This window comes from Mustela nivalis (genome assembly GCF_964662115.1).
Source record: "Mustela nivalis genome assembly, chromosome: 2".
NCBI lineage: Eukaryota > Metazoa > Chordata > Mammalia > Carnivora > Mustelidae > Mustela > Mustela nivalis.
The window spans coordinates 84,817,705-84,889,793 of NC_139021.1; the positions used below are offsets into that span (position 1 = coordinate 84,817,705).

Consider the following 72,089-nt stretch of genomic DNA (forward strand, 5'->3'; position numbering starts at 1 on the left):
TGATATTTTCAGAGCACTAAACGAGAAAAACATGCAGCCCAGAATACTATATCCAGCTAGGCTATCATTGAAAATAGAAGGAGAGATTAAAAGCTTCCAGGACAAACAACAACTGAAAGAATTTGCAAATACCAAACCAGCTCTACAGGAAATATTGAAAGGGGTCCTCTAAGCAAAGAGAGAGCCTACAAGTGGTAGATCAGAAAGGAACAGAGACCATATACAGTAACAGTCACCTTACAGGCAATACAATGGCACTAAATTCATATCTCTCAATAGTTACCCTGAATGTGAATGGGCTAAATGCCCCTGTCAAAAGACACAGGGTATCAGAATGGATAAAAAAACAAAACCCATCTATATGTTGCCTCCAAGAAACTCATTTTAAGCCCGAAGACACCTCCAGATTTAAAGTGAGGGGGTGGAAAAGAATTTACCATGCTAATGGACATCAGAAGAAAGCAGGAGTGGCAATCCTTATATCAGATCAATTAAATTTTAAGCCAAAGACTATAATAAGAGATGAGGAAGGACACTATATCATACTCAAAGGGTTTGTCCAACAAGAAGATTTAACAATTTTAAATATCTATGCCCCCAACGTGGGAGCAGCCAACTATATAAACCAATTAATAACAAAATCAAAGAAACACATCAACAATAATACAATAATAGTAGGGGACTTTAACACTCCCCTCACTGAAATGGACAGGTCATCCAAGCAAAAGATCAGCAAGGAAATAAAGGCCTTAAACGACACACTGGACCAGATGGACATCACAGATATATTCAGAATATTTCATCCCAAAGCAACAGAATACACATTCTTCTCTAGTGCACATGGAACATTCTCCAGAATAGATCACATCCTCGGTCCTAAATCAGGACTCAACCGGTATCAAAAGATTGGGATCATTCCCTGCATATTTTCAGACCACAATGCTCTAAAGCTAGAACTCAACCACAAAAGGAAGCTTGGAAAGAACCCAAATACATGGAGACTAAACAGTATCCTTCTAAAGAATGAATGGGTCAACCGGGAAATTAAAGAAGAATTGAAAAAAATCATGGAAACAAATGATAATGAAAATACAACGGTTCAAAATCTGTGGGACACAACAAAGGCAGTCCTGAGAGGAAAATATATAGCAGTACAAGCCTTTCTCAAGAAACAAGAAAGGTCTCAGGTACACAACCTAACCCTACACCTAAAGGAGCTGGAGAAAGAACAAGAAAGAAACCCTAAGCCCAGCAGGAGAAGATAAATCATAAAGATCAGAGCAGAAATCAATGAAATAGAAACCAAAAAAACAATAGAAAAAATCAACGAAAGTAGGAGCTGGTTCTTTGAAAGAATTAATAAAATTGATAAACCCCTGGCCCGACTTATCAAAAAGAAAAGAGAAAGGACCCAAATAAATAAAATCATGAATGAAAGAGGAGAGATCACAACTAACACCAAAGAAATACAAACTATTATAAGAACATACTATGAGCAACTCTACGGCAATAAATTTGACAATCTGGAAGAAATGGATGCATTCCTAGAAACATATAAACTACCACAACTGAACCAGGAAGACATAGAAAGCCTGAACAGACCCATAACCAGTAAGGAGATTGAAACAGTCATTAAAAATCTCCAAACAAACAAAAGCCCAGGGCCAGATGGCTTCCCGGGGGAATTCTACCAAACATTTAAAGAAGAACTAATTCCTATTCTCCTGAAACTGTTCCAAAAAATAGAAATGGAAGGAAAACTTCCAAACTCATTTTATGAGGCCAGCATCACCTTGATCCCAAAACCAGACAAGGATCCCACCCAAAAAGAGAGCTATAGACCGATATCCTTGATGAACACAGATGCGAAAATACTCAACAAAATACTAGCCAATAGGATTCAACAGTACATTAAAAAGATTATTCACCACGACCAAGTGGGATTTATTCCAGGGCTGCAAGGTTGGTTCAACATCCGCAAATCAGTCAATGTGATACAACACATCAATAAAAGAAAGAACAAGAACCATATGATACTCTCAATAGATGCTGAAAAAGCATTTGACAAAGTACAGCATCCCTTCCTGATCAAAACTCTTCAAAGTGTAGGGATAGAGGGCACATACCTCAATATCATCAAAGCCATCTATGAAAAACCCACCACAAATATCATTCTCAATGGAGAAAAACTGAAAGCTTTTCCACTAAGGTCAGGAACACGGCAGGGATGTCCATTATCACCACTGTTATTCAACATAGTACTAGAGGTCCTAGCCTCAGCAATTAGACAACAAAAGGAAATTAAAGGCATCCAAATCGGCAAAGAAGAAGTCAAATTATCACTCTTCGCAGATGATATGATACTATATGTGGAAAACCCAAAAGACTCCACTCCAAAACTGCTAGAACTTATACAGGAATTCAGTAAAGTGTCAGGATATAAAATCAATGCACAGAAATCAGTTGCATTTCTCTACACCAACAGCAAGACAGAAGAAAGAGAAATTAAGGAGTCCATCCCATTTACAATTGCACCCAAACCATAAGATACCTAGGAATAAACCTAACCAAAGAGACACAGAATCTATACTCAGAAAACTATAAAGTACTCATGAAAGAAATTGAGGAAGACACAAAGAAATGGAAAAATGTTCCATGCTCCTGGATTGGAAGAATAAATATTGTGAAAATGTCTATGCTACCTAAAGCAATCTACACATTTAATGCAATTCCTATCAAAGTACCATCCATCTTTTTCAAAGAAATGGAACAAATAATGCTAAAATTTATATGGAACCAGAAAAGACCTCGAATAGCCAAAGGGATATTGAAAAAGAAAGCCAACGTTGGTGGCATCACAATTCCGGACTTCAAGCTCTATTACAAAGCTGTCATCATCAAGACAGCATGGTACTGGCACAAAAACAGACACATAGATCAATGGAACAGAATAGAGAGCCCAGAAATAGACCCTCAAATCTATGGTCAACTAATCTTCGACAAAGCAGGAAAGAATGTCCAATGGAAAAAAGACAGCCTCTTCAATAAATGGTGCTGGGTAAATTGGACAGCCACATGCAGAAAAATGAAATTGGACCATTTCCTTACACCACACACAAAAATAGACTCAAAATGGATGAAGGACCTCAATGTGCAAAAGGAATCCATCAAAATCCTTGAGGAGAACACAGGCAGCAACCTCTTCAACCTCAGCCGCAACAACATCTTCCTAGGAACAACGCAAAAGGCAAGGGAAGCAAGGGAAAAAATGAACTATTGGAATTTCATCAAGATCAAAAGCTTTTGCACAGCAAAGGAAACAGTTAACAAAATCAAAAGACAACTGACAGAATGGGAGAAGATATTTGCAAACGACATATCAGATAAAGGACTAGTGTCCAGAATCTATAAAGAACTTAGCAAACTCAACACCCAAAGAACAAATAATCCAATCAAGAAATGGGCAGAGGACATGAACAGACATTTCTGCAAAGAAGACATCCAGATGGCCAACAGACACATGAAAAAGTGCTCCATATCACTGGGCATCAGGGAAATACAAATCAAAACCACAATGAGATATCACCTCGCACCAGTCAGAATGGCTAAAATCAACAAGTCAGGAAATGACAGATGCTGGCGAGGATGCGGAGAAAGGGGAACCCTCCTACACTGTTGGTGGGAATGCAAGCTGGTGCAGCCACTCTGGAAAACAGCATGGAGGTTCCTCAAAATGTTGCAAATAGAACTGCCCTATGACCCAGCAATTGCACTATTGGGTATTTACCCTAAAGATACAAATGTAGTGATCCAAAGGGACACATGCACCCGAATGTTTATAGCAGCAATGTCCACAATAGCCAAACTATGGAAAGAACCTAGATGTCCATCAACAGATGAATGGATCAAGAAGATGTGGTATATATACACAATGGAATACTATGCAGCCATCAAAAGAAATGAAATCTTGCCATTTGCGACAACATGGATGGAACTAGAGCGTATCATGCTTAGCGAAATAAGTCAAGCAGAGAAAGACAACTATCATATGATCTCCCTGATATGAGGAAGTGGTGATGCAACATGGAGGCTTAAGTGGGTAGGAGAAGAATAAATGAAACAAGATGGGATTGGGAGGGAGACAACCCATAAGTGACTCTTAATCTCACAAAACAAACTGAGGGTTGCTGGGGGGAGGGGGTTTGGGAGAAGGGGGTGGGATTATGGACATTGGGGAGGGCATGTGCTTTGGTGAGTGCTGTGAAGTGTGTAAACCTGGTGATTCACAGACCTGTACCCCTGGGGATAAAAATATATGTTTATAAAAAATAAAAAATTAAAAAAAAATAAATAAAATAAAATAGAGATAGGGTTATTCTGCTTAAAGTACAAGGAAGTTATCACATCCAAATGAAATACTGTTATATGAAGTACTTGGACAAAATCAACAGCTTGCACAAAATCAAAAGCTTGCACAAATTTATGAAATACTGTTATATGAAGTACTTCGACAAAATCAAAAGCTTGCATTATTGCCATCAGTATAAGGAGATGCTTTGATATACGGCAAAGATTTTGAAAACAGTAACTTTGAAGTCAAACTGGGTTTCAATTTATTATTGAAAATTTTTATATGTGAATTCTATTTTTATTTACTTCTATCTCTTTACTTAAAGGAATATTTTATAGCACCTACTCCCTCTGCTGTTCAAATATTTTTGTTTTCATTTTCTGTTAAACTGGGGTCGAGAGGAGGGAGAAGAGGAAATCAGGAGTAAAAGCTAACAAAATTCACCTCTGTGTCACCTGATATACTATTGCAATTATCTCTTTCTTAGGGAGGATTATTCAAACATTCTGTACTTTTTTTTTGTAGTTTGTAGAACTAAGCTTTGATCTTCTTCTCAAATATCACTCTTTGAGTATAGTCTGCAGCCTTTAATTTTAATGGCATATGCTGTAAAAAATGCTAGAAATTAGAGATCATTTTCTTATAAAACAAAGGAGTCAGTCAGAAATGATTTCACTCTATGTCAGGAGTTATTGTGGCTTCTCCACCTAGGAGATTTTATTTCTAGACTATGAGAGTTAACTGAATAATTATGAAATTTATTTGAAAACACATGACGTTTTTGGCAAGCCCTCACTTCAAACACAAAGCTTATTTTGAGTCTAAACTCTCTGGAGTCATGAACTTAGAAATTTTGTTAAGCTCAGTGAGTTTATTGATCTTAATAAATGTACACAATACCACCTAAGATTCAAAAGAAACTACCAGCTTATTTTCTGCAGATTTATTATCCCTTGAGTTCTGTCACTTGGCTCATAATTTTGCTTTAAGTATGTAAGAAAAAGGGACAGAAAATGCTATTAAAGTAATAAGCCAAGGTGATATTAAGTCAAATGTAACCACTGTCTCAAATTAATGGTACCTTTCAAACACATGCTAAGATTCTATCAACACCTTTTCTGGTCTTAAGCCCATTCATCTCTTTTGGTTTTTTATTGTGAAATGTAATATATAACCCACCATTACTCTTCATTCATTCATTCAATATATGTTTTGTAGATGCCAGATACTGTATTGGGAAATATTTGTGGTAATATCATTATCAATACTTACAAAGTCCAAATACTTTCCACACTTTGCATATAGCACAGTGAATTTGGTGAGGTTGAGCAAGGCATATGAGAGGGTGGGAGGAGTGTTTGTATTTATGTTTGTGGCTACATTCTGGGGTATCTGTTTAGCTTATCCTGAGCCATTCAAGGGGAAAACAGAAAGGGGCTATTCTGGGGTCAAAGATTCCCTCAGTTCCTGATAACCAGTTATCCTTCAAACTAGCTCTCAATTCCTCAATTGACAGGCTTTTATAAACCTGCCCTAAATGTCCTTGCTTGCAACGTTGTGCATCAGTAGTTGTGATTATTTCTGAATTAAAAACTCCTGACCTTCTTGCTCTCTCTTGATATTCATGTTTTTATGCATGAAGTGAAATCATAAGACAGTTGTATGAACTATGAGCAATACAGATAATATGCTCATAGCTTTAAAGTGGCTCTTCTGATTCAGCTCTCAGAAGTTGAAGATCTGAAGTGCATCCAGCTGTTTTCAAGTAGAAGGGGGCAGTAAAGATGGAAGTAGAGTGGCGCCCTCCTCTTCTCTAGACCCAGCTGGGGTGGCTTCATCAGAGATGAAGAGATGGGTCAGGAATATCTACGAAAAGCATCTCCTGGGAGGGTTCCCTTCTCACTATGTGTCTTCTAAGCCAAATGAGGGGCAAACACACACTGGGAAGAGAGCATGATTCCCAAAACAGCAGTCCTCGTACAATTAATATAAGGCGTTAATTGGAGCTGTGCTAGGGATCCACAACGCTATTGGTCTGACAGAAATACACCAAATAAAGAGAAAAGAATCTCTTAAAATTCTAACATGTTTCTGCAAAAGGTTTTAGAAAAATAAAATTATATGAGATATGATATTACTGGGAGTCACATGGAAATTTTCTAATTCCTACAGATAATTTACACCGTGCCTAATGAGCTGAGGTACAATGTGGCTTCAACATGTGTGGTCCCATGGCCTGGCAGGGTTGGATCGGTAGGCCATGTCTCTCCACAATAACCAGTGAAAACACCCCTTGGTCAGCACCAAGTACTGGACATGGCCTACAGTGTGTGAAGAGTATGTTTTAATCTCAGTGGAAACACACACAGCGTTGATAATTAAAAGGGAGAAGAAATCTTTTCTTGGGAGTCTTTGTGTTGATGTTGTTTTGTGACACTAATGCATTGCTTCATCCATTCGAATATAACTCCAAGGTGAGCCAAGAAAGTCAAGGCTGGATAATACAGTATCTTTTCAGTTAATTAGGGTGTTAGGGAAGGTAGATTATCAAACACAAAAGTATAATGTTTCAAAATAAACTGAAAGAAAGTCACAAGAACTTCCTTCTCTATGATTGTAGGTAAAGTGTGACCAGGGTAACGTAGGAGTCGCTTCTCCCAACTCCCTCCTTGCAGCAGGGTGAGTATAATTAGCAAAGATCCTTGTGAATCAGGGAATGTGGGTCCTGAGAGTTACTGTAAACTTGGTAACTGAGAGAATTTTTTTAAGTTTTTGTTTTAATTCCAGTTAGTTAACATGCAGTATTACATTAGTTTCAGGTGTGCAATTTAGTGATTTAACACTTCCATACATCACCCAGAGCTTATCACAAGTGCCTTCCTAATAAAAAGATTTTAAGGTGTGGAAAGAGCTGAGGGAAATCAGGAAAGGAGGAATTGAGTACTTCCGTGAGAGAAGCAGGAGGGAGGGGAGTTCTTCCACCTTTTGGCACGAAGGAAGAATTCTTGCAACCCTGAGAGGGTAGCGGTGTTGAGGGGGCTGCCACGCAGGAGTTGTTCCTTCACAGTGGCAGGCTGTCACAGGACCCTGGTGCAAGAACTATGGGATAAAAATGGGACTTCACTCTCCACCTGCCTTCTGATCTCTTGCCAGTATGCTTCTGTATCTGGACCCAACCAGTACTTTCTTGGCACAGAGCAGGATGAAGAGGACAGAGAGTGGATGTGTAGTGGCAAACAGAATTATCCGCATCGTTCTGGGGAAACAGGAAACCTGGTCTTCTCCTGCCTCTCCTGCCTCAGAGCTGGGTCCTTGACTCCTGAACGTCATATAGGCTGACAGCCTGGGGCCTTGTCACCCCACCCCATAGTGTGCTCTATTCCCTCACCTGGTGACTGGCCCAGTAGGGATCCTTTCTGTACCCACAGTGAGAACCAAAGTGAGGAATGGCCTTGGGTAGGGCAGAAGGCAAGTGTCTTTTCTACTAGCCAGCTGATATAGTGCTCATCTCCAGAGTGAGAGTTCCTTCAACAGAAAACCCTAATGTGGCTTTTCAGAATTTCATTACATTTAATTGTCTCTTCATTTTTGTTCCATTGCTCAAATAGAAAGCACACTTTTATTATAGATAATGCCAGGCCCTCAGTGACCTTTGCTTTGTCAAGTATCTTATTTTATATTCTCTGTCATGTGGACACTGTTGATCACCTCTCCTTGAAATTCTCTCTTCTCCAGATTTCCCTGACTCTGTTTTTCTTTCTCCTCCTTCATTTATGCCTATTATCAGTCCTCTTTGTGAGATCCCTATCCCTGCGGTGTGGTTTTTCGGCGCTGTCTCATCAGCTTGCCTTTCTTGCCATCCTCACCTCGGCACCCTTATTCCTGTCCTTGGCTCTAACTGTCTTTCATCTCTCCAACACGGACTCTCCCCAGAGTTAGATGATCCTGCACCACATACACAAACAACTGCCTCATGGGTGTCTCAAGCACCGCTTTGCAAAACCTGGGCTCATTGCATTCTCCTCCCAGCTCGCTGTGACTTCTTCTACATTTCTTATCTCAGTTAATAGTGCTGTCCTCCACTTGGTCACCCAAGCATGAGCCTAAAGTAATTCCAGGCTCTTCATCCTCCCTAACTTCTATATTCATTTAAACTACAGGTTTTGCGAATCTAATTTCCTAAATGCTCCTCATAACTACCATGTACCCTACTTGTGCAGCAATTACCTTGTTTTAGGGTTGAATCATCTCTCACCCAGACTATTATAGTAGTTCTAATATGTTTTTTCTTCAAATATGCCCTCCTCAAACCACCACTGCCTCCTTGCAAGCTACTCCTCAGTCTGGCCTTGGGACTCTCCACTTACATATTCCTCCGTCCTCCACCTGGCTCTCACCTCAATACCATCAGTGCTGCTAACACTGGGAACACTGTCATTTATTTCCTTGTGTTGCCATCATTTCTGTCACTCCCCAACCTAGCACCTGACATGAGACTGGCACTGAATTTTCAAATCTGTGGATCCAGTTGGATCAAGTGGCTCAGGGTTGGCAGCTTCAGGTTTAAGACTCAGCTCCTGACCACGGGAAAGTCCTCATTTTATCCCTTATTTATATAATATGCTGGTATCTGTCACACTAAGATGCCTTTTAGTGGTAACAGTACATGATGTTGATTCAATAAGGGACTCGTCACATCTGCTTTTTTTTTTCTTCCAATACAGTATACAAATTAAAGGTAAGTGATATTTCAAAAATCCCACATCTGAGCATACTATCCTCCTGCCTGAGACTCTTCATGTCCCTTCCTGTGTCTTACACTGAAATCCAAACCTTCAACCATATATTTGTTAGAGCTCAATCTTTATTTTTTTTTTAAAGATTTATTTACCTATAAGAGAGAGATTGATAGGGAGAGAGAGTGAGAGAGAGATTGAGCACAAGCAGGAGGGGCAGAGGGAGAGGGACAGAGAATTCCAAGCGGACTCCAGGCTGAGCACGAAACCCACAGGACTCAATATCTTGCCCTCAGGATCACAACCTGAGTGGAACTCAAGAGTCAGGTGCTCAACTGACTGAGCCGCCCAGTTGCCCCAGGGATCAGTGTAATCTTGACCTCTACTGTCACTTTATCTTGTGCCCCACTTCCCTCGGTCACCAGGCTGAGATACCTTGGACTCCTCTCAGTTCCATAAATGTGTTTCACTTCTGCCCATGCATGTTCTTCACATTTGCTAGAATGACCCTGCCTAGAATGTTCCTTTCTTCCTCTTCACCTGCAGTCTTGAAGTGGCAGCTTCAACACTACTTTGTTCTAAGGGACTTCCCTGATGATTTTGTTGTGAGGACATCTGGTCTTCGGAGTCCCTCAAACATGTGCAGGCTCTATACCTGCAATAGCTCACAGGATGTCTTCATGACAAAGACACGAAGGGGACTTACATCTTTATTATGGCAATTTGAAGACAAAGTCTTGAAGAAGGGGAGCCTTTTATTTACTTCACACAAACTAGTTGCATTCGTCGTTGACTATCTTGTTTTATTAAATATGTTTCCTATAAAAGACTCACCAGTTAACTGTACTTGTTATTAATTAATTACTCATAAAATTTTAAACATTTAGGGTCTGTCTCTCACACTAGATTGGATAATTTGGGAAAAACTGCCCTGTTTTGTTACTCCCTCAAGTCCTGCCTTCTCACCTGTATTCAGCAATATCTGATTAGTAACATGAAGGACACTGCTGCATTCTGGCTCCTCTGATGCTGCACTGGCCACACCTGGGTCTTAAGCAAATGTAATTGCTGCCTTCAGCTGTATACTTATTGCAGGTTTATGTCTGTTTTTAGAGCCACAAAAAAGCCAGTTGATCATAGTTTACTGGTGGTATCCATAGTCTATACAATAGAAATGCCAAAGGACACACTCCCCAAGCTACTTTGTAGCATGAAGCAATAAGAATCACTGAGAACACATTTTGCAGCTTTAAAAGTACTTTACTTGTAGTTATAAGCTTAGTGGTAGCCCTGAGCAGAATGGCAGGTAACGATCAAGTGCGGGTAAGTTTAATAACATGTGCTTTGTATCAGTGCATAATACTATACAGCATTTTAGCAGTTTGTTTTTCCTCTCTATTTTATAGGCTCTTCTCCAATATTGTGATAAAATCTCATATTCCTGACAACCTGACTGCACATAAGCAGACTTCCTCACTGTGTTCAGAGACACAAGCCAGGTTCCCCTGGCAACTGCAACTGCCTGAAGGTTTCTTAATGCTCTGCCCATTTTGGCTTCACTTTATTTTGGCCATTAGTTTGGTAAAGAAAAGAAAAAAAAAAAAGGAGTATTCAAATGAAACAAAACTTCCTTTATCATAATTAGTAGATTTTTTGCCTTCAAAAGGCTGTCCCAACTAGTAGAGTTTTCTTATTGGTGATCAGAATGAGAACATCATCTTATAGTTTAGAAGTACCAGGCTGAGTTCTGCATTCTGCTTTCATTGAGTACCTAGCAAACCTCTCTACACACACACACTATGGGAGGGAAAAAAGTTCAAGTTATTGGAATTGTACAAACTTGGAAACTTCTTTAAAGTTTTTTTTAACCTCTTTAAAACTGTTAGGGTGTCTTAGTGGCTCAGTCGGTTAAGCCTTTGCCTTTGGCTCAGTTCATGATTTCAGGGTCCTGGGATCCAGCCCCACATTGGGTTCCCTGCTCAGTGGGGAGTCTGCTTCTCTCTCTCCCTCTGCCTCTGTTCTTCTGCCCCCCACACCCACTCATGCACTCTCTCTCAAATAAATAAATCTTAAAAAAAGAAAGTTTACTTATATCTTTTCAAGTAATACCTTTCCTGTTCCTCTTTTATATCTTTGCCAAATAACCCTTTCTCTATATATATTTTGTCTTTTGGGGAAGAGTTGTTCTGCATTTGCTCCCTTACATGAAACTATTCTGTGCAATCAGCATATGGCAAGGGCCAGAAACACCCGTGTTTGAGCCCAGCTCAGTAATGTTACCAGCTGTATGAGCCACCTGGGTGCTAAGTACAACAACAAAAATTAACCAATGTGGTGAATGCAAAAGCAAGATAGATATTGTAAATACTCTTTCAGAAGGGAGGGGGTTGAGGGGTTGGGTGAGCCTGGTGATGGCTATTATAGAGGGCATGCATTGCATGGAGCACTGGGTATGGTGCATAAACAATAAATTCTGGAATACTGAAAAGTAATAAAACAAAATGAAAACAAAACAAAACAAAAGTGTGTTGCACAGAGACAGTTGTAGCTATTTTCAATGCATGAAATAATAAATAAATAAATAGGTAGTAGACAGAAAGAGAGATGGATAATTCCGTCTTTCCTAGCTATTTTACTTAAACATATTATTTTTACTTTCTTACTTGGATACTGCTTAGTTTTCAAACACAATGTCTTCCTGGGTTAGTTTGGTGGTAGTTAGTTTGGGCAGGAAATGAGCCCCGAGACATCTGGAGATGATTCATCTGCCATCTTCCTAACACAGAAGTACCCTCAGACACATGGAGATCCCACCATTCTGATGTTTTGTCATCTTCTAATGAAAATCTGCAATCAAAACCTAAAAAACAATGTAAGATTTGATAATAATTTTCAAAATACCTATGATCCCAGGGTTGGAGGGATTCTTTTGGGCAAAGGAGAGCTTTGCTGTTGTTTTTTGAATCAAATTCCTAAGAAGAGCTGTGCATCTTGAGGTTGTTAAGACCCTGGTGTCAAATGCCTCTTTGGGGGTCACAGCATCTTGAATAAGGTAGGAGCTCTCTTCTGCAGTGGACTGATGAATGGAATGACTGTGTCAGCCTCCTGACTCCCATACCCAATTTGGGAAGGGGAAGCTCCCCACTGTCCTTCAGGACCTTCACTTCAGTGGTTGAGTCCTTGCTCCTCTGAACAACTTACCTTGGCCTTCCTTCATTTTTGTCATTGTTCCCTGGGTCTCTTTGTTGGAGGGCGTCTTTCACCCAGCAGAATCTGAGCAATCCTTGACTGGTGGAGTTAACCACAGAAATGACAACAACTGAATTTCTCTATGGGAGTTCAGGCTCTTGGGGGCTTCATAAATAAAGGCACTCTAGGGACAGAAAATTGATGACTGCAGGGAATAAAGAAAGAAAGAGACATTGTCAACTCCCCAGCCAACATCGAGGCCTGAGTAGGGAGAGTGTTTTACTTATTCGCAGGTAATAGCACGAGATACAGTTAATATCTGTGAGGTGCAGTCTGTGTGTCCTCTCAGAGAAGACTAGAAGGAATGGAATGTACAGGAATATTCTATTTATGCATACTAAATCATTAATATCTTATGACCTGGTCTTATTCTAATTAGACTATTTGACTACTTTATTTGGATGGGTCATTCAAATAAACAAAAGCATGTTTTTTCTCCTCCCTTGAAAGAAGACCTGCCTGGAGAATGAGGCCCGCAGTAGTTCCAGACTTTATTATAGATAATCTAGAAGCATGCTCCTATTGAGGCACATCCTTCCTTATTACTGAAACTAGAGGGAACAGCAGCTCTCAGTCGTTGGGCTGTCCAAGACAGGACGCTGTGGCTCTAGGTAGTTGGTGCTCACTGAGCCTCAGCTGGGGACTTGCCGAGGCTGGGCAGTTAACCTCTGCTGGCCAAGCTGGGTTTGGGTGGGCGGCACGGGGCGGGGCGGGGCGCGGCCCGGGGCGGGGCTCCCCTGAGCTCTCCCCCCCGCCCGGCCAGTGCTCCCGCCTAGTCCTAGCAGCAAAGGCCTGGCTGAGCCGCCGCAGGTTGTGGGGAGCCGCGTGAGCCGCGGCGACCGAGCTGGGTAGAAAAGGTACCTCTGTCTGAGCACTGAGCTTCGGCTGCGCGGCGACTCCGAGGGCTGAGCCGCTCCGGGAGCGCAAGGTTCCGCAGGGGCCAGGACGTCCCCTGAACCACTGCGCGGGTCTTCGGAAGCCCGAGGTAAGCTTCGGGCTTTTGACTTTCTAGGAGCAGTCCTGGGGAGCCAGGGCTCTGAGCTCGAGTGCTTTTTGTTCCTGGGGGCTCAGAGCATCAGTCTGGGGACAATTCCGCCAGGGGACCGTGCCTAGGAAAGGGCTGGAGGGGATTTCTGGAGCTGGGGAAGAGGAGCGAGCGCTGTCCGCCTCACCAGTACCCAGCGGCAGCGAGAGGTCCACCCTCCTTCTCCCGCCCCGGGGGACATGGCGCCGGAGTGGGCATCAGGGGGTCCCGGGCTTCGCGGGCTACTGGCCTCCGCGCGCTGGCCCGCGTGCGGGCAAAGTTTGCCTCTCTGGGTCCAGCTAGCTCTCGTGACCCCGCAATTCTTCCTCTGCTTGCCCTCCAGCTGCAGTCGCCTGACCATGGAGTCCCCGGTCCAGATCTTCCGCGGGGAGCCGAGCCCCACCTGCTCCCCGAGCACCTGCCTGCTCCCAAACGGCAGCTGGCTGCCGGACTGGGCCGAGGCCGACCGCAACAGCAGCGGGGGCTCCGAGGGCGCGCCGCTGGAGTCCGCGCACATCTCTCCCGCCATCCCAGTCATCATCACGGCGGTCTACTCGGTGGTGTTCGTCGTGGGCTTGGTGGGCAACTCTCTGGTCATGTTCGTGATCATCCGGTGAGTGTGGGGTCCGGGCGCCGCAGTGGGTGGGGTCTGGAGGGAAGGTCGGGCTCTGCCGCCAGGACTGGAGGTTGGGGCTCCAGCCTGGTGGCGGAGACTCCTTGCAGTTCTTGCGGGGACCCCGGAGATTCTCAGAGGGTGGCCTCCTTGAAGTAAAGGATTTCCTGGAAGAGTTTTGGGTGGGGAACTGCGAAATTCACACGGGGCGAATCGCACAGCCAGGAGCTGTTTGAGCATTTGAACGACCCTCCTCTTCACCCACCCCCAACGCTGGCCCCTACTGAAAACTGTGGTCAGGCTAAGTACTAGGGTGTGGAGAAAGGTCAGTGTCTTCTGGAAAGGAAGCTAGTTCCTTTAACTGGCTTTTTTGCCTGGTTGCCCACGCCAGTTCGGAGCACTTTGGTCTGTCCTTTGCAAATAATTCTTAAGGTAAAATTCAGGCCCACGAATGCATTGGAGATAATTCAGAATTTTAAGTGACTCATCAGATTGGTATTATGGTTTATGAGCAAAAGTCAATATACTATTTAGAGTTGTTGGTATCCATGCATGAGCCCTTTTAGTACTGAAATATTTCCTTATTTATTTAGAATATCAGTGATTTTTTGGTAAATAAGCCATCCAATATCCAATATTTACCCTTTAAAGTGTGGGTAGTGGAGGTTTTCAAATATTGCTTTACTTTTTATTTTCCATCTAGAGAAGCAGATGGTTCTATTTTATTGTTCTTTGGTGGCATTACATTGAAGTCAGCTTCTAATTATAAATACCCAAATATCCACCTATATTTGCTAATTTTCTGGTAAGTGAAGCAATTCTTATTTTGGCCTCTTTCAACAAAGAAAACAAAAAAAGGAAAAAAAAAAATCCCAACCTTGCTCTGGATGCCCTTTGATATATATGTATTTCCCTTTTGGGAGAGTTGAGAATGAATAAGGGGCTTTCATTCCTTTGAGAAGTCCTTGTGAAATAAGGGACACAAGTCACTCTTTTCAGAGGCATTGAAGGGATGAATAAAAACTACGTTCTTGTTTTTAAATTCTAACTTTAGCTCTATATTTTATACGACCCTTAAGAACACTATCTATAGTAGCATGAGTCTTGGGAAGTCATCATAATAAAAAATGCCCATTAAACTGTCTATCTAGATTTGAAAATGTCAGGTCTTTTATCTTCATCTGCGCTCCGGAACTAAAACTCATCATTTAGGCCTGTGAATACATATTTTAAATCTCATTTCACCTACAGTTAGTGCTTCTGGCTTATTAGCCTTGGTTTCCGTAACTGTGTATTGCATTTTTTGGGCATTTGCTCTATGATGAGTTAAAGGCTACAGAGGAAGAAAATATTTTAAAACACGTTGCTTTTCCAAATCATTAGTAATTTCAGGGTTGCTCACCTTTAGAGAGAAGATTATAGCAACCAAGAGAAAAGAAAAGACAGTTGTGTTCTCAATTACAATTAAAAATTTTAAAAATTCTCTGTTCAGAGACTGTTGTTTTGTAATAAAACATTGTTAAATAAGAAGATGCTAAGAAAAAAAAAAAAACGTGTTCCTACTTATATTTAAGTGCATGAGCAAAACATCTTACTGTTATTTGAATGAGCACCTGAAGTTTTGAGTTTGAGAAGAGCTTCTTAGTTGCTTAACAACTGTTTATATAACCGTACAGATTAACTAGGACCTTTAATAGCAAATATGAATATGAAGAAATAGAAATAGAAATGAAATATAAATATATATAACAATTATATATAATTACATATAGTGAATAATCACCATTATAAATCATAATATGGTAGACTTACTAATTAGTCACATATTTATATAACATATGCAGTCTATAATTATGTGTGTGTGTGTGTGTATCCAAAAGATACCCAGGACTAAAATTTGTTAAAAGGAGATAAATTCAGCTAAAAATACCAAAGAAGTTAGCGAGTTCATGTAACAATCATCCTCCCACCCCACTCTTACCTACTTGGAGATGAAATATGAAAAGTGAGGAGTTCTGCTATCATCCTGGAATGCCAATGTACTGAAACATTAGTTTACTTACAGCTATAGCTAAGAGGATTAAGGAGTATTTGGAGTTGGTTAAGACTGAGACATGGTCAAAGAGTTGAAAAATAAAACCTCAGAAGAGAAGTTGTTGAACTTGGGTTTATTTTGCTCAGAAGAAGGAACTGAAGATTTGAGAGAGGTGGGTATGGTGGACACATCAGAACTGAGGGCAGAACAGGAGTGAGGGTTCATACGAGGATTTGTAATCGATCTTGAGGGCTGAGCAACACTGCTTGAAAAGATGGAGGATCACTTTTGAGAGGAACACTATTTTAAAATACTACACATTGAAAAGAGTCATGGTTCAGACGTCGAGGACATCATTCTAAAGATGTTTGGATGTCAGGGCAGGTGCAGGTCCGAGATGGTCATCTCAAACCTGGGGAGTAACTTAGGGTTGTGGAAAAAGCTTTGACTGTTTTTAGAGCTGTCTTATACATTGATTTCCCATATTGAGTGCCTGAAATGCTACTCAGTACCCTCTGAATATATTTATAATTTCAAGGGTTTTCATAATTTCATAGGTACCAATTGCCATAACTGCCTAATATTAGGGCATAGTAACTTTTCATTGTGAAAACCTTAAAATTAAGCACCTAGGTGCTCCCTTCTCACTAGACTTTGGCATTTGTGGAGCTGGGATGGGAGGTTCTTTTTTTTTTAAAGGTTTTATTTATTTATTTGACAGACAGCGATCACAAGTATGTAGCGAGGCAGACAGAGAGAGAGGAGGAAGCAGACTCCCTGCTGAGCAGAGAGCTCCATGTGGGGCTTGATCCCAGGACCCTGGGATCATGACCTGAGCAGAAGGCAGAGGCTTAACCCACTGAGCCATCCAGGTGCCCCAGGATGGGAGGTTCTTACCTCAGCCCTGGATCTCTATATTTGGCTCCTACGGATACCTCGGATTTGCCAATGGGTGTGACACTTAGGATCCTAAGCCTGTGTTCTCTCCACCTCTACCTGTGTAGGTCACCTGCAGCAAATGTTGTGATGGCCACCCACACCCACACCCACATCCTGGATCCTGCTAGGCAGTCTCACCTGTGACATCTAAAACTTCCATTCTCCTGCAACTTCCATGCATACAGCTGTCTCCACCCCTAGCAGACATGACTAAAACTTGAAGGACACTAAATATATGCCAGATGGGTAAAGCTCCCTACTTCATGGGAATAATTTTATTTATTCTTCACAACCATAGGTGTATTACTATCCCATTTAACAGATGGTGAACTGAAAGCAAAGAAAGATTAAATAAACTGACAAAGGTCACACCTTGCTGATCGTGGAGCCAAGCTGACCCCAGAGCCCATGCTTTGTCTCACTGTTCAATTCATTGCCCACTATACCACTCCTGCAGACCTGTGGATATTTTCTTACTGGGCAGTAAGAATGCATTTTCTCCCAGACTGTCCTTTTCTCTTACCTTGCCTGGACACCATAAACCATCACTGCAGCCTCTCTTGACAATACATTCAGCTGCCTTGCCTTCTTGTCCTTCTGCTCTTTTCTTCCACTGAACCATGACCCTGGATCGAGCTAGTACTTTACCTTCCTGTTCCTATTCCCAGCGAATTGAGTGCCGCTGAATAAAATCAATTTTATCTTTGTAAAGATATACTTGAAGGCAAAGTCGCCACCTTCAAGAGTAGTTGAACCCAAGTCTGCCTAGTGTTTCTGTCTCTCTCCTATTTCCAGAAAGAAACAATACCTTTTCCTATTTGTCACTAGAAAACAAAAACCAAACCAAAACAAAACAAATGAACAAAAACAAACAAACAAACAAACAAAAAAAACCAAAACAAGACAAAAGAAAACAAAGCAAAAAAAACGCCAAACTAATTTAATCGGTACTAATTCCTAAGCCCTCCCTAATCATATTTCATCATGGTCATGGGATGATCTTAACCCAGTAGTTCACTGTGGCCCTGGAGTCTAGCTGCTGGGAATGTTCTCCCTATATACATGCATTGGCATTGGCAGCCACCCTCCCTCATAGCATCCCATCTCTGTGGGATGTTTCCTTCTTTGTATCCATAGCAGATCCCTGCTCCTGAGGGTTGAATCTCATCACCTTGGGCTCTCCTGAGGTTTCTGCTGTGTTAGCTAACCCATTTCTCTGCTATCTGTAATCTCTCCACTGCTTTTGTCCATTAAGCTCCTGGACATATTCAAGCATCTGTCATCTTACAGGTAATCAATATCCACGACCCTTCCATTTTTCTGAGTTCCTTTACCTAATGTCTTTTCATCCTCCTGTGTATTGTAGGTAAACTTCTTAGAGGGATAATCCTTCTTCATTTTCTTGTCTTTCACATGTTCCTCAGTCCTGTGTGCATGAATTCCCTCCCTGACGCTCCTTTACCAAAGCTAGAGCATCATGTTTCAGCTTCTCATTTTGGCTGACTGTCCCTTGATTTCTGTGGAGATTTGATATGCTCGACCAGTCTTATGCCCCTTGCTTTTTCTGATAGCACCCTGTCCTTCACTTCCTGGCACATCCTTGGGATTCTCTTGTCCACAGCACAGCCTACTCTTCTTGTGTTTCTTAATTGGTCATATTTTCCAGAGCCTTCTCAGCTCTTCTATCCTCACTTTTCTCACTCTCTGTATTATTCAGGATTCATTCAGAACAGTAGAACCAGTAGGAGATGTACCTGTGAAGAGATTTGTTGCAAGGAATTGGGTTACGTGTTGGTGGGACCGGCTGAGCAAGTCTGGTGGGAAGGCAGGCATCAGCAGAGACAGGCTGCTTGTGGCAGGGGGACCTTCTTTCTCAGGGAAACCTTTGCTCAGCCCTATCTTGGTGTGCTAAGGCTGCTGTCACAAAGGTCCACAGACTGGGTGGTTTAAACAACAGAAATTATTTTCTCACAGGGAGACTAGAAGTCCGAGATCAAGGTGTTGGCAGGGTTGGTTTCTTCTGAGCCCTCTCTCCTTGGCTTATAGATGGCTCTTTTCTCTGTGACCTCACGTGGTCTTCTTTCCATGTGTGTCTGTGTCTTAATCTCCTACTTTGATATAGGCACCAGTCAAATTGTATTAAAGCCCACCCGTTTGACCCCATTCTACCTTGATTTTACCTCACTTTGTCTCTTTGAAGTCTCTATCTTAAAATTCAGTCACATTCTGAGGTACTGGGGTGTTTGAATTTGAATGCATGTATCTGAGGGGACACAATTCAGCCCTAATCACAGCCTATCCTATTTCTGTTCTCCTTAAGAAAACACTCTCCTCAAGCTTCAATTTTCATGAAAATTATGTATATATGTTCTCTTGTTTAATTTGAAGGGAAGCATTACTCTTGTAAAGGCATACTTCTTTTAAAGTTAAATATAAGCATAAACAAGGAAAAAATTACTAGGACAAAAATAACAGGAATCAAAATTACTTGGTTGTTGGTCTTAAGTTTTGCCTTTTGCTTTTCTCATTAGTTTTCATTAATTCACCACTACCACAATAAAGACATCTAGGGAGTCAGTCTTTTGCTACCCTTGCCCTGGGAGTAGAAGACTTTGGCTTTCTTATAGTTCAGCCTGGGCAGTGTTGAAATTTCCTAACGGGCAGCTTTAGAAGAGACACGGGGAAAAAAACAAACAAAACAAAAACAAAACCAGAACCACAAAAATCCTCTGGAAATGCTTCCATTTCCAGAACTCAAATTTCTTCTCCAAAGGCAGCCAACCCATTCAAGCTTGCAAAAAAACAGAGGGAACAGAGTGCTTCTCCAAGCCACTGACAGAAATCCCACTCTGCAGAGACCATCTTAGGTCGCATGGCATATATAGACTCAGGTCACCCCTGAGTTGGTCTGGGCCGCATGGTTGAACTTGTGTCAGTTCTAGGAAACTGTGGCTATCACAGAATTAAAGAAGAAGTGAGTTGACCCAATCAGAGTGTCTGATGAGTCTTTTCCATCCATGAAAAAGAGTATCTTTTCCTTCTCGAAGTTCTCATTGCAATCATGGCAATTGTATGTACACATATATTCCACATTCTCTCAAGTGTTACTGTAGCCTACCTTGGATAATACCAGACTTCTCCTAGCAAGGCACTGAAGGAAAGGCAGAGGCATACTGGTATAATTAACCTTGTGCTACTCCATCTCTGACATCTGTCTTATCTCAGGCTTTGATTGAAAAATATGTTCTCATTTATCCTGAGTCCTCTCTTTGAAATTAATGTTGAACATTTCCTCAAAAGTAAGAATAGTGAAGATCCCTCCAGAAATTATTTTCCAAAAGTGCCTATCTTGCATTTCTCCAGGTAATTTTGTCATTTTACAAGCTCTTAAAAGAGAGACTTGATTTCATTGCAAGTGATGATATGAATGTACAAAGTGGAACTCTTTTCTTCCCTGTGGAACATGAGATTGCAGCTGAAATCCAAATCCTTGTGTTTCAGAGATCAGAAAAGAATCAGCTGTATACCCCCCCCCCCAAAAAAAAGGAAAAGAAAGGAAAAAAAAGTCATCGGACATAGAACTCCAACCTTTAACAGACTCTAGGCACAATTGTAGTCTTCAAAATCACTTCTTAATTTTGTTGACCTTATGAGACTTTACAATTTTTCCTGTGCCTGTCTTCAACTTAGTTTTAGGAGGGACTTATTTCTGGCTGGGAGATGATTGCCCCTCTCCATTGATCACTCACCTGTATCTCTTGAGTAGCAGTATCTTTCTGTGAGCTGTGTAGCTGGCATTTTTTTCACTCCAGATTAACTTCTGGATGCACTCAATTGTCATTGCCCCGGGGGGCTCAGCCTGTCCTCAGTGCAAAAACCTAAAATTGTGTGGCTGCAGGATAGTCTTTTTTCTAAAGTTTGGCTTATGTGGTTTCAGTGATGCAAGTAATGCAGGCTCAAAAGTGTATTAACAAAAGATTTATTTCTCCACAGAAAATCAGCCAGTCTTTCTTTGTTTCTTTCTTTAGAGGGGATACTGATTTATTTCTGAGATAAGGAAAGTTTATGTAAGAGAGGAGATTTTAGGAGTGGGGATAATATTGTAAAAGATGTGTGTGTGTGTGTGTGTGTGTGTGTAAAAATTGACCCTTCCCTGGTCCAGCAAAGATGAAAGATGAGAAAAACAGAAGGCATGTGATGAATATGTGATAAATTGAGAGATCCCAAAAGACTGGTCTGAAGGTGGGAAAGGGAGGCTTCATATTAAAAACAGCTAGAGTTCCGAGTATTTAGAGACCCTCTTTCACAATGGGAACACTCTTCTGAGCTGCTAAGTGTTTACTCACTTAACTTCACAAGACTACGAACTCTCTCTGCTTACCATGTTGCTTTCCACCGGGGTTGGGGGGGCGGCATTTCCTACTGATAAGAGTACAGAGTGGAAGTTAATCTTGTCTTCTCTCTGCCAGCATCCTGTGGTACCCTTAGCTACTTCAGTTTTCTGTATAAAGTTGGAAAAAATCATCTAAGATATCTGTGTACTTCTAAATATCCGGATAGTTGTAGTCTGAGAAACAGCATGTCAATCACATGAAATTTACAGTTGTTCTACTGTTTTCAGGCGTGATAAACACTCACGCTGTGTGCACAGCTGAGTACACTAGAACATTGATGCTGGGTGTCAGGACCATGCCTACAGAGGATGAGCAGGTCCTGGCACCTGCTGTAGCAGTGAAATCACTGTTCTGCATTCTTCCACCGCCCTGCCTGACAGCCTGCCCCCCTTGCAAGGCGATGCATGTCCACCATTCTGGCCATACATCACTGCCAGCATGGTCGCTGAGGCTGGGACAGTCGTGGAACTCAGGGACACATCTGCTCCTCTGTTCTTTCTATAGCTTTTTCTCTTTGAATATGGGAGAGTAATTCTGGGGAACTGGAGGGACCTGACATCTGAATGAATCTGTGGATTCACATAGTGAATGTGAATATAGTGAGTATATTCAATTTCAGAGTCCGATGAAACAAGAACCAAATTTCCTTTCCTTCCGTTAAAAAATTAATAAGCTATTGCCTCTTAGTAAAGAATCATAGTTTCAATAGTAAATAATCCAAAAAGACACAGCAACTCAATTTTGAGATGAACTGGAAGCTATCTAGAGAATTAATGTAGCAAACTCATTATGTTTTCAAATAAGTACTTCTGAAAATTCACGTCAGTAAAGCCACAATTTCTGATCATTTAAAATATAAAATTTGGAATGCTCTGTATCTGGAAAACATGCCCAGGAAAATGAATAAATCATGCTTGTTGACAATGCAGAGGAAAGAATGTTGAAGCATGTCGGTCATTATGCTAGTTGTCCATTGTTGGTTTAAAAGGATTGCATTTTCCCAGGTGTCACAGAAATTTCCTTCTACTGAGCATGGTGTGTTAGGGGTCTTCAGAAGCTAGTGCAGCTCAGGTCTTGTAAGATAGTGAGTGGCCAGCTTCCTGTGGGTCAGGAGTGTTTGGTCACACTCATCTTCTTCACCAGGACCAAAGAGTGATTCTTCAGGTGTATTCCAAAGGCCTGTAGGCATTCTCCGTACTAAAGGGTTCTATTCAGAAAAATGACCACTCGGGTATATGTTTGTTTCATTCTGTTGGAGCTGTGGTTTGAGGGCCACAGATTTTACTCCCTTTTGTCCACTAATTTGTGGTCTCAGGCAAGCCATTTACTTCCTCTTTACTCTGTTTCCTCATCCAAACAATGGGTATTGTTTGTGGGAAAACTGCAACACTGTAGTGTACATGACAGCCTTTGTCTGTAGATGGGCAGTGTGCTAGTATTCAATATTAGTATTCCTTGACTCATGCCCCATTCCCTCATATCAAATGTTTTTTACCCTCATGATGCATAGTTACCACACTTATCAGAAGAGCTTTCAATCTTTAGCTGCTGGAAGGAGCAGATTCACAGAATCACGTAAATTCTCTGAAATTTCCGCCTCTTTAAGAAACTTATGAATGACAGCCCTGAATGCCTTTACTGATTAGCTGTGCACTCTAAGAACCCTTGAGAACCATCTCTTAGACAGCTTACTCTTCAGAAGAAGTGGGGGCAGTGGTATATAATGGGACTGTGAGGCAGTTTATTAGGGCCGTGGCAGATAATGACCACCGCAGTGACACCAGCAGCAGGAGTGATGACTGAGAGGACTGGCATCCAGCGATCAATCAGCAAATACCAAGTCCTGGGATGAGTACTTTGAGGGACTGTCTCATTTAGTCGTCAAGACAATTTTGCCAGATAAAGTTCTCAAAACAGAGGTTGTCCCATAATAAGCCCTCTGTGAACACTCCACATGGTTTTGCCTCTTGGTATTCAAGGTCCTCTGTTCCCTTATACCCCTTTTCCCAGCTCAGTCAGGTTCTCATTACTGTAGCCATGAAAACCTCTCTCTCCAGATCCTTCTCAAAGTGCAAGATCCTGTCCAGGTTTTGTCTTCTTTAAAATGTGCCCCCATCTCTTCACTACACACTGATCCTGCCCTGTCTGGTCCTCTAGTTTACGTTGTAATTTTGACTTCGTGGGTTGAAAAGCGCCTCGGGTTACAGTCAGTTTGTTGGTTTTCTCAGTCGTCCTCAATGCCCAGTGTATTATTGTATATGGAGCAGGCACTTAAAAATGTGTTGAAATAATGAAATGATGACTATAGGGGAGGAAGCTTGACTATAACCGGAGAGAAGAGAGGGTGTGTGTGTATTGTCAGCATGGGGGACAATTTCAGGTAGGAGCTAAAAATAACTGAAATCAATAAATGGAAAACATGTTTGTATTTAAAGATAGATGGTCATTACCCAGCAAGATTATAGGTTTATTATGCTGTCATAAGGCTAAAAAGGAGCTCCTGACTAAAGAAGCATCATTTAAATTTAAAATAAAAAAGCACTCGGGCAATGCACCTCAACAGCAAGGGACGCTAATAATTCAAGAACGAGCTTGTCTACCTGCACAGTATCTGAGCACAGCAGGCATTTGGGAAGGACAAGAAGATGTGAGACTCTGTGGTTCAAGGTCAATGTTCCCTTGCTAGTGTCTCATTTTTCTCGGAGCAAGTGCCAGGCTTTCCCAGAAAACCTGCGTGGAGACATTGGTTCCTGATAGCTCAGCAGATAACCTTGTGCATGTATGGCTGCCAGTCCAGAAGTCCCCTCTTAATTTTCTGTAAAGAGAACTCCAATAGGAAGGTCTTGAATTAAGGTACAATGAGGAACATTCCTTACTCCCAGAGACACCCTCTGACATGTAGCCGGGTGATGACCTTCCTCCTGGCTGCCACCCAGGATTCTCTGGTTGACTTCTCTTCCCAGCCTGCTCCCTGCTTCCCGTCTGGTACACCTTACCATCACTTTTGGGTTTGTAACATTGACAAGTGTAGTGAGGACAGCCCACAGGCTTTGCTCTTTTAGTGCCATATGCTCCTGTGGTGTGTATGCTAAAAAGTGCAGCCACTCGCTGCCAGCCCACCTCCAGCTTCTCCACATGAGCCAAAACTTCCCACCCAGATGGTGCCATTTTATTTGAAATATTGCACATTTTTGTAAAGCAGGATGGATGAAATGGAAAATAATTTCATATCTTAACATAGTAAGAAAGCTCTCCCCTCTCCCTCAGGGTACATGTGACTAAAAGGACTAGCTACTATCTCCTTTTGATTAAATTAACAAAACCAGAGTGCTCAACCAGACGGTCTTATTATCACAGGGTGGAGGTCTTATCATCAAGGATCTGGTCCAATGTAGTACATAAAAGACTGTCAGTAAATATTTGGTGAACTTATAGTTTATTCACTAGTTTAAATAATACCTGTCATTTCTCTCTTTTTGTGTGGTAGGTTTGTAAGTATGTGTCTTCCAGAACCCTGGGAGAGGGGCCTTGCCTTGCTGCCCCTTTCAGATCATCCCATGGAGTCCCCACCTTTGCCAACATTAGAAACATCATGTTAGGATGCCTGGGTAGCTCAGACAATTAGGCGTCCGCCTTTGGCTTAGATCTTGATCCCAGGATCCTGGGATTGAGTCCCACTTTGGGCTCTTGCTCAACAAGGAGTCTGCTTCTTTCTCTGCTCCCCTCTGCTTCTGCTTGTGCGCACTCGCTCTCTCTCTCTGACACATAAATAAATAAAATCTTGAATGAATGGATAAATAAATAAATAAATAAATAAGCACATCACTTTACTCACCTGAGTCTAACTTGCTTCACTAATATTAGGGAGAAGACATAAATCTCCCGGCTAAACTCGAGGAACAGTTGACATAAGTATCAGATAAAATACATGGAGGTCAAAGCACTGGCCTTGGTAAATTATACAGTGCTGGGGGCATTTAAGAATGTGGAAACTGGCACCCCGCACCCAGGTTTGAGTTTTGCAATGCTGTTTATAACCATATTACTTTGAGAAATGCTTGTAATTCCCATGATTCTCTTTGCTTCCTTCATTTTCTCTCTCTCTCTCTCTCTCTCTTTTTATATTTTTTTGCCTCCTTCTCTTTTTTTCCCTTCCTCTGTGTTCACCTGTTTTGTTTCTTAAATTCCACATATGAGTGAAATCATATGGCATTTGTCTTTCTCTAACTGACTTATTTTGCTTAACATAATACATAATTTTCATCCTTGTTGCTGCAAATGGCAAGATTTCATTCTTCTTATGGCTAAGTAATATTCCATTGTGTATATATACCACACCTTCTTTATTCATTCATCAGTCAGTAGACACTTGGGCTCTTTCCATAATTTGGGCTACTGTTGATAAAGGTGCATATTACATTTTGTTATAACTCATATTTCATTTCATTCACATTCTTCCAATATGTTGCAGGCATTATTTTTGCTATTGTCTTTCATATTAAAACTGAACTATGGCTCTAATGAAAACTAGGTTCCTTTTTTTCTTCTTGTGGTGACTGACTGATGGCTTCCACATACATAATAAGGGAGGGAGAGGAGTTAAAGACCATGAAAACTGGACATATTCTTTGGATTAGGAGCATTTCATTAATGATCTCAGGAGCTCTATGAGATAAACATTGTATTTCCCATTTTATAGTTGAGAAACTGAAGCTCCATTTTTAGTGACCTCTCCAAAATCTAACAGAGGGAAAAATAAGGACTGGAACCCAAGTCTACCCAAACAGGGAACTGTCTCATATGCCTAACTTCATAAAGTAAGAAGAGAATATCAGGGTCACTAAATATGAGAGCAAAGTCAGAGGCACTCCCCACTATAATCTTTGTTAATATCAGGGATTCTTGGATAGAAAGTAGACAGAATAGGAGGTTGGCTTGTAAGATGCCATTTTCAAACATAAAATTATACCTTAAAGAAGACATTTGAACAGATAGCATTTCAGTCTTGCTCATTGGAAATATTTGCTCTGTCTCAGTAAGTGAACTTCCCTAGTTATCTATGCTTTTATAATACCTATGCTCTGAGCATTGGCCATATACATTTACTCATTATTTATTTATTAGAGAGAGAGAGAAAAAGATCACAAGTGGGGGAGGGGGTGAGCAGAGGGAGAAGCAGACTCTCAGTTGAGCAGGAAACCTGACATGGACTCGATCCCAAGACCATGAGATAGTGATCTGGGCTAAAGGCAGACACTTAACAGGACTGAGCCACCCAGGTACTCCACATTTAATAAAATTTATAGGCCACTTAACAATATTTGAGTGAAAATTGTAAAGGTGAAACATGACATATTTTAAAATAAGCTTCTCATTCTCCAGATTAAAGCACTATTTAAATAGCAGAGCATCAGAATGGAAACCCACAGATACTGACTCTGTGCCATGCTTTACCATGCCTTCAGCCCAGCACAGACAAAACATTTTCTAGCAAGAAGGAAAGAGAGGAGTGGAAGATTTGGGGGAGGGTAAGTGGGATGCTAAGAGTGATCCTATATGTCACACATTTTGAGTCAGGTCATCTACTGCCTTTACCTCTGGTATGGCCATTCGGTTTTATTATCTTTATGTGACAGGACACGAAACTCAGAAAAGTCATACACTAAGTCCAGACTCTGGATGATCTGACTTCATAGAAGACCACCTTGCCTCCCAGGAGAGCCAAGGTTGTTCTGTCACTACATGTTAAAAGACATTTCTCATGTAGAAATTCATTTATTAAAAGACACCCTAGCAGTGATCAATAAAAACCATTGATATTGATTTTATAAAGAAAGCAGTAATTTTCCATAGGACATCTCCTTATAAGTGACCCTAAATAACAGTTAAAACCATAACATTAAGAAGGTATGTGGGGCATGACTGAATTAATTATGATAAGGTCTATAAATCTGAGGTGTATAGAAAGTAATTAACATAGATTTCCCCTACATATTCAGAGGCATTTGGCCTCTGAAAACCTGCTGATACTGTTTGGAATGTTTCATGCCCTAGAGATCCCTCAGGGAGCATTCTCTTGGTAAAACAGTCCTCTTAATTCAGTTTTAGTTGAAAGTAGAATTGTTCTAAACTTCATGTTATAATGGAAAGAATAATTTGGCCTTAAAGGCAAAGTTTTTGGTCTCTTTTGAAAATTACTGTCCCCTCAGGTGGAAGAAGAAACAATTTATGTGTTTAAAAATCTCTCAAGATGAGAATAAAGAAGAACTGAGTTTCACCTACTGTGCTAGATTACATTTTGTGCTGTGATGTGTATAAGGAAGAACTCAGCCAGCTTTATTTACATAATGCACTTATAATGAAAAACTAATGGCACAGTGGCAAACAAAAGTCAACAAACTTAGCTGTGTTTTAGCCATTGAAATTGAATGTATTTTAAAAATGAAAACCATTTTGAATTTTCAAAAGATGTAATTACAATGATGGATTTCTCAAAATGACCCTGTAGAAAAGTTGAAGAAGCTTTATCTTTTGTTTTACACAGTGAAGAGGAAGAAATAAAAAAGTATAAAAAAATGCTTAAAAGCAAGCAACTCCAGGTAGGATTAAAATGAATTGCCAGTCACAAAAAAAGACCAACCTGTATTATGTGCGAGTCTGTCAAAAAGATCTGTTATGTATATTCATCTATGCTATTTTATTTGCACTATATTTTGAACAAAGCACCAGAATAAAAGCTAAGTCAAGTCAAAGATTTTTGTCCACTTTTTTCCTATTACCTTTAATGTCTAGAACAGTCCTTTTACATATTAGATGCTCAACAAATATGTAAAGAATAAGTGAATGAAAAAAAAATTCAATAGTTCAAAGGTTGTTACAAACACATTTGGATTTGTATTACAAACACACTCATGGATTTGATACAAAGTTGAAGAGAAATGCTCTTGTTTCTTGTCTTTTAGATACACAAAGATGAAGACAGCAACCAACATTTATATATTTAACCTGGCGTTGGCAGATGCTTTGGTTACTACAACCATGCCCTTCCAGAGCACGGTCTATCTGATGAATTCGTGGCCATTTGGGGATGTGCTGTGCAAGATAGTCATTTCCATTGACTATTATAACATGTTTACCAGCATATTCACCTTGACCATGATGAGTGTGGACCGATACATTGCTGTGTGCCACCCCGTCAAAGCTTTAGACTTCCGCACCCCCATGAAGGCAAAGATCATTAACATCTGTATTTGGCTCTTATCATCATCTGTTGGCATATCTGCGATAGTCCTTGGAGGGACCAAAGTCAGGGAAGGTAAGAACAGTCATGTTCATCTCATTTTTACAATCCTACTTCTAATTAGACAAACTCTTAGTTTGGAAATGAGTAGGACACATATCTAGGGGAAAAATCAAAAACCAGTGGAAACATAAGGCATAAATCCATGGAAGGTGAGAAACATAACACTTTTATGCTTTCTATGTCTAAACATAGGATGGATAAAGACATTACCCAAACATAGATGCCCAAGCTATCTGCTACTCTGGAAAAGTTTATCGGAATCTGGAGAGATGGGGATGAAGCAGGGAACCACAGGCATGTGGATTTTTAGAATACAATCTATTGCATGCTGGCAATTGTAAGATACACCTACTTGGTCCTCTTCTTTCTCCTTAAAAAAGGACGCTAAATCATTAGAAACCTATGCTGACTCTTTACGCATTTTCTTTAGGGATTAATCTCCATGTCACCATTATAACTCCTTGATTTGGTTGTGGGACATTCAGAATTGGGTTCACTGATGGATGATAGTACACAGGAGCAAAACTTAGATTTTGGTTATACTGTTCTTACCCAATGCAAACAGGATACCTGATATTTTCCCAGTATTACTAGGGTAGTGGTTCTCACCCTGGGCTGCATGTTGGATTCACCTGGGTACTTCAGAAAATACAGATAATCCTTGAATAATGTTGGTGCACCAACCCCAGGCAGCCAAAATTCTTGTATTACCTTTGACTCCCCAAACTTAACTACTGATAGTGTACTGTTGACTCAGAAGCTTTACTGATAACATAAATAGTTGATTAGTACATATTATATTTTATATGTTTGTATGCTGTATTCTTACAATAAAGTAAGCTGGAGAAAATAAAGTGTAATGGAGAAAATCATAAGGTAAAGAGAATTAATTTTTAGTACTGTTCTGTAATTAAAAAGAAAAAACTGCATGTACGTGCACATGTGCAGTTTAAACCCATGCTGTTCAAGGACTATACTGCTGCCTCGGTCCCACGCCTGGAGGCTCTGGTTTAATTGACCAGAGGCACAGTCTTTGTATCGAGGTATTTTTAAAGATTGACTGACTGATTGATTGATTGATTGATGGGGGATGGGTATAAGGAGGGGAGAAGGAAACCTAAGTGGGGCTCGATCCCAAGATCCTAGCTGAGGCCAAGAGTCAGATGCTTAACATCTGTGCCACCCAGGCACCCCTGGGTGTTAAGATTTTTAAGATGTCCCTAGGTACTCTAATCTGGCCAGGGTGAGGACTACTGTCCCATCAGTTTTACTTTACTAGTAAAAGTAAAGCTATGAAAATATCTTTGGTCTTAGTAGAAATCCACTGGGGAGAGGGGAACGGAACCATCACTTTGGACTTTATAAATGCTGTTTATTGTTGTAGCAGTTCTCTAAAAAGTCTAGTTTATTAGGGAGGCCCATAAGACTTGTAAATACAGATAATTGAATATGTGTAGTAGGGACCTACCAGATCATAGAAAGGGCAGGTGCTAAAATCATAGCTTCTCCAGTATAGTCCACATTTGTAATGAAACACAATCTTTTCCCTCTTAAACTATAAAATGAATTTCCAGCTTAGCTGTGGAAGGTGTTAAGCTATAATATTTGGTAAATTTTAAGATATGCCAAACTTTATCAGAGAAGCATTTTAAAATATGATTAATTATACACAGGATTTTGTTTCTTTGTGTATACAACAAATGGATATATAGTTGCAAGGAATGCTTTAGCCTAGGGTGTTGATGTTTCATAACTGGATTCAAAAGGAGAGGCTGCATATACCCCATGAGGACTAGAAGAATGGGCCAAGTGATAAAAGAAGGTTACAATTTTCCCTAGGCAAGTGAGGAACTGATTTTGATATTTCATGACATACTTGCAGACTTAGCCACTGGACTCCTCTAATCATTGTCAGAAAAATGACATCCTAGAAGCAATGAATTTCAATTCAGTTTTTGAAAGACGAAATGAAGATAAATGTAGATTTTCCAGGAAGAAGTTGCTGTAGATGAATGTGTGCAGATGCCATGGAAGAAAGGATCCACCAGTGTTGGGAGATTAATTTGTGCAGCAGAGGGGAAAATGGGAAAAATTAAAGTAGTTTTGTAGAGAGCTCATTTCTTTCTTTGTTTCTTCTTCTATTTTTAATTATAAGAAGATGATTCTTTAAACAATTTTCTAAAGCGGATTTTGAGTATGTGATGAAAGATTGTCTCTGAACCATCTAGTACATTGATTTTTGAGTGCTGAATGACACTCCTTGTCAAGACTGTTGGGTGACCAAGAGGAGTATTTTAGGCAATCTCTGCACCCTGAATCAGAACTGAATGACATTGGTAGTTTATACTGTCATGTTTCTGGAGAATGCTTACTGAAGGAAATCAGGCATCAACTACCTTAGAACACGTCCACCTTGATGAGAAATTTCAGTTAATGCTTCTGAGTTTCTTTCTGGTTTCTTTTTGGTTAAGACCACAGATTCTGGAATCAAAGTGCCTGGGATTGAATCCTGATTTCATCATTTATGGACACTATCCTTTTGGAGACATTACTTAGATTTCTGTCCCTCAATGTCCTTATCTGCATAATAGGGGTAAATAATAGTGTCTACCTCCTAGGGTGTTTTCCAGATCTAATGAGTCAGTGCATGGAAAGTTAAGAAGCAGGGCCATGTCTAGTAAGCCATTGATAAATGTTAACTAGCATCTTTATCTGACATAGTGATTTTAACTGGTCCTGCCTTATTGCTTATGTTTTTTAACATCTGTAGGGTATTCATTCAATATGAGGGCTCTTGTGTGCAGCAAGAATTTCACTTGATGGGTATATGATGTTAAATATAACATTTTACACAGTATACATGTGTGTACTATTTATTTTGGGAATTCATAGTCTGTTTATTACCACTACTATAATTACTAAGTTATGGTAATGACTACAAACAGAAACAGAATTATTCTTAACAAAAAGAATAGAAACAAGGCAAGCTTTAGTTTAGATATTAGAACTAAATCCATAATTATGACAGCCTTGAGACATTGGAACATGTGCTAGAGAAAGCTACAGCCTTTTAATATTACTATAAAGAGAAAAGAAACTTTAGAAAACCACTTTATGAACATAGACGAGCAAAAAGTAGTGCATATTTCATGTGAACAACTCAGTGAGTTAGAGATAAATATACACCATCACCCCATCAAGACCACAGACATGTCACCTCCTAAAGTTTCTTTCTGCCTTGTTTATTATTTTTCTTATGTGATAAGAAAATTTAGCATAAGAGCTATCCTCTTAGCAAATGTTGAGTATGCTATACAATATCATTAGCTATAAAATCTATCTGCATAGTAGATCTACAGAACTTTTTTAAAAAAGATTTTACTTATTTAATTGACAGAGAGAGAGATCACAAGCAGGCAGAGAGGCAGGCGAGGGCGGGGGAAGCAGACTCCCTGCTGAGCAGAGAGCCCGATGGGAGACTCGATCCCAGGACCCTGCTGAAGGCAGAGGCTTAACCCACTGAGCCACCCAGGGGCCCCTCTAGAGAACTTTTTTACTTGCTTAACGGTAATCTTTGGCCATTGCCTCCCATCCCTCCTGCCCCAAGGTCCTGGAGACCACAGTTCTACCCCTGCTTCTATGAAATTCCACATATAAGGGAGATCATATAGTTTTTGTTTTTCTGTGTCTGGCTTATTTCATTTAGCGTAATGTTCACCAGATCTATCCATGTGGCCACAAATGGCAGGATTTCTTTCATTTTAATAACTGAATAATATTCCATTGTGTATGTGTATATACACATCATATACCACATTTTCTTTATCCATTCATCCATTGGTGCACAGTCCCCCCCCCCACCAATATCTTGGCTATTGTAAATAATGCTGAAGTGAACATGGGAGTACAGATATCTTTGAGATATTGATTTCATTTCCTTTGGACATATACCAAGTGGAACTACTGGATTATATGATAGCTCTATTTTCAACTTTTTGAGGAACCTCCATACTGTTTGCCAGAGTGGCCGTACCAGTTCGCGTTCCCACCAATGGAGCTTCCCTTTTCTCCATATCCCTGCCGACACTTACCTTTTTTTAGATATTTGACAATAGCCACAGTAAGAAGTATGAAGTGATATCTCATTGTGATTTTATTGGCACTTCTCTGATGATTGGTGATGTTGAGCACCTTTTTATAATCCTGTTGGCAGTTTGTAAGTCTTCTTTGGAGAAATGTCTATTTAGGTTCTTTGCCCATTTTAAATCAGGTTATTTGCTTTCCTGCTATTGAGTTGTATGATTTCCTTGTATATTTTATTTATTTATTTATCTTTTAAGATTTTATTTATTTATTTGACAGACAGAGATGACAAGTAGGCAGAGAGGCAGGCAGAGAGAGGAAGAAGCAGGCTCCCTGCTGAGCAGAGAGCCAGAAGTGAGGCTCGATCCCAGAACCCTGGGATCATGATCTGAGCTGAAGGCAGAGGCTTTAACCCACTGAGCTACCCAGGTGCCCCATGATTTCCTTATATATTTTAGATATTAACGCCTTATCAGATACATGATGTGCAAATATTTTCTTCCATTTTGTAGGTTGCCTTTTCATTTTGTTGTTTCCTTTGCTATGCAGGAGGGGTTTTTTGTTTGTTTGTTTGTTTTGGGTTTTTGGTTTTTGTTTGTTTTTAGTTTGAATTAGTTTGATGTAATCTCACTTGTTTATTTTTGGTTCATTTCTTGTACTTTTGGTGTCATTAAAAAAAAAAAAACAAACATTGCCAAGACCAGTATCAAGAAGCTTTTCCTTTATGTTATCTTCTAGAAGTTTTGTGGTTTTATTTACATTGTCTTTAATCCATTTTGAGTTGATTTTTATGTATGGTGTAAGATAAGTGTCCCTTCTTTTCATTCTTTTACATGTGGATATCCCATTTTCCCAGCACCATTTATTGAAGAGCCTATCCTTTCCCCATTCTATTTGTGGCATCCTTATTGAAGATTACTTAATTGTATATGTGTGGGTTTATTTCTGGGCTCTCTATTCTCCATTCCATTGGAATATGTGTCTGTTTTCTATGCCAGCACCAGACTGTTTTGATTATTATAGCTTTGTAATATAATTTGAAATCAGGAATTGTGATTTCTAGCTTTGTTCTTGCTCAAGATTCCTTTGACAATTCAGCATCTTTTGTGGTTCCATATGAGTTTGAGGATTATTTTTTCATTTTGTTTTGTTTTGTTTTGAGAGAGAAAGAATGACTGAGTGCAGTGTGGGGAGAAGCAGAGGGAGAGGGAGAGAGAATCTTACCCAGGTCCATGCTCAGCCTTACACATGGGGCTCAATCTCACAATGTTGAGATCATGACTTGAGTCTAAATCAAGAATTGTACACTTAACTGACTGAGCAACACAGGTGCCCCTGAGGATTATTTTATTCTGTTGCCTTGAAAAGTGCTTTTGGGTTTTGATAGAGGTTGTACTGAATTTTTAGATTGTTTTGTGTGTATAGAGATTTTAATAATGTTAATTCTTTTGATCCATGAACATAGGATATCTTTCCATTTATTTGTATCTTCTTAAATTTCTTTCATCAATGTTTTATAGTTGTCAGTATACAGATATATTAGGTTTATTTGCAGATTAACATAAATGTCATTATTTTATTTCTTTTTAAGATAGTTTATTGTTAGTGTATAGAAATGCAACCAGTGAACCATGAGAGACTATGGACTCTGAAAAACAATCTGAGGGGTTTGAAGTGGTGGGGGCGGGGTGGCAGGTTAGGGTACCAGGTGGTGGGTATTATAGAGGGCACGGATTGCATGGAGCACTGGGTGTGGTGCAAAAAATAATGAATACTGTTATGCTGAAAATAAAAAATAAATAAATAAAAAAGAAATGCAACCAGTTTTTGTTGATTTTGAATTCTGCAACTTTACTGAATTAGTTTTTTCTAATATTGTTTTAATGGAGCCTTTGGGGTTTTCTATATGTAAGATTGTGTCAACTCCAAACAAATTTTACATTTTTCTTTCTGATTTGGATGCCTTTTATTTATTTTCTTGCCTAAGTGCTATGGCTAGGATTTCCAGTACTATGTTGAATAAAAGTGGTGAGAATGAGCATCTTTGCTTTGTTCCTGAGCTTAAAGGAAAAGCTTTCAATCTTTCACCATTGAGTAGGATATAGCTATGGGCTTGTCATATATGGCCTTATTATTTTGAGGTACATTTCTTCTATACTTACTATGTTGAGATATTTAATCATGAATAAATCTTGAACTTTTGTCAAATATTTTTCTGCATCTATTGTGATGATCTTTTTATTTTTAATTTTTTTTTTAAGATTTTATTTATTTGACAGACAGAGATCACAAGCAGGCAGTAGGCAGGCAGAGAGAGGAGGAAGCATGCTCCCTGCTGAGCAGAGAGCCCAATGCGGGGCTCAATCCCACGACCCTGAGATTATGATCTGAGCCAAAGGCAGAGGCTTAACCCACTGAATCACCCTGGCACCCCGATCTTTTGATTTTTAATTTTTCATTCTATTAATGTGGTGTATCACATTATTTGACTTGTATATGTTAAGCCATACTTGCCTTCCAGGGATAAATCCCACTTGATTATAATATATGATTCTTTTCTTGTGCTGTTGAATTTGGTTTGCTAGTGTTTTGTAGGACTTTTGCATCATGTTCATCAGAGATATCGTGGTGTCCTTGTCTGGTTTTGGTATCAAGTTAATGCTAGCCTTATAAAATGAGTTTGGCAGTATACTTTCTTCTTCAACTTTTGAAAAAGTTTGAAATGTATTGGTATCCTTTTTAAATGCTTGATAGAACTCACAAGTGAAACAATCTGGCACTTGATTTTCCTTTGTTGGGAGGTTTTTGATGTGGTCTCAATCTATTTGTTATTGGTCTGTCAGATTTTCTGTTTCTTTATGATTCAGTTTTGTAGGTTGTATGTTTCTGGGATTTACCCATTTTTTTCTAGGTTATGCAATTTGTTGACATGTAATTGTTTATAGTAGTCTTTTATGATCCTTTGTATTTCTGTGTTATCTCTTGTAATGTATTTTCTTTGATGTAGTCTTCTCTCCTTTTTTCCTGGTCTAAGGGTTTGACTTTTTTTATCTTCAAAAAAACTGGGTTTTTTTTCCCCCTACTGTTTTCTGGTCTCTATTTCATTTATTTCTGCTCTTTTCTTTATTTCCTTCCTTCTACTAACTTTGGGCTTTATTCATTCTTCTTTTTCTAGTTCCTTAATATGTAAAGCTATGTTATTTATTTCTTAATGTAGGTGGTTATCACTATAAACTTCCTTCTAAGAACAACTTTTACTACATCCCATAGTTTTAGTATATTGTATTTCTATTTATTCATCTCAAGCATTTTAAAATTTTTCATTGATTTCTTCTTTGACCCTTAGTTGTTCAGGAGTGTATAATTTAATTTCTACAGATTTGTGAATTTTCCAATTTTCTTCCTATTTAATGTCTATTTTCATGTGGTCAGAAAAGATACTTGATATGATTTCAGTCTTCTTAAACTTGTTAAGGCTTGACTTATGGCATAATGTATGTTCTATACTGGAGAATATTTCATGTGCACTTAAGAATAATGTGTATTCTGTTTCTTGTTAATGGAATGTTTTGTATATGTTTGTGAAGTCCATTTTATTTTTTAATGTATTATTTATTTTTTAAATGATTTTATTTATTTGTTTATTTATTTACTTATTTATTTTGGTGGGGGGGGGAGCAGAAGGAGAGGGAAAGGGAGGAGAAAAGAATCTTATGCAGACTCCATGGTGAGCCCCACCCAGAGCTCAATTTCATGATCCCTGTAATTGTGACCTGAGCCAAAACCAAAAGACAGACACGTTATCAACTGAGCCATCCAGGCCTCGCCCACCACCCCATTTAATTTATAGTGTTGCTCAAGTCTACTGTTTCCTAATTGATTTTATATCTAAATGATCTATCCATTGTTGAAAGTGGGATATAGAAGTGCCCTATTCTGGGTGTTATATGTAAACAATTACTTTTGGAGCACTACATCAAAAACTAATGATGTATTTTATGGTGACTAACATAACACAATAAAAAAATAGTGCCCTATTATTGCTATCTCTGTCTCCTTTCGGTTCTGTTAATATATGCTTCATATATCTAGCTACTCCAATGTTGGATGCATATATACTTACAATTGTTGCATCCTTTTGATAACTTGGTTCTTTTATCATCGTATAGTGACTTTGTTTCCTCTTATGACAGATTCTAAGTTGAAGCCAGTTTTGTCTGATGTATGAATAACTACTTCTGGCGGCGCCTGGGTGGCTCACTGGGTTAAGCCTCTGCTTTCAGTTCAGGTCATGGTCTCATGGTCCCAGGGTCCTGGGATTGAGCCCTGCATCAGGCTCTCTGCTCAGCAGGGTGTCTGCTTCCCCCTATCTCTCTGCCTGCCTCTCTGCCTACTTGTGACCTGTCTGTCAAATAAATAAATAAAATCTTAAAAAAAAAAAAAAAAGAATAGATACTTCTGCTCTCTTTTGGTTTCCATTTGCATGGAATATCTTTTTCTATCCTTCAGTTTCAACCTATGTGTGTCATTAAAGCAAAAGATACATTTTTTTTTTGAAAGAGAATATTTAATAAAAAGTGGTGCATGTGGGCTTAAATTTCCTTGATGATTGCCTCAGTATTCTCCTTTATCTTTGTTGGTATAAGCTTAGTTTCACTGACATTTCTGGAGGATATTTCTAACTCTATCACTGAATGTTTTCCAAAGCCTTATAAAAGTAGTGGTCGTTGATTATTTCACCCATTTACCAAATATTTATTGAGCTCCTACAACATGCAGGACAATTCAAGAGGAAGCTGATTAAACATCAGCTCTTAGGTTGCCTTACTTATCTCAGCAGATTGCTCTTCCATAATAACTACTGTAATCACTCCCCATGTTCAAGGGTTTCCCTGTGGTATTCATTTATTCACTTATTTAACAATTTGTACTCCTTAAGCACCTTATGTTCTTAGTTGAAGATTTGTATTCCTTAAGCATCCTATGTTCTTTCTACCCTATGTGGCAAGGATTATATATTGAGGACAGCAGGCTGGTTATCCACCCTAAGGTAGTATGCATTCTGGATGGAGAGAAAAATACCAGGAAAGGTAACATATTTTTACAGAAGAGATTCTTTCTAGCCTCTGTCATTTTATAATGATTAAAAAATAATTTGATTATAATATATAGAGAGAATATAAGTTGCAAGGGACAGAACTATTCAAATGGATCAGACTCTGTATAAATGTCTCTTATGTGACATTTAAACTGAAGCCAACCTCAAGAAAGAGACAATGTTGGTATACACAAAAGCTAAGCATGGAAAGGACAAAACAAAACTAAACATGTTCCCTACTTCAAGGAGACTAGTTTCAATAGGCAAGTCAAATCCACTCTGGTCTATTTTTAAAATTCAGATTTTTGCAAAGTACACCTGTCAAAAGTTGCTTAATAAATACTTTTTTAATAATAGTGATGGTTTTTTAAAAAATGACTTTAACTATTAGTATTCCCATGAACACTAAAAGCACAAATTTTAAAAGATGCTTGTTTGTTTCTAATAGTCTTCATAGTAATAATACTTAAACAATGATTTTTTTCCAGAGAATCAAAAATTACAGGTTATTCTGGAAGTTTGCATTTACTAATGAAAGGTTTTATCTGATTTAGTTGATAAAAGATAAATTTCTGAGATAGTCATCTTAATTGGGCAAAATGATTATATTCTTTGTATTGTAAGTATGTCTAATTGAAATTCTAAGATGGTACATTTTGTTTTTACTTAGAGATATTTGATTAAGATTACGTTAAAATATTTTAGAAAATGCAAATAGAGATGTTTCACTACTTAAAAGTATTCTTGTTCTATTTTTGAAGTAATTTTTCTCAATGTCAGAAGAATATATCATTATAAAAATTTTTATCTTATTGCCCATGATTACTTTATAAGTAAGGAAGGATCAGATCACGACAAAGAATTTTTCCTGCTCTGTGCTCAATGATTTCTCAGAGGGAAGAGGAAAAAAATGTGGGCTGGCTCATTCTTGAGGAAGAAGGGAGCCCCCGAGCGGGTGAGCAGGCCCCCCAAGAAAGTATCCAAAAAGTGCTTATTCCTGGATCTCTGTTTTTTCTGGTCTCTGCTCTTTCCACTACGAAGGGCACTCTGAAGAAATACTATCCAGCAAAGAGAAGCAGAGCAAATAACACAATTTTCCAATTGATCAAATAAAATATTTGTTTTATCTGCTACATAGTGTTGATAAAAATGAAAAATATGTCTCACTTATGAATTTCCTTCATGATGGTGTTAATGAAGATGATTTTCTTCCCCCTTTTGCTCCCTTTCCTTGTTCTGTTTTTTTTTTCTTTTTTCTTCCTCCTCCTCTTCCTTCCCTCCAAATTTACTCATGTTTCAACAACCCCTTAATCAACCCCAGTCACAATTCCTGCATCATATTTAGATACATTTTGTATAAATTTTTACTGGCCCACATAATGTTTTTTTGTAAATCACTCGATATTTTCAGACAGGTTGGCTTTTGCTAAATTGAATGGCTATATCTGAAACATTTACTCCTTTATTACAAACAGATACTAGCTTTTATTGTCACAGCCTTAGATCTGGGAGAATTAATGATTGGAATCGCAAGTAAGGGCTTATGCTATAAATTACCAGTTTAGTTCTTCTGAAAGTCATTCACATAAAGCTGGTTTCCACAACTACATAATTCCTATCACTAGCTAGTAATATGTATTTCATAGCATTGCATATGTTAACAATAAATGGTGACTTTCTGGCTTCATTGATCAAAGCATGGATAGGATGGTTAATATACATAGCATTCATTCCTAATTTGTGATCTACATTAGGTAATATCATCTCACCATAATTGGATCTTGGTACCCAGACATATTAAAACTCACTTTTAGAATGCTTTGCAGCCACAGTAATAAGAAAATATTTTCTTTTTGTGCTTCTGTTTGTTTTGTTCACCTTGTCCAGATGTGGATGTCATTGAGTGCTCCTTGCAGTTCCCAGATGATGATTACTCCTGGTGGGACCTTTTCATGAAGATCTGTGTCTTCGTCTTTGCCTTTGTGATCCCTGTCATCATCATTATCATCTGCTACACCCTGATGATTCTGCGCTTGAAGAGCGTCCGACTCCTTTCTGGCTCCAGAGAGAAAGATCGCAACCTCCGTCGGATCACCAGGCTGGTTCTGGTGGTGGTGGCGGTCTTTATCATCTGTTGGACCCCCATTCACATTTTCATCCTTGTGGAGGCTCTGGGGAATGCTTCTCACAGCACGGCTGCCCTTTCCAGCTATTATTTCTGCATTGCCTTAGGTTATACTAACAGCAGCCTGAACCCCATTCTCTATGCCTTTCTTGATGAAAACTTCAAGCGGTGTTTCAGAGACTTCTGCTTTCCAATTAAGATGAGGATGGAGCGACAAAGCACTAGTAGAGTCAGAAATACAGTTCAGGATCCTACTTATATGAGGGATGTTGATGGAATAAATAAACCAGTATGACTAGTCGTGGAGATGTCTTCTTACAGTTCTTCAGGAAGAGAAGAGTTTAATGATCTCGGGTTAACTCAGATTAGTACTGAAGTCTGAGATGGAAAGGTAGAATTTTTAATAAACTTTTAGAAATCTCATGGTCTGAAGTTGTAAGATGCAGGCTGGGTTAGCCACTCAGGTCTGTGGAAGTATCAAAGCTGTAGGGATTTGAGGAAGCAAATTCAGCCCCTTTATAAGGCAAGGAAGCAAGACTGACTCTCAGTTCCCTTGATGAACAAAGAAATAAGTCTTTTTCTTCTGGTTACCTAGATTTAGTCCAGGACCCATCTGCCTTGGACTTTCTGTGCAGTGTGGTTCCAAAAGCTCTATTTAGAAAAAAGGATAAGGAAAAATTATTGGTTTCAGAGCTTAGTGGATGACCTATCCAGATACTTTACATTGACAACAACAACCTGAAAAAAAAACGAGAATCATTTCCAGGACATGTGCCTAGCTCACTTTATGCTATGTGGACACACATTTCATGTGGCTGTGTAGTGATGACTCTGGCTTAAGTATGACTTGGACCCACACCTGAGGTGTCTGATGTTTATGTATAATAAGAAATTATCTTGATCTTTATGAAGTTATTTAAACATGCAAAAGGTGATTTCCAACATAGTTTAATTTCTTAAAAGGCACGGTTCGTTTCGCAGCATGCTATTCAGATAAATAATTTCATGATAAAGCATGTCCTGATGTCAAGAAATACAAAGTGGTTTAAATACCACTGAAGTATATATATTGCATCTGTAATTAATAGTATACATGCTAATATGGGCTGGGCTTGCCCGCCAGTCAGGCACTTTCCTGAGGACACACTCACAATATCCCCTGAGTTATTAAAAAATGATGTGGAAACATTTTGTGGCAACAGGAGCTTCACTCTGGGAATTGGTCAGATGCCATCTTTGTCTGACTCCATCTTTTTCAGACCCTTGAGCACCATGTAGGCAATTCAGTTGTGCTTATAACTCATGTGTTAAACAACCAAAAAATATTTTGCTCATTCCCAGGTTGTTGACTTGACAGAATCCAATTTATATGCAACATCTCTTCATGAATATATAGCCTTACCAAACGTTCTTTATCTGTGGAGGGAGGGCATTTTGCTCATGTTAATCTTGGGCTAGGATTTTGTGGTTTTTGGCAGGAAGTAGAAATATTTCTAATTGCGGGCTGAACAAGGACATTATGTCACCTGTGGTGCTTGGCCATACCTTGCACTGTGTTCTTTGAAGAGCATACCAGCTGAGGATAATGCTATGAGAGCACATTTAGGATAATTTTGCTAAAACTTCCAGATAATATATTAATTCCCTCATCTTTCCCCTGAAAGTTATGATTTCAAAGGTAATGGCTTTTTCTGTAATTTGCCTGGGGAGAAGAAAGGGATAATTTAGAAATAACCCCTGTCTCTTCTCTTCCTTAATCTTATATGTTATTAGGGCAGCACCTCCTGGAATTTAATGGGAAAATCAAATTTATGGTCCTACATACTTATAGACATTATTACATCTATAATTTCTGTTCACTGTGTACTTTCTGTCTTGTGTATATACTCCTTTTGGAAGCAAACCTTGCACTGAAGGCTTTATATGTGGCTATTGATGATACTTGTCTATATCCCAGATTTTCATGGCATCTGACAGATGACTTAAGGCCAAAAGGCAAAGTTCTTCCAAATGAACACACAGTGCTTTTTGAACATTTCTTAAATTTCACTGATTTTCTTTCATGTCCTTGTATTCTTACAACTAAATGTAGATAGGGATGGCTTAAATATTTGTTGGCATTTACCCCATGGTTAAAAATCTTGGCTACCATATAGAAGGGATATTTATGCAGAGAGCAATTTCAGGAACAAGCCCTACTGATGGGAGAAATATACAAATCTGTTTATGGAACAGTAAGACGCAGGGGATTTTCTTGAAGGATTCTTACACAGTGCAAAAATATACATCCATAGAAGAAAATTATAGTAAGTATGGTAATTGTTTCTCTTTCACTTAGCACCCCTCGTGCCCTTATGGCATCTGTTGCCATTATTAGAGTCTGAACTTTAACCAGATTATCCTGCATGCCTTTATATCTAAGTTTGCAGCCCATGGAGAGAGAAAAGTAGCTCTGAGTGCCCATGAGAAATGTTCTAAGTTCTCTATTATTGTGGGGCACCGATTTCCCCAAACTGGAAGAAGAGAGAAAGGCTTTGTCATTTTAGGGCACCATTTTAAAGAATGAAAAAGTGAGTCATCCATGTTAAAGAAAATACCATTTACACAAAAATATTCATTTGTCAAAAGTGTGTATGTGGGCATGTGTGTGCAAGTGAGTGTAAATGTCTGTGTGTGTGCTCATGTGATCATGTGAGCATACATACGTGAAAGTGTCAATATTGTCTTTCTGTGTGTGCATGGTGGGTGTGCATGGCTGCATGTGTGGATATATGCATGTGATTGTGTAAGTATGCACATGTGTGTGTACATGTTTGTGCATGTGAGTATTCATGAGTATATGTGTTTTTGTGTATGTGATTTTGTGTGCATGCATGTGTGTGAGTACGTGTGTGTATATATGTGATTGTGTGTTCACATGCATGCATGTGTATGTGAGATGATGTATGTTTATGTTCCATGTTTTGATATTCTTGCTTTCTCATCACAACAAGGAGGATACAAACAGACCAGAACTGTGTATATCAAACCTCAAGATCAACTCTACCTAAATTCCATCTTCCTACCCTGGTGACTTCTGGAAGATAAGATCTATTGAGGGGTCATAAAAAGATACGGAGAAATGAAACAACCATGCAGGAGGCAGCAATGAGGATGAAAACCCATAATTCTAGCTGGGGGAGACTGGCATTAATGTCTCAGAAATACTCCTAAGAATCTAAAAGCATCCCCTATGCAGAAAGCTTAAGTCAAACCTCGAAGCATAATGCTACAAAAGAACACAGTTTGGAAAGTTAATTTTTAAAAAATCAAGGAATATTCACATAAATCTTAAGAAAGTGGTTTCATTCTATGATGTGTTGCTGAGAAATACAGGTTCTTAAATCTGTAGAACCACTATTGGATAATTTATAGAAGTTTTATCTAGTATTAGGACATAATAAGATGAATAACTAGAATACACTTCATTGGTATTCCTTACTAGCTCGCTCTAAAATTAGACTTTTTTAAGGACAGATCTATGACAATGTTATATGTCCATCCAATGGGATTTATTTTTTAAACAAGAACTGTTTCAAAGTTTCAGCATAAATATGAAAATCCCATCCCCAAAGGGCATAAACCTGTTTGCTCTGAGGCAGTTTTCTTTCCTGAAACAAAAGTATAATCACATATTCTTTATTGTATATATTTATATCTTGTCATTTTGGAAGGTGATAATTACACATTGTATATAAGATTGTGTGTCTTGCAATAAAATAAAAATTGTGCCTGCTCAAAACACAAGTTGATTACTGTGGTAAATCGTATATTCTTTAATGGCTTTGATGATGCTGTACTTCAGTAAGAACAATGTTAACTGTTTCTCAAAACTAAAAACAGTCTCTTTGTTTTTTCATCCATGACAATTTTGTGGATAATTAATAAAAAGGAGCAAAACATGTAAGGATCTAAACTATGATCTTAAATTCTAAAACCTACCAATCATTTAGGAAAATTCATGTCTTTCCACAGTTATCCTGTCAGGATCCAAGAATCAATGTTACACACTGCCTTCTCTATGGAAAACCCTTATGGAAAATATTCAAAATTTTAAAAACATAAAGAAATCAACCTCTGCTGCCTTTCTTCCAATACAATAGCATTGCCACCATAAATCACTTTTCTCAAAGCCTCATGGTATTTGTACACATATAGAGTAATTTAAAAACCTGTATCTTGACAAAAGGAAGTTTTTTTTTTTTTTTTTTTTTTTTTTTTGAAGTAGAAACAAACTTAAAGGAAGTCAAAGAGGGACTCCTCTTGCTAATTGGAGAGAACACACTAGCCTGGCCTACTTTTATTTAAAACAGCAAATTTCTTGTTACAAACTTTATCTGGTTGATAACTCAATTTCTTTTGGGATTGGATATCAAGTGTGTTATAGCTGTACTGAAGAGAAAACTCAATTTGCAGCAAATTTTAGGCATTACAATATCTTCTCCTCTCTGTAATTAATTTGTTATGCTGTACATCCCTACAGATAGCCTCGAGGTTTGTAGAAACTAGTTGATAATGATAAAAAAACAAATACTGTAACTAATTTTTTCAGTAGCTGTTGCTTGAGAGGATGTTCAATCATATTTATGTCAGGAAATATGCCAGATTCTTTCTAGGTAAACAAAACAAGTATAATTTTGATACTTATATCTAAGAAAAACAAACAAGGAAATAATTACAATGTACTGCAATGAGCGCACAGCTTAGTGGATACAACCTATTCTAAAAGGTATATCTATCCATTTATGTAGACATACTTTTAAAAATGCTTTAATCTATGTCTATACATTGCACTTGAAACTACTAGAAAAGTTAGAGTAATGGTATTCTTACATATGAAGATAGTTAAAATGGCAACTACTAGTAAATAAGATATGTGACTTTGTGGGTTTTAAAGAGTCAAGGAAGGCTATCTGTTGAAAGCTAAATCATTCAGGAACGATATAATCTTGGAATTATACTAAATGATGAGACATTGATAATTATGACCTGTGCTATAAAGGTGTTTGTAAAACAGAGACCAAACCACAGGGTCTAGTGTAGTTACTTTGAACAATTTTTAATGGAAATAGGAGGAAATAGTTAAAAATAGCTGGTTTGCAACCAATTCATCCCTTTGAAAAGGAGCTCTCTTTACAGGTGGGACAGGAACAAAGATTGTTAACTGCCTAATATCCTCAACAGGATGTCTGAGAAATAATGATTTTTGCCTGGTGGAAGAGACCTTATCCAAGAATGCCCTTAGCAGGATGTCACTAGCTAGAAGATTACTTGTAATAAACCAGTAAGTTTATATTTTTGAAGGGCATAAAGTGGGTATGTTTCATAATGTAAACACTCCTTGCTGTTTGAAGGGGCCTACAATTGCATCAGAAACCTCAGCTGTTATTTAGGGAAAGAGATTCCATGTCAGATGTGAGAAAGAAGGACCAGGGACCACTTATGAAGTCTCAGATGACTCTCTACTTCATCAAAACTGTGGGTTTTCTGTATCCTCGAAAGTACAAATAAAACTTTTTATTTCTGTGTGATAATGTGCCTCAACTAGAAATTCAGCCTAAAAATATGCTGTTCAAGCCTAGGAGTTATTTACTAAAGAAAAGTATCAGTTAAATTTTGATTTAAAACTAACAGTGTTGCTATGGCTAGTGATAATTATTATACAACCTCTTGTTTATTGTTATATTGAGTGTTTTCTATGTCGAGTTCACACACTCAACGAGCCTATGAGTTAGTTGAAATGGAAAAGTCAAGTAAGTTTGCCAGTGTGACAGAATAAGTGGCAGAGACTATGATATGGAAAATAATGACATTTCTCAGGATTGGTGTTCTCAGATGTTGGTAAGCTGCAACAGAAGAGGTCGAGAAAGTAAACATTAACATACACTTGAGAATTAGATGGCTTTGATTAAATCCCAGATCCAGCTCAGATTTGTGTGGTCATAGGCAAGATACTACTTTTTCTGCATGACAGCAACCTCTGTTAAACATTGACAGAAAGAATATCTCCCACATGGAATTATTGGGCTCCTCTAAAAATAAGTTTTAGTTAATATAATTACTATTATTCTCAATTAGACCCACTGCAAAAACATTGGATTCCATGATTTCCATAGTTTTTTCCAATTCTAAAACTGCACAACTCTGAGATTCGCAGTGGGCTGCTTCACACAGCCATGTGACACATCATGCCATGTGAGGTCCAGCAGGTAGCGAGGACACAACTCTGGAAAGAGAACTCCCACAGCTATCTACCACAGTACCAATCTTGTCAAACCTTCCATTCTTTCCTCAGTGGCTCCAAAAGAAGAAAGGGGAAGACTGGTGGGAGTAGTAAGTCAGGGACAGCAGCATTAAAAGAAAAAAAAATTTATTTTATTTTTTTTTTCTATTCTTAAATTTTTTATTTTTTTATTTTTTATTTTTTTTACAGTTACCCTTTTATTTTTATTTTTTTTAATATAATTTTTTATTTTTTATAAACATATATTTTTATCCCCAGGGGTACAGGTCTGTGAATCACCAGGTTTACACACTTCACAGCACTCACCAAAGCAAAATTTATTTTTTTCACTGTTCCAAGAGTCATTGTTTATGCACCCTATTCAGCGCTCCATGCAATGCGTGCCCTCCTTAATACCCACCACCAGGCTCAACCAACACTCCACCTCCCTCTCCTCCCAAATCCTCAGTTTGTTTCTCAGAGTCCACAGTCTCTCATGGTTTGTCTCCCCCTCCAGTTTCCCCAAGTCACTTCTCCTCTCCTTCTCCCAATGTCCTCTGTGTTATTCCTTATGCTCTACAAGTAAGTGAAGTCATATGATATTTGACTCTCTCTGCTTGACTTATTTCACTCAGCATAATCTCTTCCAGTCCCATCCATGCTGATACAAAAGTTGGGTATTCATCCTTTCTTATGGAGGTATAATATTCCATTGTATATATGGATCATATCTTCTTTATCCATTTGTCTGTTGAAGGGCATCTTGGCTCTCTTCACAATTTGGCAACTGTGGCCATTGCTGCTATGAAGATTGGGGTACAGATGGCCCTTTTTTTTTTTTCACTACCTCTGTATCTTTAGGGTAAATACCCAGTAGTGCAATTGCAGGGTCATAGGGTAGTTCTATTTTTAATTTCTTAAGAAATCTCCGCACTGTTTTCCAAAGTGGCTGCACTACTTTGCATTCCCAGCAACAGTGTGAGAGGATTCCCCTTTCTCCACATCCTCTCCAACACTTGTTGTTTACTGTCTTAATTTTGGCCATTCTAACTGGTATAAGGTGGTATCTCAGAAGAATGAAACTTGACCATTCTCTTACACCATACACAAAGATAAACTCAAAATGGATTAAAGACCTCAACATGAGGAAGAAATCTGTCAGAATCCTAGAGGAGAACATAGGCAGTAACCTCTTTGACATCAGCCACAGCAACTTCTTTCAAGACATGTCTCCAAAGGCAAAGGAAACAAAAGCAAAAATGAACTTTTGGGACTTCATCAAGATCAAAAGCTTCTGCACAGCAAAGGAAACAGTCAACAAACCAAAGATGCAACTCACAGAATGGGAGAAGATATTCGCAAATGACACTACAGACAAAGGGCTGATATCCAAGATGTATAAAGAACTCTCAAACTCAACACTCAAAAAACAGATAACCACATCAAAAAATGGGCAGAAGACATGAACAGACACTTCTCCAAAGAAGACATACAAATGGCTATCAGACACATGAAAAATGTTCATCATCATTAGCCATCAGGGACAGCAGCATTTAAAGGAATGTGCAGGTGAATGGTATTCACAGGTGGTGGTGGAGAGTGAGCTGAGATGTGGGAAGAGGAGAATGAGAACAGCACTGTCATTTGCCTCAGCTGCCACAGGGATGGGGAACATGGCATTCTGACAGCTGTATCCTTTCTCTTCTGTTCTGGGAAAGGGGCTCCAGATTTATGTATAGCCAAGAAGAAAACCCACAATGAAAATATTTATACTCTTCAGTAATTAATTCTATTTAACAATTAGTATTCAAATGTACAAATTTTATATTAAAAAAGAATCATTAAATAGTCTTCAATTTAATAAGTAAAATTTAACACATAAGTCAGAATAAGTAATACTTTTGAAGGATCCTAACACTGACTGTATTTAAGAAATAATACACGGTGACATCTATTAGAAAAAAGTGAATATATGCAGATGTTAGAAATAACACTAAAAATGGCACTGCTAATAAAAACACAATGTACAATCATTTACCGTGATGACAAAATTCATGCTTTTCTTATACCCTCCATATCTTTCATATTTTATACCCCCTTACATCTCGCATAACAATGAGACTTTGTGGTTATTTATAACCAAATGTATCTTGTAACTCTCAGGTCTAAATTAGACACCATTTGGAGGATGAGAGATCCAGGCATTTTATTGGCATGGAGAAGAGATTGCAAGACAGGGGTAATGAGGGAAAATGACTTAAAATAATATGTCTTCAATCTGTGTACAGATGGGAGAGTTTTGCCATTCTTCCTGTAACCCTACACAAAACCAGGACAAATGCCAGCTGGAACATGCTTCCATTTGAGGGAAAATTAAGAATGTTTATATTCTGAGATAATTTGAAGACTAGTGCTCTCATAAACACTGAATAATTTTTTTTTTGTAAAGTAGAAGATTTTTTTAATAGTCTGTTTTCATTTTGGAATTCTGCTTAGATGACCCTCTCAAGATCTTTTCCAGTATGCTTCCTTTATTCTAAGCTACTTTTACACACCTAACTTTATTTTCAGATTAAAAAATAAATCTCAGTGTTTCTTTAAGTTACATTTTTTTCCCTAAAGATTTAACCCATCTACTTGACAGAGAGAGATCACAAGTAGGCAGAGAGGCAGGCAGAGAGAGAGAGGAGGAAGCAGGCTCCCTGCTGAGCAGAGAGCCCGATTTGGGACTCGATCCCAGGACCTGAGATCATGACCTGAGCTGAAGGCAAGGCAGTGGCTTAACCCACTGAGCCACTCAGGCGCCCCTAAGTTACATTTTTTTTTTAAAAGATTTATTTATTTATTTGACAGAGAGAGATTACAAGTAGGCAGAGAGGCAGGCAGAGAGAGAGAGGAGGAAGCAGGCCCCCTGCTGAGCAGAGAGCCCGATGCGGGACTCGATCCCAGGACCCTGAGATCATGACCTGAGCTGAAGGCAGTGGCTTTACCCACTGAGCCACCCAGGCGCCCCCTAAGTTACATTTTGAAATCATTCTTCTGGGGGCGCCTGGGTGGCTCAGTGGGTAAAGCCACTGCCTTCAGCTCAGGTCATGATCCCAGAGTTCTGGGATCGAGTCCCACATCGGGCTCTCTGCTCAGCAGGGAGCCTGCTTCCTCCTCTCTCTCTCTCTGCCTGCCTCTCTGCCTAATTCTGATCTGTCTGTCAAATAAATAAATAAAATCTTAAAAAAAAATCATTCTTCTGTACATAAGCATGTTTCTAAGGCCTACTTTTTAAGGAATAGAGGGTATTTCCATTTAGATTGATATGTAGGCAAAATTTTTTTGACTTATGGCCATTTTTTTTAGTTATACCATTCAAATATTAGTTCAAATATAACTAAGGACTTAAACAATACCAACCCATATATACATGCCCCAAATCTCAAATACTTTGTCAGGGATTAAAAAAAAATTGAAGGTCAACATTGTCTTTATTACTAAATTGTTTTGATCAAGGCGTTCCAGGATTTCATTTTTTTGTGATTCAGCTATATGTTGCATTGGGTTTTCTGGGTGACATCTACTTGAGCAGGCTTTGCTAGTGTCTTTCTTATCATTATCATGGAGCAGATGAGGAAATGATTGGCAGTCAATGAGTAAAGTATTAGCTATCTTACATCACTCTTTCTATATCATAGGAATATAGAAGAAGCAAAAATCCAGTCATAAAGAATGGACATAAATCAACTTTCACTGGTCTCCAGAAGGAGGTCCTTGGCATGGATAATTTAACTTAAAAATACCCTCAGACCATTTATTCTCTTTATACTTCTGCTGCTGGAAAATCACACAGCTTATGAAATAATGACAGTAATTTTCAAGACAGATTTGACTTATTGTGGCAGACTGTATTTTTCAAAGTGGCATGACTTTATTTTTCATTCCAAGTAAACTTCATATAGTGTGATTATATTGAAATTCTTCTTATCTACTTGGAGGTTTATGTGACTCCCTTGAACTGAATAGATCAGTGTTACTGTTTCAATTCAAAGAATATGGTGGAAATGAAGCCATGTGATTTCTGAGATTAAGTCATAAAACACCACATAATTCTGCCTTTCTCTCATGTAGCCAGCTGCCATGCTGTGAGGAAGACCAAACAAGCCCTTGCAGAGAGACCGCATGGAGAAGCTATGGGTCAGTGGAAGAGCCAGCTGAGGCCCAGCCAACAGATGGCTTCAGCTGTCAGACAAATGAAGATACCTCCCTATGATTCCAGTCCCTATTGTACAGTCACTCCTGGCTGAGAACCGAGATGTGAAGCAGAATGAGCCATCCTACTGTCTCCAAATTCCTCACCCACAGAATCAGTGAGCATGAAAAAGATGCTCATTTTACACCACAGTGTTCTGCAGTACTTTGTCATATAATAACCAAAACAGACACTGTCATATAATAACCAGAACAGACACAGATAGAAGCAGTCAGATTTCATGACCTGCCTCCACTCAGAACCTCCCCGTTCATGTCTCCATAGGGAAGATATGAAAAACTACTCCTCTTTATGAGAAAAGGAATCACCCTGAGCTTCCAAACCTTGTTAACTCACCAGTGCATATCCCTTCTAAAGAGTAGAAGTATATAAATGCTAAGGCTTCCAAGACTTATATTAAATCTCCTTCCTCTAGATGTTACTGGACTATAAGCAGCAGAAAATAGACATAACTAAAAAGGCAGTTGTGGAGTGGGAGATAATACTGCAATGAATTTATTAACAATGGAAATAAGCAGTAAGTATAGACATTTTATAAGAATACAAAAAATAAGTTTCTTTTGGGTATGGATAGTTTCTCCATCATAATAGCCTATAAAATGTAAATTTATCATTACATATATTTCAGATTTCTAGATATTGTATCAAACTATACAAATGATATTCCCATAATGTTGTGGGAATGCTGGGATTTGGAATCACCTCCATTTCCTGACTTTATGACTTTGAATGTTATTTGACAGTTCTTTGTCTTGGTTTCTTTACCCACTAAAAAAAAAGAAGATAAAAAATATCTACTTTAATAACCGGTTATCAAATAGATTGTTTGAAATTTTGACACTAAATCAGAAATACAAATAGATATGTCCTATGTTGGTACAATGTTGAATACATTTCCTGAGGCAAATTGTATAAAGCTTAACGGGCTGAACAAAGCATCAAAGAGCCCATAATTATTTGCTCTTAGAGTAATTTATTTATTTTATTTGTAGTTTATTCTGTTTGCATTAGTGGCAGATGGGGTATTAGATTATATGACAGAGTACAGGAGCAAATTCATTAAACCTTTACAGAATAAAAAAAAAAAAAAAGAACGGGAGAGCTTATAGTCAGCTCTTTAAAACTCAGAATGTTTGGACTGTAGTTTACAGTGACTTTCATGTAAGACTTATATGTTCAGATGGAAATGGAAGGTGAAGGGGATGGAGGGAAGGGGAGAAGTTTTTATTTCTGCTATTCTCCATGAATGAGACTATAATTCAAATGCATAGAACAATTTCTTTCATTACCTAATATACATCTGTTATCTCTGCGCGCCCGCACACACACACGCGCGCGCGCACACACACACAATTAAATTGTGGCCCTGGTATAGAGGGACAAGCTGCAAAATCTTCCATACCATTTGGCAAAGAGCCTAAGAGGATGGCATTCCCAGCAGAGGTTGTGAGCTGGTGCAAGAGCACAGAGGGGGAGGTGGTAGCAGATGCACTGGGGTTGGCTGCACTCCACGCTTCCAGGCTCCAGCTGGCAGGGCACTGGAAGAGGAGGTGAGCCTGGAGCAGTGGTAGAGGCACTGTGGGCAAGAACATGGGGCCTGTGGGAGATGCTAGTCCCAAGAGCAGACCCTCACTCCCAGCCATTCTTTCAGGGGAACTCAGTCTGCACTGGACACCCAATGATGAACAAGCAGTATAATCAACAGGTTACATGGAAAAGAAATTCTTAAACTCAATAAATGATTAAAATGACAATGATTGGAAATGATTACGATGACATGAACGTATATCATTTGGAAGGCAGTTTTATGCTACACACATATAGTCTTTTTTTTAAAAAGATTTTATTTATGCATTCGAGAGGGAGAAGGAGCATGAGCAGGCAGGAGAGTAAACAGCAGACTCCTTGCTGAGCAGAGAGCTGATGTGGGCCTAGATTTCCAAGACCCTGAGATCATAACCTAAGCTGAAGGCAGACTCTTAACCCACTGAGCCACCCAGGCACCCCCACATATACAATATTATCTAGAAAATAAAAAGAAATATAGTTTCAAGTATTTTGCTTTGGATATTTAATTTTCATATTAATTTACATTATTTTTATTAAGTACTTCTCAATAACACCCCTGCATCTATGTATATATTCATACACAGATATTTGAAAGAGAGAAATACTTAATAAAATACTATTTGATTAGTAACATTGTCCAGTTGTTAAATAACTGTCAAGAATTAACTTTAATAGCAGGGCATATGGTTAGTATGGTCACCTCTCTTTATGAATCGAATGCTTGGTTTATGAAGTGTCTTTTTCAAATGGGATTGAGATTCCTGTTGGCACTTAATGACTTTTATTGAGATATATAAGGCCACTCATTTGGCATTGCTCAACCTTATTGATCACTTCCACAGGAAATACTTTCTTCATCTTTACTGTGCCTGTGATAGTCTTCTCTTTTATTCATATGATACTAGTCTTAAATTATCTTCTTCCAGAAACACTTTGGAACATGTTCCAATACCTTTCCCTTAGCCACCTGCATACAGTTACAAGCTCTTTTGAGTCTAGCTGCAGAGTCTTACACATAATATCTGTTTCCTCAGAGCTTAGCACAGTGCTTTGGAGTATAACTTTTAGAAAATTCCAAATTTCATCAGGTCTCTTTCCAAAAAAGTCTCATTTCTTTCCCAATTTCATTGAGATATAATTAACATATAACATTTTAGAACTTTAAGGTGTACAAAATATTGATTTGATAAAGTTTTGTATTGTAATACTATTGCTGGTGTAGGGTTAGCTAATACCTTCATCATGTTCCATAAATTACCATTACTTCTTTTTTGTGGTGAGAACAATTAAGATCCAATCTCTTAGCAACTTTCAAGAATATTATATAACATTGTTATCAATTTTAAAAGTCATAGCATAAAACACGGTGTTGATGTCACATGACTATATAACATTGCTAATATCTGTCACGAATGCCAGAGATGGGCTGATGAGTTTTCCTTGAAACACTGAAAAAGAAAATGACTTCCTAATGGCTACTAACATGAAAATACATTGATTTATTTGATATCCCTTAGGTGTAGTCACAATAGATCAGCATCTATCTCACTATGTAAATTTGTTGTTAATTCCAAATAAGCCAGTTAAGAGAAAGCATTAATTCACTGAGAATACTTTGGGGAGAAAATGGTGTTGGTATGGTATATCTCTGTTATTTTTTACTTTCCCTATATTCATATTTTATATTTTATTACTATTAACCATTACTATAAAATGGAAATAATGCTACTTCTGGTAGGGTCATAAAACATTGGTACCAGAAGTGATTTTTAAAATATGTGGTATTACCACATAATCCAGCAATTACATTCCTAGGTGTGTCCCCGAGTGATTTGAAAACTGGAAGCAACAAAGCTATTCCTTAATATGTGACTGGATAAACAACCATGGTATATGCAAACAATGGAATATTATTAAGTGATAAAAAAGAGCTATTAAGCCACAAAAAGATATGGATAAAGTTAAATACACATTTTAGTGTTAAAGAAGGCATTCTTAAAAAAGCTACACAGTATATGATTCCAATTAGATGACATTTTGGAAAAGGCATAACTATGGAGACAATAAGAAGATTGCTGGCTACTAGAAGCTCAAGGGGATGGAGAGAAGATTAAATGGGTAAAGCACAAGGGTACTTTTTTTTTTTTTAAAGATTTTACTTATTTATCTGACAGACAGAGATCACATGTAGGCAGAGAGGCAGGCAGAGAAAGAGGGGAAGGCAGGCTCCCTACTGAGCAGAGAGCCCGATGTGGGGCTCGATCCCAGGACCCTGATAACATGACCTGAGCTGAGGGCAGAGGCTTCCACCCACTGATCCACTCAGGCACTCCAGAGCACAAGGGAATTTTAGGGCAGTGAAATAATTTCCCTGATACTGTGATGGTGGATGTACAATAAAAAACATATGAACTTCAAAACCCTTAGAACTTCACAGTATAATAAGGGAAACTTAACATATACAAATTTTAAGAATAATTTAGGAGGTTGAGGGGTCCCAGGAAGGAAAGCAGATCATAACAAGAGGATCTAAGTATTTACAAATATATAAAATAAGTTCCCTGAAGGGGTGGAGAAAATGTGCTGATTAGTTGGAAATACTGGAGTCTATAAGACTAGAGACAAAAGAACTACATGTAAGCACTATACTCCAGTTGATAAGGTTTTTTTCCCAAGAGGGTAAGGATTAGCAATGCTGATACTGCATTGGTATTAAGCAACTGAGTGAATAGATGGCAGATGGTGTGAGCCAAGTTTTTTTAGTTGGAGTGGGAATTTACAGACAAGTAAAGGGAGGAAGCTAGCATAACCAATGTAACAATGAGATGGAGATCTCAAACTAACATCATGTTGATCTTAATACAGGTACAGATAGTTGGATATAGAAAATGTAGTTGTGTGGATATACTTGTGCTATTCTATAACATCTATTCCTTATTCTGTCAAGTGACATAGTCTTAAAGAGATGAAGCCCCAGTAGCAATGAGCATGCTTAGCACCCAGACTGTGGTTTCTAATAACATCCTCCAGGACCAGTGACCAGAGACAATTTTAGGATGAGACAAGTAATATATAAGATGGGCCTAGTACAACTTTAGTGCCAGAAAGTGAAGATGTGTTCAAAATAAATATATAAAGCCATAATTCAGAGAAGATGTCAAAGGAAAATGAATAGTCTCTGAATGGCTAAAGCTGGAACAATTTGAGCAAGAAAAAAAAAGTATTATATTATAACCCAAGGTGTAAAATAAACATCTATGTGTCCATACTGGAAGAAAGAAAAAAGGAAGAAAGAAAGAGAGAAAGGAAGAAAGAAAGAAAGAAAGAAAGAAAGAAAGAAAGAAAGAAAGAAAGAAAGAAAAAAAGAAAGAAAGAAAGAAAGAAACTAACTCTAAATATTTTATGTAATATTTCTCCCTTAAGGAGGTGTTATACAACCCACCATTCCTTAAGTGCAGACTGTACATATTGACTGCCTTCCAAAGTATGGGAAGAGAAAAGAGTAACTTCATGGTAGAGTGAACTGACAAACATTCCCTTCAGCCCGGTGATGAAGGCTAACAACAATGCTATGTCATGTTGATAGTATGTACCCTTGATGTGGTGAGCATGGCATTTTACCTCTGTTTTCTTCCTCTCAAACTGTAACTCAAATCCACGTCATGATAAAAACCATAGGAAAATCCCAAGGAATAATACTTTTCAAAACTGTCAGGATCATCAAAAATAATGTAAGTTTGAGCAACTGTCATAGTTAAGAGAAGCCCAAGGAGACATCATTAAATGTAACATGTACAGGTGGGATGCTGGAACCAAAAAAAGGACATGAGAAAAAAACTAAGAAAATCAGAATAAAGTTTAGACTTTAGTAAATACTTATGTATGAATATTGGTTCACTAAATGTAACATGTACCATGAAAATGTAAGATATTAGCAATAGGGGAAGCTGGGTAAAAAGTATATGGGAAATTCTGAACTATCTTCTCAATCTTACTGTAAATTTAAATCTGTTCTAAAAAAATAAGTCTATTTAAGACATACTAATCCTCCCACTCTTCTTGTATATTTGGTTCTGGCTCCCAGCTTCAGCCATTGTTTTTTCTCTTTGGTTTTGATCTTGGGAAGTTTCTATAGATGTATCTTAAAGTTCACTGACACTTTCCTTAGTTGTATCCAGTCCACTAATGAGGCCATCAAAGAGATTCTTCACTTCTACTATAGTAGTTTTCATTTCTATCATTTCCTTTTGATTTCCTCGTAGATTTCCATTTCTCTGCTTACACTACCTGTTTTTTCTTACATGTTGTCTACCTTTCTGTTTTTCCTGTCCACTTGACAGCCTTTAGCAAATTATTCATTTTATTTTAAATTCCTGGTCTGATAATTTCAAAATCTCTGATGTATCTGAGTCCAGTTGTGATGTTTGTTATGCCTCTCCCATCTGTACTTTTGCTTTTTAGCCTGTGTTTGTGGTTGCTGTTGTTGTCATTAAAGGACAGACATGATGTACTGAGTAAGAAGAACAAAGGTTAATACGCTTTCAGTGTGAGGTTTCAGGTTTGTCTGGTTGCTGGGTAGGCTGTATTTACTGTTTGCTATGCTGGCAGGTGCCAGGGGCTAATACATCCTCTGGTGTCCTTGTTTTCATCTCTTCTATTGTGTTTAGGCTCTCTTAGGGACTCCTAAAATTGGGTCTGAATCTTGCAGTTCTTTTTAGCTCTAATCCTCCATTATTATAAAGGAATGTTTTGGCTACAGTGGTAAGGTTGGAGGGACGGTGATGCATTCTGTGTTCCTATGATTAGGTGTTGCCTCATGGCCCTGGGTTATGACCTTCACAGGCATCTCTCAGCTCCTTTCACCCTCCTAGGTGGGTAAAAAGACTAATGGTGGCTGGTCTTGGGCATTTCCTTTCTCCTCTGTTGGTCAGACTCAGGTAAAACCCAAGCCAGGAGGTTCTAGGAAGATAGTTTCCCTTGATGGCAGGCTTTTTTGTATGAGAACAGAATGTTCTGGGTATATTTCATAATGACTACTTTTATCTCCTCTTGCTTGAAGCAGGCAGGGATTATTATCTGACCTTTCCCTTGAGAATCTGGTGTGGTTCTTGCAGGTAAAACTCACAGAAGTATGAGGCACCCCTAAGACGAGGTTCACATGAATATTTTTTTTTCCTCTTGAGCTAATCCACACTCAGCCTCCAGGACAGTTACATATCTTTCACGTGTCCCCACCAGCTGCAGTGTCTGCTCCCTGTGGGTTCTGGTTCTCTGTACTCCCTTCCAGTTTTCAGGCTGAGTTGCCTTGTCAACTCAGTTCTTGGATAGATCTGAAGAAAAGTCACTGATTTCCAGTTTTTCTCTTGTGGGAAGGATGGGAGTGTTAACATCTGAGTTCTTTACTTGCTAGACAAGAACCTGGAAGTTTCCAGAAATAAAATGGAGTCAGGCTATGTTGCCTGTTCGAGGCACTGAATGCAGGGACTTGCAGTAGCTTGAGAGCAGAAGATAGCTCTTTGTTGTATTGACAGCCATTTGGCCACAGGCCGTGTGAAATTTGGATGTAAACTCAGTCCTATGTTGTTGATACCATCCAACTTTTGGACACTTCATTCTATTATTCTACACTTTGAGCAAATTAATCAACACAGAGGTCAAGGAAATTAAGCATCTTAAGCTTAAATAACCAAATTTATGTGGAAAGGCATTAAATAGACTCCATACTTTCTTAGAAGTGTGACTTACATTTTTCTTTCTCATTAAACTTTTGCTTTAAGGGGATCTCAAAATTTTGTGACAGATTTTTGGTTGTTTCCATTAAGTGATCAACTTTGTCTCTAGGAGATACACATATTGTGAAAGACTAGAGACTGTTAGATTCAGAAAGCCAGAATATGCAAGAGAGACCAAATTTTCAGTGAAGATACTTATGCTTTCTGAGCACTGGAGGTGTCTGTCAGCCTCACAAATACCTGGTGCAAATGTGGATGAAGTCAGAATCCTCCACGATGTAGGAGAAAAATTTGGTGCCAGCTCTACTGAATATGTCATTTAAAATTGGATCTCAGCTCTGCTAAAGGTTGAGTCCTCTCTTTAATTCAAGAAGGCGCAAGGAAAGATTCATTTATTCTGCACCAAAGATCATTTCATCACTGCTATCAGGAAGCTATGAAGCTGCTTGTGCCAAGGGACACACAAGGTTATTTACCAGAGAGGTAACCTCCTTACCCAAAGGAGGTAACCTCCTACCTCCTTACTCTTGTCAGTGTATAAATACCTGTCTCAGACTTGTTCCAGTCTTCTCTTGTAGGCATTTGGAAATAGGAATCAAGTAAAATGTCTCCTAGACTGTGCTATCCTCAATATTGAACTTTTTTCTTCAGGGAAGTGGTTTCCAAACTCTTCTGCCATATGAAGCAATGAAGAATGTTCTGTATGAAGCTCTCCTTCTGGGGCTTTTGGGGCTGTCCTAGACAAGAATAGCACCTGCCATTGATTTAGGGCTTTGTGTACCAGCTACAATCCAAGCACTTTCCACGTGTTAACTCACTCGACTCTCAGAATAACTAAGAGAGAGAGGCAGTACCGTGACTAGCATTCCCTGGGTGAGGAAATTAAGGCTTTGGAAGGGTAGGCCAGCTAGGCAAGCCCAAACTTGTGATAAGGGCCACTCAGCTCATGCCCTGGAACCTAGTGCCAAATGCTTTTTCGCAAAGGGATGCCTCTATGCTTTGCGACTATAAGCAACAAGGGTGCTTCAGGTTCAGTGTCACAGGTACCATCTCAGAAGATACTGCTGGTCCCTGGAGAAGGGGTCTTGGGGGCTCTGGGCATACTCTCTGGCTCCTCTTTATCATGGAAAGGCTGTCATTGCTTCAGACACAGTAGTGGAGGGTGACAAATGCCCTGCAGTCCACCAGCTACCACCTCAGCAAAAGTACTTTTTTCTTTTTTGTTTTTAGAGGCCAGCTTGTGAGCAAAAAAAGAGAAATGCATCATGTATTCCATGCTGATTTGGTTTCAAGTATTTTGTAATAAATTTTTGGAAACATTATCTTTGTATCAGGTGTTTTCTGTATGAGATCCTAGGACAGCCAAACAAAGAACCTCAAACTGGGTAGCTTAAAACAACAGAGTCTGTTGTCACGTTCTGAAATCCTGGCATTGGCAGAACCTGGCTCTTTCTGAAGGTTCTAGGGGTGGTTCCATCTTTGCCTCTTCCTAGCTCTGGTAGTTGCTGGCGATCCTTAGTGTTCCTTGAATTGAAGACAAACAAACTCTGCCTCCACTGTCACATGGCCTTCTCCACATGTGTCTTTCTTATCTGTGTTTTCTCCTCTTATAAAAATACCAGGCATCAGGGAACCTGGTAGCTCAGTCGGCTAAGTGTCTGCCTTCTGCTCAGGTCATGATCCTGTGGTCCTGGTATGGAGCCCCACATCAGGCTGCTGCTCAGTGGGGAGTCTGTTTCTCCATCTCTTCCCTCCCTGCTCACGCTCGCTTGCTCTCTCTCTTTCAAATAAATAAATAAAATCTTTTAAAAAACAAATAAAACATGAGGCATAGTGGATTATTGGCTACTCTAATCCACTGTCACCTCATCTTAACTTGACTGTATCTGCAAAAGTCTTATTTACCAGGTCGTGGGTATTAGAGAGGGCACGGATTGCATGGAGCACTGGGTGTGGTGCAAAAAAACAATGAGTACTGTTACACTGAAAAGAAATTTGAAAAAAAGTCTTATTTACAAGGAAGGTCATCTTCTGGGGTTCTGCCTGGACATGAATTGGGGGGCACTATTTGAAGTTGGGTAGTTAAATAAATATTTACTTCTCAGAAATTCTGTGGTTGAGCAGAGCCAAGAATCTAAGATCCAATTCTTTATGTTCACAGTGACCAATGTAGCGGACTTTGAGGGTCATCTCCCGGTCATCTCTGGGGACTCCCCTAACCAAGCCCCCAAATCTGACATGAATGGGAGAAACTGATGGTGGTGTCAACACTCACAAAATGCTATTGGTTTACTTGGGCTCAGACTGTGAAAGTTTTTTAAAGGCTAAGTTTAAAGAGTAAGGTTTGAGAAAGATCTAGAGATCTTTGAGGAAATTGAGAACTGCATTTTGAAATCTAAGAAATTTCAGATCACCTAGATGCTCGGAAATTTTTAACCATTAATACTCAGAAACAACTGCCAATAATCTTGGTACCAAGTGTTTGCTGGCTTGCAGCCTCTGACCAGAGTAAAGCAAAAGGATCTGTATTGATTTATTTTCATGTTCAGTGACATGATAAAGCATAACAAACATAAAAAGTACAGTATCTGTATAATTTGTTTTCATATTCAGTGACATGATAAAGCATAACAAACTTGAAAACAGAAAGGGCATGGCTGAATTTCATTTGATTCTGTGTTGATTCACAAGACTATCTGACATTACTGTGTGTCTTGTTATTCTTTCTAAATAAGAATTTGGCAACCTCAGTAATTTCCTAAATGTAACTCAAACCTCCATGGAATCTGGTAATTAGGAGCCCAATGGTTAGTAAAAGTTCCAGAGAACCACAGTAATAGGTTTATGTACAAATTTTCTGCTTCCTGCCTCTATGTGCATCGTGGATTATCTATGCTCAGCATTTTATTTCTCTGGAATATGGTGAACCTATCAAAACTCAGCTCAGCAAAATATCAGAGGTTCTCTTTTGATATGTCCATTTTACACTTTGGGTCTTGTAGACACTGCTTCATTACCAGGAGTTCAGTAAATCAATACACATGGTTTAATATCAAGTATTGATCTGGGGTGAAGAAGCTACCTTTTCTGCTATTATCACTACTGATGAGATATGGCCATGTAGAGGTTAAGGGAGAAGCTCAACCCTCCCTACTTTGATATGAATTTGGGGGAGCCAGGGGAAGCACCAGTCAAAAGGACATCAGTAAGTTATATACAGTGAATAGGGATTCCTCCCCATTCTTATTTAGATTAACAGTGACAATAATGTGTCCTCAAAGGTCAGCACTGCTGTTTGTGTCCTCTTCTTCCCTCCTGCCTCCCCCTTCATTCCCCAGACACTGTCTACCCTGCCTGGCTGATTGGAACAGAACTGGCAGACCAGCACACTCAGTCATTATTAAGAAAAGTCTGCTCCTGGGAATACAAATTTGTATTTTGAAAGGGGATCCACTGCCACTGAGTTATACCTGTTGCTTGAAGGAGAAACAAACAATTACTTACTTGTACCTACAAGAGAGAAAGAGGCATAGATAGTGTTAAAACTCAGGAGTCTAGACTCTGTTTTGCATCCCAGGGCTGCTGCTGATCTGTCTTACCTCTAGATTATGTCCTTATGTATTAAATAAGGATACTATTAGTACCTATCATGTAGAATTATGTGCAAGTTAGAGTGGTAACTACAACAGTAGATAGAAACAGTAGATAAAACCACACATTTATATTGCATAACCAAGAAGTATATTTCAAGCTCGAAAGAAGTCTCAGACAGATATTTCCAGTGGGCCAGTATTGCTCCTCCAGTGGGTCAGAGAAAAGTACCAAGGTTATGAAGTTTCCATACACTCTCAGATGGGAAAGATTTCTATGGGCCAGGTCCTGTGATGGTACCCATCACTTCCACTCCCAGTCCACTGGCCAGAACTGTCATGTGACCACAGGTAAACACATGATTGGTTAGAAGGCATCTGTGTGACCAGGGAGAAGAGGTAGCGGATTTGGTGGACAACCAGCCTCTTTCTGTCACAAGACTTATGCAGAATAAATGAGTTAACTTATGCAGAATAAATGAGTTAACACATACAAAGTGCTTGGAATAACTACTGTAGATAAGCTTTTATAGTTTTTCTGAATATTTAATCATAAAAATTTTCAAATATACAAAAAAGCTGAACCAGTCTTATAGTGCAGACCCCTATGCCCACCACCTAGATTCTGCATTAATATTTTATTCTATTTGCTATATTAAATCTATCTATCCTGCCCTCCAGCTATCAATCTATCTCATTTTCCCATCTATCGATGTAAGCTACATCAGTACATTCCTCCCCTAGATACTTCAACTTACATACTACCAATTAGAGCTCAAGATCTTTTTTTTTTTTTTTCTTTTGAGGTTTCTTCTTTTCTTAGGTACAGCATGCTTTGAGTTTTGATAAACACATTTCCCAGGATAACCAAATTTCTATTAATAAAGAGAATATTGCTATCATCTTAGAAAGTTCCTTCTTGGCCTTTCTCAACTGCCAACGTCCCCAAGGCAATCACTGTTTTAATTATTTTCCACCATGGTTGCCTATTATAGAACTGAAAACAAATAGGAGGATTCAGTATGCATTTTTTTAAAGATTTTATTTATTTATTTGATGGACGGAGATCACAAGTAGGCAGAGAGGCAGGCAGAGAGGGAGAGGGTAAGCAGGATCCCAGCTGAGCAGAGAGCCCAATGTGGGGCTCGATCCCAGGACCCTGGGATTACAACCCGAGTTGAAGGCAGAGGCTTAACCCACTGAGCCACCCAGGTGCCCCCAGTATGCATGTTTTTATATAATGCCTCTTTCATTTAGCATTATATTTTCTGAGATTTATTCACATTGTTGTATATATCAGTAGTTCATTCCTTTAAGTTGGTGACAAGACTGTGTATCGCTGCATATCAGAGGGTCACCCCCCCATTTTCCTTTTGCTGAACACACAAGCTATTACTAATAAAGTTCCATAAACATTCTGTACATGTCCTTTTGTGGACATGTGTATGTATTTGTTTTGAGTAACGTAGAAGTAAAATTGCTAAGTGATAGGGCTGGTGTATGTCTAGTTATATGAGAAACATGATTCATTGAAAAATGAAGAATAAGTCATAAGCAAAATAATTTCCATGAGACTAGTGATTCTTTTCATTGACTGGGTATTACAATCCTCCATGAGGCATAAAAACAACAGATACCAAGTCCTGTCCCAAATTAACACTGAGGAACACAATGAGAGGTCCTTGTATTTCTAAGGCACTGCAGAATTTTTCAGCATAGTTCGTGTTAATAGCTCTGGGTCTCAATGCACTGCAGAAATTTTTCAGCATAGTTGGTGTTAATAGCTCTGGGTCTCAATGAGCTTCATGATAAAAGGTGGTATACTTATCCGCGTATCCTCAAAACCTAGTATAGTGTGGAATTCATAGGATATGTGTGACAAATATTTGTTGAACTGACATGTTAAGCATTCTGGCTTGAATATTAAATATTCTTAATCTTTCTTAATGAGTACATCAAATATTAGGTATGGAAAACCCAAGTACTCAAATGATTTCGATTAAGAGTCTTACTTTACACAGTAGTTCCATTTATATTTTCAGGGTTAACAAGCAACAATTAAGAACTTAATTTTCGGCGGAGGAGTCAAGATGGCGGAGAAGTAGCAAGCTGAGACTGCTTCAGCTAGCCGGAGATCAGCTAGGTAGCTTATCTAAAGATTGCAAACACCTGAAAATCCATCGGCAGATCGAAGAGAAGAAGAACAGCAATTCTGGAAACAGAAAAACAACCACTTTCTGAAAGGTAGGACTGGCGGAGAAGTGAATCCAAAGCGACGGGAAGATAGACCCCGGGGGGGAGGGGCCGGCTCCCAGCAAGCAGCGGAGCAACCGCGCACAAAATCAGGACTTTTAAAAGTCTGTTCCGCTGAGGGACATCGCTCCAGAGGCTAAACCGGGGCGAAGCCCACGCGGGGTCAGCGTGGCCTCAGGTCCCGCAGGGTCACAGAAGGATCGGGGGTGTCTGAGTGTCGCAGAGCTTGCGGGTATTGGAACGGGAAAGCCGGCTGCAGAGACAGAGCCGACAGTAAGCTCACAGCTCGGGGTGACCTTGAACCGGTCACAGGCTCGGTGAGCTCGGAGCGCGGCCCGAGGTCAGGCAGACGGGAGTGACTGGGCGCTGTTCTCTGAGGGCGCCCTGAGGAGTGCGGCCCTAGGCTCTCGGCTCCTCCGGGCCGGAGACCAGGAGGCCGCCATTTGTATTCCCGTCCTCCAGGAACTCTACGGAAAGCGCTCAGGGAACAAAAGCTCCTGAAAGCAAACCCGAGCGGATTACTCACCCCAGCCCCGGGTAAGGGCTGTGTAATTCCGCCTGGGGCAAAGACACTTGAGAATCACTACAACAGGCCCCTCCCCCAGAAGATCAACAAGAAATCCAGCCAAGACCAAGTTCACCTACCAAGGAGTGCGGTTTCAATACCAAGGAGAGCAGCAGAATTCCAGAGGAGGAGAAAGCCAAGCACGGAACTCATGGCTTTTTTCCTGTGATTTTTTTTAGTCTTGCAGTTAATTTAATTTTTTCTTTTTCATTTTTTTTTTTTTTTCTTCTCGCCTTCGGGTAAATTTTTTTTTTTTTAACTGTTACCTTTTTCTTTTTTAACGATTTTTTACTAGTTTATCTAATATATATATTTTTTCTTTTTTACATTTTTCTCAGGTGTTTTCTTTTTTAAAAAATTTTTTTCTTTTCTTTTTTTTTTTTCTTTTCTTTGTTCTTTTTTTTTCTTTCTTCCTTTTTGAACCTTTTTTTATCCCCTTTCTCCCCACTCACGATTTTGGATCTCTTCTAATTTGGTTAAAGCATATTTTCCTGGGGTTGTTGCCACCCTTTTAGTATTTTACTTGCCCCTTCATTTACTCTTATCTGGCCAAAATGACAAGACGTAAAAATTCAACACAAAAAAAAGAACAAGAGGCAGTACCGAAGGCTAGGGACCTAATCAATACATACATCGGTAATATGTCAGATCTAGAGTTCAGAATGACAATTCTCAAGGTTCTAGCCGGACTCGAAAAAGGCATGGAAGATATCAGAGAAACCCTCTCGAGAGATATAAAAGCCCTTTCTGGAGAAATAAAAGAACTAAAATCTAACCAAGTTGAAATCAAAAAAGCTATTAATGAGGTGCAATCAAAAATGGAGGCTCTCACTGCTAGGATAAATGAGGCAGAAGAAAGAATTAGTGATATAGAAGACCAAATGACAGAGAATAAAGAAGCTGAGCAAAAGAGGGACAAACAGCTACTGGACCACGAGGGGAGAATTCGAGAGATAAGTGACACCATAAGACGAAACAACATTAGAATAATTGGGATTCCAGAAGAAGAAGAAAGAGAGAGGGGAGCAGAAGGTATACTGGAGAGAATTATTGGGGAGAATTTCCCCAATATGGCAAAGGGAATGAGCATCAAAATTCAGGAGGTTCAGAGAACGCCCCTCAAAATCAATAAGAATAGGCCCACACCCCGTCACCTAATAGTAAAATTTACAAGTCTCAGTGACAAAGAGAAAATCCTGAAAGCAGCCCAGGAAAAGAAGTCTGTAACATACAATGGTAAAAATATTAGATTGGCAGCTGACTTATCCACAGAGACCTGGCAGGCCAGAAAGAGCTGGCATGATATTTTCAGAGCACTAAACGAGAAAAACATGCAGCCAAGAATACTATATCCAGCTAGGCTATCATTGAAAATAGAAGGAGAGATTAAAAGCTTCCAGGACAAACAACAACTGAAAGAATTTGCAAATACCAAACCAGCTCTACAGGAAATATTGAAAGGGGTCCTCTAAGCAAAGAGAGAGCCTACAAGTGGTAGATCAGAAAGGAACAGAGACCATATACAGTAACAGTCACCTTATAGGCAATACAATGGCACTAAATTCATATCTCTCAATAGTTACCCTGAATGTGAATGGGCTAAATGCCCCTGTCAAAAGACACAGGGTATCAGAATGGATAAAAAAACAAAACCCATCTATATGTTGCCTCCAAGAAACTCATTTTAAGCCCGAAGACACCTCCAGATTTAAAGTGAGGGGGTGGAAAAGAATTTACCATGCTAATGGACATCAGAAGAAAGCAGGAGTGGCAATCCTTATATCAGATCAATTAGATTTTAAGCCAAAGACTATAATAAGAGATGAGGAAGGACACTATATCATACTCAAAGGGTCTGTCCAACAAGAAGATTTAACAATTTTAAATATCTATGCCCCCAACGTGGGAGCAGCCAACTATATAAATCAATTAATAACAAAATCAAAGAAACACATCAACAATAATACAATAATAGTAGGGGACTTTAACACTCCCCTCACTGAAATGGACAGGTCATCCAAGCAAAAGATCAGCAAGGAAATAAAGGCCTTAAATGACACACTTGACCAGATGGACATCACAGATATATTCAGAATATTTCATCCCAAAGCAACAGAATACACATTCTTCTCTAGTGCACATGGAACATTCTCCAGAATAGATCACATCCTCGGTCCTAAATCAGGACTCAACCGGTATCAAAAGATTGGGATCATTCCCTGCATATTTTCAGACCACAATGCTCTAAAGCTAGAACTCAACCACAAAAGGAAGTTTGGAAAGAACCCAAATACATGGAGACTAAACAGTATCCTTCTAAAGAATGAATGGGTCAACCGGGAAATTAAAGAAGAATTGAAAAAAATCATGGAAACAAATGATAATGAAAATACAACGGTTCAAAATCTGTGGGACACAACAAAGGCAGTCCTGAGAGGAAAATATATAGCGGTACAAGCCTTTCTTAAGAAATAAGAAAGGTCTCAGGTACACAACCTAACCCTACACCTAAAGGAGCTGGAGAAAGAACAAGAAAGAAACCCTAAGCCCAGCAGGAGAAGAGAAATCATAAAGATCAGAGCAGAAATCAATGAAATAGAAACCAAAAAAACAATAGAACAAATCAACGAAACTAGGAGCTGGTTCTTTGAAAGAATTAATAAAATTGATAAAACCCTGGCCCGACTTATCAAAAAGAAAAGAGAAAGGACCCAAATAAATAAAATCATGAATGAAAGAGGAGAGATCACAACTAACACCAAAGAAATACAAACTATTATAAGAACATACTATGAGCAACTCTACGGCAATAAATTTGACAATCTGGAAGAAATGGATGCATTCCTAGAAACATATAAACTACCACAACTGAACCAGGAAGAAATAGAAAGCCTGAACAGACCCATAACCAGTAAGGAGATTGAAACAGTCGTTAAAAATCTCCAAACAAACAAAAGCCCAGGGCCAGACGGCTTCCCGGGAGAATTCTACCAAACATTTAAAGAAGAACTAATTCCTATTCTCCTGAAACTGTTCCAAAAAATAGAAATGGAAGGAAAACTTCCAAACTCATTTTATGAGGCCAGCATCACCTTGATCCCAAAACCAGACAAGGATCCCACCAAAAAAGAGAGCTATAGACCGATATCCTTGATGAACACAGATGCGAAAATACTCAACAAAATACTAGCCAATAGGATTCAACAGTACATTAAAAAGATTATTCACCACGACCAAGTGGGATTTATTCCAGGGCTGCAAGTTTGGTTCAACATCTGCAAATCAGTCAATGTGATACAACACATCAATAAAAGAAAGAACAAGAACCATATGATACTCTCAATAGATGCTGAAAAAGCATTTGACAAAGTACAGCATCCTTTCCTGATCAAAACTCTTCAAAGTGTAGGGATAGAGGGCACATACCTCAATATCATCAAAGCCATCTATGAAAAACCCACCGCAAATATCATTCTCAATGGAGAAAAACTGAAAGCTTTTCCACTAAGGTCAGGAACACGGCAGGGATGTCCATTATCACCACTGCTATTCAACATAGTACTAGAGGTCCTAGCCTCAGCAATCAGACAACAAAAGGAAATTAAATGCATCCAAATCGGCAAAGAAGAAGTCAAATTATCACTCTTCGCAGATGATATGATACTATATGTGGAAAACCCAAAAGACTCCACTCCAAAACTGCTAGAACTTATACAGGAATTCAGTAAAGTGTCAGGATATAAAATCAATGCACAGAAATCAGTTGCATTTCTCTACACCAACAGCAAGACAGAAGAAAGAGATATTAAGGAGTCAATCCCATTTACAATTGCATCCAAAACCATAAGATACCTAGGAATAAACCTAACCAAAGAGACACAGAATCTATAGTCAGAAAACTATAAAGTACTCATGAAAGAAATTGAGGAAGACACAAAGAAATGGAAAAATGTTCCATGCTCCTGGATTCGAAGAATAAATATTGTGAAAATGTCTATGCTACCTAAAGCAATCTACACATTTAATGCAATTCCTATCAAAGTACCATCCATCTTTTTCAAAGAAATGGAACAAATAATGCTAAAATTTATATGGAACCAGAAAAGACCTCGAGTAGCCAAAGGGATATTGAAAAAGAAAGCCAACGTTGGTGGCATCACAATTCCGGACCTCAAGCTCTATTACAAAGCTGTCATCATCAAGACAGCATGGTACTGGCACAAAAACAGACACATAGATCAATGGAACAGAATAGAGAGCCCAGAAATAGACCCTCAAATCTATGGTCAACTCATCTTCGACAAAGCAGGAAAGAATGTCCAATGGAAAAAAGACAGCCTCTTCAATAAATGGTGCTGGGAAAACTGGACAGCCACATGTAGAAAAATGAAATTGGACCATTTCCTTACACCACACACAAAAATAGACTCAAAATGGATGAAGGACCTCAATGTGCGAAAGGAATCCATCAAAATCCTTGAGGAGAACACAGGCAGCAACCTCTTCGACCTCTGCTGCAGCAACATCTTCCTAGGAACAACGCAAAAGGCAAGGGAAGCAAGGGAAAAAATGAACTATTGGGATTTCATCAAGATCAAAAGCTTTTGCACAGCAAAGGAAACAGTTAACAAAATCAAAAGACAACTGACAGAATGGGAGAAGATATTTGCAAACGACATATCAGATAAAGGACTAGTGTCCAGAATCTATAAAGAACTTAGCAAACTCAACACCCAAAGAACAAATAATCCAATCAAGAAATGGGCAGAGGACATGAACAGACATTTCTGTAAAGAAGACATCCAGATGGCCAACAGACACATGAAAAAGTGCTCCATATCACTCGGCATCAGGGAAATACAAATCAAAACCACAATGAGATATCACCTCACACCAGTCAGAATGGCTAAAATCAACAAGTCAGGAAATGACAGATGCTGGCGAGGATGTGGAGAAAGGGGAACCCTCCTACATTGTTGGTGGGAATGCAAGCTGGTGCAGCCACTCTGGAAAACAGCATGGAGGTTCCTCAAAATGTTGCAAATAGAACTGCCCTATGACCCAGCAATTGCACTACTGGGTATTTACCCTAAAGATACAAATGTAGTGATCCAAAGGGTCACATGCACCCGAATGTTTATAGCAGCAATGTCCACAATAGCCAAACTATGGAAAGAACCTAGATGTCCATCAACAGATGAATGGATCAAGAAGATGTGGTATATATACACAATGGAATACTATGCAGCCATCAAAAGTAATGAAATCTTGCCATTTGCGACACCATGGATGGAACTAGAGCGAATCATGCTTAGCGAAATAAGTCAAGCAGAGAAAGACAACTATCATATGATCTCCCTGATATGAGGAAGTGGTGATGCAACATGGAGGCTTAAGTGGGTAGGAGAAGAATAAATGAAACAAGATGGGATTGGGAGGGAGACAAACCATAAGTGACTCTTAATCTCACAAAACAAAGTGAGGGTTGCTGGGGGGAGGGGGTTTGGGAGAAGAGGGTGGGATTATGGACATTGGGGAGGGTATGTGCTTTGGTGAGTGCTGTGAAGTGTGTAAACCTGGTGATTCACAGACCTGTACCCCTGGGGATAAAAATATATGTTTATAAAAACTAAAAATTAAAAAAAAAAAAAACATATACTCTCTGGATAAAGGGGGCTACTGTAAAAAAAAAAAAAAAAAAAAAAAAAACTTAATTTTCTCCACAGAACCCAGCAAAGTGCCTTGCACTTAGCAGGTGCTCAAAAAAAGACATATATAATAACTAAACAAATAAAATGGAGTGGTTCTTATTACAATCATTTTAGTATAGAGAATGCACTCTTAAGTTTTGAGAACAAAAACTTCTAGAACACCAGTGTGGTTAATATTAAACATATTAAAATCATGGACAATGAAAAAGATTCATGCTTCATTATATTAATTCTCTGAGTCTAAAGACCATGAAGAAATTCTAAAGGTTCAACCAATTAAAAGTCCATAGGTTCAACGTGTACTTCAACTCTGGAAGTTCAATTATGTGACTACAACAAACACATATTCTGAATATGTCCAAGGTGGTCTCCATTTTAAGTTTCAGATTAGATTTCATGCTTGTTGATTCAGAGGAGGCAGTTACTCTTTTCCTGACAAGACTGTGTATCCAGGTAGAAAGATCATTGTGAAACCTCTTGTGTTCTGACTCTCTCCTTTGGTCTGCCTCCTGCTCTTCCTTTCATGTTGTCTCCTCTCCCAATTTCTCTGTCCCTAGGACTCATTTGATTCCATCTTCCATGCAGATCACCTTAGGAATTCAGAAAATATCAAATAGCACTGACGACTTATACTTATTTCCATTCTGTTTCTTAGTAAAACAGCCCTAGAACTACAATGCCATACTTACAGGCCCCCATTTAGTTTGATAGAAAGATTAGGGGTCATTTTCAGAGGATTATGACTAACAAAATTCAAGCTATTTGTATAGGAGCTCATTAGGTTGTGCCCAAGACATGCTTTTTGTATTCCCTTTCTTTTATTCAGCAAATGTTTTTGAATAAATGAATGAACATGTGCGTGGATTACATGGAGTAGAATGTGAATGTTGCTATGGTGGTAGCAGACCTACATTCTGAATCATGTTTTCACTGAAAAACCTTAAGTTAGTTATGTTTTTCTCACCTGAAAAATGAGGATAGTAAGTACATCTCAAGATGATTATCAAGAGACGATGCAATGATTTATATTGAGATGAATTATAAACCATCAAACTATACCAAAAACAATTGTTACTAACTATGCATGGGTTAGCAACCAAGGAACTTTCCTGAGGACCAAAATTAAGACTTCCTATTATCTTTGTTTTATAGCAACAGGGGAAATTATTGGCTTTTGGAAGGAAACTGTGTTTAAACTAGAGTCTGTGTGACCTAAGGGAAGAAATAAATTCAGAAACTCTAATCTCACAGCATTGAGCTCTGTCTGGCAATGTCTGTCTAGATCTGTATGCCAGATATACTCGGTAAATGTTAAATCAAAATCCAGACAGATTTTTCTGGGCTGAAATTCGAAAGGTTTTTGTTAAGTCCAAGGTTTCCACTCTTGAACACAAATTTTCTTAGTAACATCATCATCCTGAAAAGGCAATCTTATTTTTCAGAGAAAATCTTTCTTTGGAGAAATCTTCTGTTCATTGTTAAAGGCCCAAGCCCACTAAATGATCTGAATGATTATCTGCTGAGAGATTTTTCTAAACTGTTTTCCTTTAAATGTACTTTCATGTATTGTAGGACCCTTAGACTTGGGTTAGTTTTGCTGAGACAATTTTATAGTAAGATAGAACACGATAATAAAGAAACTCTTAGCTTTGTCACTGCCTACACACCATAGAAATTCTAGGCTTTTATTGTTCAATTAAACTTTATTTCATCTTAAGGTCCATGAATATGAAATCTCACACACTCTTTATTTATTGAGACTGTTGCCTACTGACTTCCTTAGTGGTGACATACAAACTTAATGTTATGTAAAGTATAAGGTTCCTCTAACATATGGACTTGAAAAGGTAGTTTTGTGCTAGTCCACAGGATATCATAAGCAGTTAATCAAAACCCTAAGATATTTAAATGCGTATTTATAGTCTCCGTTATGGACTGCTCTCCTACCTTTTTAGGCTTTGGTGGGTTCAATTCAGTTTGTAAGAACCAGAAGAACCAGAATGTTTCACAGAGAATATCTGAGACATAGGAACCCCCCATAGGATTCTTCTGTTGATTTTACTCTGTTATGCCCACTATCGGAGCCTGCTCTATTTTCCCACTAGAACCCAGGTCAGTACTCTGCACCTGTGGTTACTGGACTGCCTTCCTTTGACCTTGCTGATCTTTGAAGCTATTATACAAGTTCCTTTCACTGTA

At 38.9% G+C, this 72,089-nt stretch overlaps 1 protein-coding gene across 1 annotated transcript; it reads left to right on the plus strand.

Annotated features, from left to right (window-relative positions):
* The first annotated feature begins 12,949 nt into the window (after positions 1–12,949).
* OPRK1 (opioid receptor kappa 1) lies at positions 12,950–43,736 on the plus strand. The gene is made up of 4 exons (XM_082721263.1): positions 12,950–13,321; positions 13,704–13,973; positions 28,304–28,656; positions 39,713–43,736. Exons 2-4 carry the CDS (start codon positions 13,720–13,722, stop codon positions 40,243–40,245), a joined length of 1,140 nt encoding a protein of 379 aa, XP_082577389.1. The 5' UTR covers positions 12,950–13,321; positions 13,704–13,719; the 3' UTR covers positions 40,246–43,736.
* The last annotated feature ends 28,353 nt before the right edge of the window (positions 43,737–72,089 follow it).

Coding starts and splice junctions, on each gene's coding strand:
- OPRK1 (XM_082721263.1), top strand. CDS start 13,720: ATGGAGTCCCCGGTCCAGATCTTCCGCGGGGAGCCGAGCCCCACCTGC. Junction 13,974..28,303: donor GTCATGTTCGTGATCATCCG/GTGAGTGTGGGG, acceptor CTTGTCTTTTAG/ATACACAAAGATGAAGACAG. Junction 28,657..39,712: donor AGGGACCAAAGTCAGGGAAG/GTAAGAACAGTC, acceptor CACCTTGTCCAG/ATGTGGATGTCATTGAGTGC.